Below are 60,948 nucleotides of genomic sequence, written 5' to 3' on the forward strand. Positions count from 1 at the left end.
GACGCCGAGCCAGGGGCTGGTGAAGCACTGAAAGAAACAAACAACAACCATTCGCAGCTCGCTGCGGAGTTAAGCACTGCTATTCAGACTGAAATATAAGCCTCTAAGTGCTGCAAAAACACATTTACCACTAAAGAACCCTGTCTGAAGGCTGGTTGAATTACATGTGGCTTCCAGAAGTTTCAGGTGACCAGCAGAAGCGAGGTTTTGATACAACTGCATTTTATATGTACTTGTCTGAGGCAAAATGCTTCATATGGATCTTAGACCTGCACGAAGAGACAGGAAGGCTTTAACCAAGTGCATTACAGCAGTACAGTACGTCTGTGTTTTGTATGTTTGCCACAACTTTGCTTGAAAGCATATAATTGGTGTATTTAGATAAAGATTGGTAAATCCTTACTATGTTAAATGCGGAAATGAATAATATGTCCTGCACTGTTCACTTGGAAAATATGGGGTTTGGGATAAGTGGGTGGTGTTAGCTTGAGCGTTAGTGACTTAAAGCCATTCTTGTGTGAGCTGTTAAAGGGAAGCAGACGTTTTGCAGAGACCTGTACGAACATCTGTCAACAGTGAACGTTGATAACGGTGATTTTTGTTTGGTAACTGGGCACACAGTATTTAGGATGCATGTAGAATGAGCCGTCTCTTCAGGTGGATGTGGCCTGTCAGAAGTGTTCCTATGCGTGTACACTTCGAGCAAGGTTATGGCATTTGCATAACTTCCAAGCAGAGGAAATTGGTACTTAACCTGTGGTGGAACGGAGCTGTCACCTGTGGAGAACAGTGGGGTCACTTATTTATTCATGCAACGAACTGTGCAGCAGATAAGGCTACTACCTAGTGTACAAAAACTGTAAAATAACAATCCAGTGATTTATAAGCATTGTAGAAAAGCAGATGCAGTCACCTTTCGTTAGGGGGGTAGAACAGTGCCCCAACAATTCTTGGTGCCTTTGGAAAAAGACTGGGTTTGAAGTGCCTGGTCGTTTGAGGATTATACTGTAATGCTCTCCAGAATGTCCTCTTTGGCCACCTTGGATCACAAAAGAAAATTCTAGTGAATTAAATGACTGTGGTAGTTAAGTGTATGATTATAATGAAGTATTAGCCTACCAAAGACTCTCTCAGGCTTTAGTGGACATGACATCTCTTTGCAAGACGTGTATCTTCAGTCCCAGAATCAGAGTGCGGTGCGACGCCTGCCCAAGTGCAGAGGTGGGTTCCAAATATGCTGGCTTTTTTCTTTCTCTTGCATACAGAGCTGCACAGCTGAACACAAGCTGCAGTCAGCCAAAGCGCCTGCACTGTTAACTCTTTTTTTTTTTGCTATGTTCACTAAAAGAGAAAAAAAATATTGTGACTATCAGAATAAATTAACAAGGTTCTGTCTTGTTTCATGTATTGCCATTATGGTGCTACTGGAAGTTTGGTTGGATAAAAAGAAAATGCCATCAGCTGCAGTCCTCTTCCATGGCTTAGCCTCACCAGTTTCAGTAATATGCTTATAACACTAGTGCCAGTTACGTTATTTGATAATGCTTGTTACAGTATTTGTATATTTGCAGTTCAGTTTCGCTCAATACTATGCGTGTAAACTGCATATCTGAATAAATGTCTAAATGCTGACGTCTAGTGGTCCGTTGTGCGGTGTGCAGCTTGGCCAGAGCACTCCGGGCGCTCCCGGGGGGAGCTGCTGCCTGCCCTCATCTCCTGCTGCCTTTCAGCACTCGGGGCTCGTTAGGTGTGCTGAATGCTCTGGTAATCTGAAATCCCGGGTCTGCAGCGGGTTGTTTCGGTACAACCTGATCCCCTTTGGCGTAAAGGAGCCGCAGTGTGTGAGCTGCCTCTGCGGCTGTCAGGACAGGGCTTGCCGAGGGGATGAGGCTCTGGCGCAGGCGTGTTGCAAGTGGGTGGCTGTGGCCAGACTGCTGAGCTGAATCCACCTAATGATGTTACCTGGATTCAGGCTGCCTGTAACAGGACTGAGGAGCAGCTGGTGGTGTTTGTGTGCCTGAGCTGCCTACTCCTTAGGCTCCTTTTCTCACCTGCATCGTGATGGGCTCAGGAGGTAAGGAACTAAAACTGATGGGGATGTCTGGCAGAAGGCAGTGGGGTCTGCCCCATCCCAAGTGCACAGGTAAGCTGTGTTTGCATCAGAGGCACTGGCAGGAGGGTAGCTGAAGCGCAATTAGAGTGTGACTTGTACCTTTTCCAGCGGCAGATGCTCAAAGAACAAGAAATAGGACGAGTGAAACACTGTCCCCTGGGAATGGTAGCAAGGCACACAGGTGACTGCCGTGTCATCAGGCAGTCAGAACTGGAAGCAAATGCAAGTTTCCTGTGTTACAGGAGGTTAGTGTTCAGTGTTCCTTCTCGTGCCTTGCTCCCTTTATTTTTCCATCCCTGAACAGTGTTGCTGAAGAGTAAATGTGTTTGAATTAGGGTCAGCATGAACTGACTGAAGCATTTGCTGTTTGTCACCTTCCAGCACCAGCTGTGAATTCTGATGGAGTTCTCAGGCCTGTACAGGACTGTCCACCATGAACAGAAGGGTTGGCTGCTCCTTAGGGCAGAGGCTGGTGCATGGAGTGACTCGGTGAGCCAGCCATGCTTCTGTCGCTGCCTGTGCAGTCTGACTGGTGAATGCTCTTCAAGGGTTCCTGCTTCTGATCCTCGGAGTAAGTTAAACTTGTGTGGCCTCAACCAACCACCTTCAGTTAGTCATCTGCAGGCAGCTGGTATTTGCTCCCTGTCACACCTCCCCTTGGGGTTTTACTTTGCTTAGTTCTGAATTGGGTGCCTCATGTAACGGGGATAAAGGTACCGCTGATGTCTCAATCCTTCAGAGTTTGATTTGGCTGTGAGCAGTGCCCCTGTGAAAGGACGTGGCAGTGCAGGTAACGGTGGGGCAGCGGGGGGGCAGGCACCAGTTTCTGGGAGGTGGAACGTCGCTTCGCTGTGCGGGAAGTTTACACAGGTAAATGCAGTTTGATCTTCTAAGTAAACCTGGTCTAACAGTAACGTCACCTGGAGTCGTTCTGACATCATCCTGGATAACTTCACGTTCCCCATTGAGGTAACTCACCTTGCAAATAGGTGAGGGTTTTTGTTCGCTTTTGGTATGTTTTTAGCAGGAAAGTATTGCTGGTCAATTTTGTAGCTATTCAGAGGTTATACCTGATACCTGGGGCAGTCTAAACAGCACTAAGACATTTACTGCGGTATCAAATTTCATTTTGAGTAGGAAAAGGTTTTATGATGCTTCCATTTTGGGTTTTTTGGTCATGGGCTGGTTGGTCTGTACAGCACCTGGCCAGCTGTGGCAGATGGGGTGCACCTGGCTCAGAGGGAGAAGGAAGGGTCTTCGCACTGGATCCCCTTGTCCAGATTGTTAATAAAGTTGTTAAAGAGACCTGGCCTAAGTACTGAGCCCTGGGGAACACCACTTGTGACTGGCTGCCAACAGGATTCAACTCCGTTCATCCCAGCTCTTTGGGCCCAGCCATCCAGACAGCTTTTTACCCAGTGGGGTACAGCCATCCAAACGATGAGCAGCCTCTCCAGGAGAATGCTGTGGGAAATGGTGTCAAAGGCTTTACTAAAGCCCAGGTAAAACCACATCCACGGTCACCTGTGCTGACTGGGCCTGATGACCTGGTTATCTGGTGAGACACCAGGTTGTGCAGGAGTGTTGATCTGCTTGAGGGTAGGAAGGTTCTACAGAGGGATCTGAACAGGCTGAATTGATGGGCCAAGACCAACTGTGTGAGGTTCAACGAGGCCCAATGCTGGTTCTGCACTTGGGTCACAACAACCACAGGCAGTGCTACAGGCTTGAGGAAGAATGGCTGGAGAGCTGTCAGGTAGCAAAGGACCTGGGGGTGTTGGTCAACAGCCGGCTGACTGTGATCCAGCAGTGTGCCCATTGGGACTAGGAAAGTGATGGTCGCCCTGTACTCTGTACTGGTGAGGCCACACCTCAAGTACTGTGTTTTGAGTCCCTCACTACAGGAAGGATGTTGAGGTACTGGAGCATATCCAGAGAAGGGCAATGGAGCTGGTGAAGAGCCTGAAGCGCAAATCTGATGAGCTGCAGAGGGAACTGGGCCTGTTTAGCCTACAGAAAAGGAAGCTGAGGGGAGATCTTACCACTCTCTACAACTCCCTGAAAGGAGGTTGCAGCCAGGTGGGGGTTGGTCTCTTCTCCTGGGTAACAAGATAGGACAAGGGGGAATGGCCTCAAGTTGTGCCAGCGATATTTGGACTGGATGTTAGGAAAAAAATATTTATGGAAAGAGTGGTCAAGCACTGGAACAGGCTGCCCAGGGAAGTGGTGGAGTCACCATCCCTGGAGGTATTTCAGAGCCGTGTAGATGTGGCGCTTAAGGACACGGTTTAGCGGTTGGACTCGGTAGTACTAGGTTAGCATCTGGACTTGATGATATTTAAGGTTGTTTCCATGATTCTAATACAGAAGATGCTTCTCTTAGATCTACCAGTATGAGAATTCATTGAAGCCAAGTTTTTTCTTTCACTGAAATAAACCCCAGGAAAGATGAAGTGTGCCTGCTCTCACCAGGGTGCCTCTTCTTCAGAAATTTTCCTTGTGGTTCCTGGCCACTTTGTCTCATGTCAGATTGTGAAATTAGCATTCACACCTGCTATGTCAGAGAATACTTGATGTAGTTACAACTTTAGATTAAAAACTTTCCTCCCGGATGTTTGCAGTAAAGCACCTGGGCTTGTACATCCCTTGCCTCCACTGAGTCACTCTCAGATTTATGTGTGTATGAGCTGTTTCTCTTTACTGATCTGTAAACATTTCTACTGAGTTATAGCTCTTCCAGTCATTTTGATATGCAAATCCAGGTTAATTTTTAAATAGTTGACTACTTTGCATGACATTACTGTCATGGGTAAAAAAGCTTTTAGTTTGGGTTTGTACAACAAGGTTTTGGTAGCAGGGGGCTACAGGGGTGGCTTATGTTGAGAAGCTGCCAGAAGCCTCCCCTAGGTCTGACAGAACCAACACCAACTGGCTGCAAGGCGGACCCGCTGCTGGCCAAGGCCGAGTCAATCAGCCATGGTGGTAGCTGGGGTAGCAGAGGTAAGAAGAGCGGGAAAGAAAAGCAGCAGGAGGTTTTGCCGCCGGACAGAGGAGTGAGATGACGTGAGAAACTTTGTAGACACCAAGGTCAGGGAAGGAGGGGGAGGAGGCTCTTTGTGCAAGAGGATGCACAAAGGCTGCTCCTGGCTTTGAGGCGAGGTTGCCTGGGACCTTGTTCAGCTTCACTTCTGTGTGGGAAACCGGAGGTTCACCTCCTGGCTCTCATGGAGCACAGGCAGCTGCAAGCGTAGGGTGGCCATCCCAAACTGGGCCGAGCCAGATGTTGGGCAGGGCTTAGCACTGCCTTGCTCTCAGGACAAGCACTGAACTGGCACTTCAGTGGCACAAAGGGAGTGGGGCTGTGCTGTGACCCTGTCCTGCTGCCCCTCAGTTATGTCCTGTACAGCAAAGTGATGGAGGGTGAGTGTGCCAAGTTCTGCAGACAAGCTCCTGCTGTTCTGTTTAACTGCTGTGGGGTGGTGAAGGAGGTGAGGTGCTGGGAGCACAGCAGAGGAAGAGCATCCCCCTGCCAGTTCCAGGCTGATACCTAAAACAGCTGCACTGGGCTTCCCTTGAAATCTCCGGGGGTCTTGATGAGGCAGCAGAGGGGACAGGCTCCTGCCTAGCACTGAATCTGGACTCTGTGGGGCAGCTGGATGCTCAACTGCAAACATGAACTTGCGGTTGCACCTCGCTCATGTAACTGGGTGTCTTCGGGACATGATGGCCTCAGCAGCTGCCTATGCACCAGGTACCAGCCAAAATCATTTTGGTGGGCACAGCCAGCAAGCTGACAAGATGCATGTCGCCATTCACTGGGTCCTGGTAAGGTGGCCTGGCAATAGGCCGATTGCTGCTTGCCACCAAGGACATCAACATTCGCAGCAGCCTAAGTTGGAGTGGCTGGGCTTAGGCACCTAATGGTGCTGATGGGTTCAGAGCTCGAGCTGCTCTTGCCTCACAGGCTGTGCAATCATGTTTCTGAGCACCAGGCAGTTTATCCAGCTCTAAGCCCTCTCACTTACTAGCAAAAAAACCCTCTCATTGCTGAATTTATTTACAAGGTTGGCATTCAGCAAGAAGCAGCCGAGAACTAGCACAGGCCTGTGAGGAAATGACACCGGTGCCGGTGCCTCGCACGGTGCAGCTGGAGGCCGCATCTTGCACTGAATTACATCCTGGGGAGAGGGAAACAGTGCTGTGCAGGAACAGACCCAGCAAAGGAGGGAGTACTGACAGACAGGTGCTATTTAGTCCTTCAGCAGCCCATCAGGGGTGATGCCCAGCCCTGAGCAGCTGCCCTTAGTCCCTTGGATCATAAATCTTGATTTACAAGTCTTGCTCCCCTGCTGTTTGAGAACCAGGCTGTTTGTTGTGATGAACAAGCCTCAGTACTTCAGTTCTTGTGCGTGTGAAGGGTCTGGCAGCCACAGTGTAGCTCTGGTTGTGCACTGGGATTGCTTCAAGCAGAGCAGATACTGGTGAGTGGGGAAAAGAAACTGCCTGCCTAAGAACAGTGTGTGTTTAGAAGTAACTGGGCACTCACCAGCTTCCACCACCTGCTGTGCTGCACAGGACGTGTGAAACCTGGATAACAAGGGTTCTCCTCCTCCTGAAGCAGGGTGTGTATCGCTGTTGAGTTTGGTTCGTGTTTGAAAAGGTGGGTGTAACGCTGGGAGCTGAGTGGCCAGCCCAAGAGAGTAACGCTGTGCTGACTGGGGTGTCACAATGCCAGCTCTGCCCTTTGAGAGGCTCCTGCCATCTTCTAAAGAGAAAATGCTTTGTTCTTAAAGGATGTAAATCTGTCTTGGGTTACTGGGTTCTATTCCCCACCTCCCCCCCAGCCCTCCCACCTTTCTGTGCCCCTGGGTTTCCACTGAAGCCCCACAGAAAGCCCCCCACTGCACTGGTGAGACGGACAGTCTCACTTTTGACTGGGGGAGCAGCTTAACCAGGGAACTGAGCAGGAGATGCTGCTTATGGGGGCAGAGGGAGACAAAAGAGCACGATAAATGACAAGGGCAGAAGAGCCCCAGTCAGAGTTAAAAGACAGGAATGTTTCAAAATATGGGGGGGAGAAAAAGACCAGGGGTGTCAGGACAGGGACTCACCTTTCTGGTGGAATGCTGCTGCAGTTGTACTGACAGTGCTTCAGGAATTAAAAGCCTCATGCTTGGCACTCCCAAGACAAAACTCATAATCCACATGTCAAAATTGTAAGACTAAAGAGTGTAGAAACAGGGAAGGAAATCCATAATTGTACTTTCCAAGAAAAAAAAACCTTTATTTTTTCAATTAATATGCACCTGAGAGAAATTTTCATTAGAACATCTGTAGTAATTCTGCAGCGTTACTGAGTCTGATACACGTTTATATCACATGTGCAAAGAAGGCATGGGGGTATCTGAAAAATTTAAAAGCATCTTGAAGAAAGGAGCTCATCAGAATCAAATATAAAACCCAAGTAAGTACTGCCTGAAATAATTAATTAAAAAAATCATACTGGTCCACAAAATGGTTTTACTTTTAGCTTCAGGAGTATGCCTGTAAACAGAAATAGCTGGTGTTTTAAATAATCTGATTACAAACCTCAGAGTTAAATATTTTCACTGCTAAGTGCAGCTACTTCTTGTTTACCACTGTCACTTTAAAGCCCTGCAAACCAGCTGCCCTGCCACACACACAGAAAACCAGTAATTCTCTGCATGCTCAAAACTGCTTGTTAATAATTTAAAAACATGCCCATTTAATATTCCATGACAAGCTAACACCTTATTCATTCATCTTTGCTGCTAAGCTGTACCGCATCAAAAATGTTTAAACCTGTTTCGTATAGAGCAGGGATAGAGAAACAGATGGCCTGTAGTGGTTTGTCTGAGACACGTTACTACTATTTGTAAACTCGTTGTAGCAAAGCTATTGCTAACTGACCCGTTTAACTTGGAGATGCTTCTTTATCACGAGAACATACAACTCACAAAATGATGTAACAAGTGGTGACTAAGTGTAGTATCCATCGTACCATCCAGATGTTTCACATTATATATATAAAATGTAAAATATGTATTTTTATACATATAATTAGCACAGTCTAAATAAAATCGGTACATCAAATAACATGAACTCTTACTGAGCACAAAGACATGCACTAAGTTTAAAACATAAACAAGGAGAAAAGAGCAGCGAGTTTTAAACGTGCATCTGCTGTCAGAACCAAGTAGAATGCAAATGGTCCGGGTGAAGCCCCCTTCAACCCATGCAAGTCTGCAGAGTTCTCACCTCCACCCTACAAACATGAACTCTAAGCATGCAAACAGGAACTCCTAACTTCTTAAAGTTCATAAACCTTTTTAAGGTTCTCAAGGTCTTCCAAAGTGTACTGATGATTCTGGTTTTCTGAAAGTAAGTCAAGCAGCTGCCGAACCTGTTCTTTTTCAGTTCTGCTAAGAAGGGCCAGCACCACCTGAAAAAACAGATCATTTTACAATTAGCACAGGGTGACTGAAAATCACTAGTATTTGACAGAGAGACAAAATCAGTATATCATTTCCTTAGAAGATAAGAACATTTCCTTCAGGCTTCTGTTTAACTTAAGTACACATTCAGTGCAGGTTCTTACCTTAAATCTTTCTGCTTTGCTCAGGTAGAAAAGGTGCTGATACACAAGGCCAGGATCTCTTCCAACTACGTAACATTCCAATGACTGGATAAAGATCATAAAGATGTCTCCTTCAAGTTTATTACTTAGCAGCACGGGCAATTTTTTGGGATCAGACATTGTTAAGAGATCTGCACAAGCAGCTTTATCCTTATTGGTATTCACTGCATTTATAATCTGACCAAACTCATAAGCATTAGATGGTTCAAAAACATGCAATTTCTCATAGGTTTTTGGTGGCACACTCTGTTCAACTGCTTCCTCAGAAGCAACATGGTCGGTCACAACATCTTCTGGTGTAGCAAACCATCTCTCTTCCTGGTCACCGCATTCAGTCACCTTCACAAAGAAAATGGCAACAAATTGTTGGAATGTGGGTAACCTGAAGCTTCATAAACTCTACATCCATCAATAGTGTTGCTAAATTAAACTCAGCACTTTACTCTTATAAAACAAAGGCATCCATGTTCCTTTATGTTCTACTCCCCCCACCCAGAAGAGGTCCTCTCTAATTCATCTTTAAAGGTCTGCAGTCAGCAGTGTGTATGTGATGTCATTTCACTGCTTGGCACACCACTGCAGAAAGGCCACTGACAACCCCAGGAGAAAACTGAGGAGCCCACAGGTACAAATGTGCGTGTATCAGACGTGGAGCTGCACAAGACAGGCACCACTGGCGTGTCGGCATCGGCCACCCAGGTTTGCTTTCACTGCCGTGCCTGTAGGACAGCACAGGGACACGGCAGCTGTAGCGGGTTGGTGGCTGCAGTCTCGCTGTGGAAGGCAACACCTTTGCAAGGTGGAACTGCCTCAACACCCACTGGGCTCTCCAGAGTTTGCAGTCCCATCGATCAGTCGCTAGAAAATTAACTGTGGGTTTGACAACATTTGCTGAAATCCATTCCGAGCTATCAAGAGTTGTGGAATTGCTGTGAACCCATTACATTCTCATTGGCTGTGTTCTCTTCTATGGGTGATGAGGCTTTCTGGAGGTCTGGAGATGCTGTACAGCACATACAGTGCTGTGCTGCGAGACTGATCAGTCACTTCTGGAAAATACTGCATTGGGCTTATAGACTTTCTGTTCTATTTTTAACAATCTTTAGTATCAAGAAAGAAATTTTGACTGTTTGGTATGTAATTGTAGCTTGATTAAAATGGAACAATAATGATAAATCCCAGTTTCTAAGCAGATTTCCCTCCCTTGTCCTTGCAGCCTGTATTCACAGAACTACGCTGTACTGCGGCAGACAGGACAGGGGAGGCTCTTTAAGGGGGCGGCTGTACTGATGACAGCACACATAAACGCTTCCTGCCCCACCCCTGGAAAAATTCCACTGCCAGGAATGTAGTTAACTGGTCTTTGTAGTCACTTCCCAAACCTCTTCTAAACACTCTCCTGGTTCCTTTGTTTGTCACAACTTGGAGCTTAACTAACACTATACCCAGCTTACACCAGTTACACAAATCCCCTGCACTCGTGACACTGAATGCAACAAGCTGGTTTATATCAGTAACTACAGTTACCACCACTTTGAAATTACATTATCCAATTACAGTTCCACTGTGCAATCCCATGACTTTGTACCTTAACTGTGCATTTTAGAACAAAGAGGGGGAAAAAAACCCACCCAACGTTCTTAAAGGACCAGCAAAGCTACAATCTAGAAGTATCAGATGACTGAGAAAATCCTTCCATTGCTTAATGTTACCCTGAGCTCTGCAGGGCTAACATCGGATCCAACACGTGGATTACATCATGTATTTCTTTTGTAAGATCCTACAGGTATTTCACCCATAATCTTGAAGGCAGGATCTCAACCTCCAGCCCTTCAGTACCTTTACTACTAGCAGGGAACAGGCAACACACGTGCTGAAAATGGTCCTTTACCAGCACGGCCCCAGAAGCTCCCAGAGTAGCACAGACTTTAAAAGGAAACCTGCTATTTGCCCACTGTGTTCTGTAAACCAGTTATTTCTGAGTCTAAGCAGTTTCTGTTCCCAAGGAGCATATCCTCAAGTGTAGTGCCATCTAAATGCACTTTTTTCCCTTTCTGTGGTGGTTCTGATCATACCTTAAAGCAGAATATAAAGGACACTGAACACATCATAGGTAAGAATCCTCCAATATGCCCTCAAAGTTACATGAAAAATACAACCCAATCTCAAAAAATGTAGAAGTAGTGCAAAACAAAAGCTGTAATGTGGGGTTTCTGCACTGCCTGCTTTTAAAAATGAACAGGTATACCTCCTGTATGGTTATTTTCTTCCTTTGCTTTTGTGGACTGCCAGCTGCAGCACTGCTGTCAAGGTTAAGCAGCTGGGTAACCTCCTCCAGTTCCTTTTTTGCTTCAAGAACATTTGGATCTATTAGAAGTACTTGGTTGAAATCAGCAACACTGGCTTGGTAATTCTGTAAGAAGAAGGGAATATATTGTTTTTCATAAGCACATCGCTAGAAAAATAGATCTGAACTACCTTACTGTCCTTTACAATTAAGAATAAAGATCTTGGCCGTAGGTAGACAAAACTAATCTAAATAAAAAGTACTTTCATTAGATGGGGAAAAAAAGGAAACGGATGATGAGTTTGAGTTAGTATTTTGTGACTAATTTCTCCCATATTAAATATGTAATATGAATTAATTTATTCTGAGAAACATATCCCTGCTACCAGAGAATGGATCACTGAAGACTGCTGGGGCTTTTAAGCATAACTGCTTACAGTGTAACGCTTCCTTGGGACTGATATAATTTGAGTCCATCAACAGTTTGTGTACTTTCTCTGCCACAAAAGAGAGTTACATTAAGCTTAGATTTAAAATACACCCCATCTTCCTGGGCTTCAATCCAAAAGACCACCTCTTGTAGTCTCAGAAGGGAATTTTTCAGTAGTACTTGAGAAGATTGGGATTACGTTATGAACTCTGGGATTAACAGGATTAGGAGGACAAACCCAGCAACAGAGTGGCAGTAGGACACAGTTCCTCAGTAATCAGTCTTGCAATATAATTAATGGTTTTATTTAAATTTTTGGCATTTAGGAATTATGATTTTTAGAGACAATTTTCTGGAGACAAAGTTAACAACGTCGATTCTAAGAAAGACCAAAATACCACACAGAAAAATCAAGACACTTTGAGAGCTGGAGTATCAAAAATAAGGATGGATTATAGCAGTAAACAGTAAAAGACCATCAAAAGATCAACTTGCTTTGTGTCAGGGAACTAACAGTTCTTCTGTTCCCAAGCAGTATCATAAAGTTACTGTAACTCATTCACACTATCATGGAAAAAACCCTGAGGTACCAGCTGAGGCATTTCCTCAGCACCTCCACTGTAACAAAAGCACTAGTGTACAAGTTACTCACATTCCCTTTCCTAAACAGAGTATTTTGTTCAACCCTGATGACCCATACTCAAGGTGCAGAGACACTGCAGAAAGTCTGTAGGCAAAGTCTGCTCTGTCATAAAAAAGTGTAAGAGAACCAGAATTATTCAGCCTTAGAAATGAATGCAGAAAGGGGGCAGATTGCTTCAGTCAGGAAACAGCTACTAATTAAGCTACACCATCTGAACTACAAATGTGGAGAGTCACAGTTAGAGCAAGGAGATTCGGAAACAGACTTCTGGAAAGGATCACAGGGGTCAGCAAACCACCAATGGATTTAATATTGTAACCTGACAAACTTCTCAACAAAAAGCACACAAGATGGCTGTACCCTAAGCAAGAGATTGGACTACCAGCTGCAAGAGATGCAGTCTGGGGTCCGTGACTGTTACAGGCCTAATTCATCACACAAGCACAGTATGTTCCTGATCTTCCCTTAACTACATCTCAGTTTATCTATTAAAACCCCCTAATTTACTACATTAAATCCCGCTGCAGCTTTTGTGGTAAAATATCTGGGTATTTATATACCAATAACTTCCCAGCTTAGTTAGGTCTTTGCCAAACTACATGCTTTTAGCTCTTAAAAGTTTTCATTACAGGGTCATTTGTCAATCTCAAATCACTTTTGTTGCTTTCTCTGGTTTTATGAATCTCTCACATCCCTGGAATTAGCAATAATGAAGGCATTAAACCCAACCACAACAAAACATCTTGGGAGTCCCCCACTCAGACTGTTCTGAAGGAATCCACAAACAACGTGTCTCAATAATGCAGAACCAGCATTTCTTCCTAGTACATTCAAAAAAGCAGAAGTTATTTCTCCAGGTCTTTACATTCTGCAGCAGTGTGTTTGACTGGCAGAACCACTATACACCTGTGTTCGTATCGATACTCTTTTTACCAACTTCAACAAGAAAAGGTTAGAGGTGATTATACCAGGTAGCTTGGTGTAGTTACAGGAAGTGTTGGCATAGAATTAAGGTTTTTCAGCTGCTTTGAAAATCAACCAAAGCAAACTTTCAAGGTTTCCCAGCTAATGTAACAGAAGAACAAATTTAACACAAGCAGAAGATTCCATGATTCCTATATAACTAGCATTAGGAATTACTACCATGGGATGAGAATAGGTTAGCATAGTAACAAGCATAAGTGGGTTGTCCTCAGGTGTCTGTAAACTGAGACACGGTCAGGTAATTTTTTGTTAAGGCATCAAGGTGTGAGGTAAGTATTCATTTGATGGACACTGCAGGAACTCAGTGGTCACCTGGAGTGATCACCACCAGTTAAAAGAGCCACATCGCAGAAAGCACTTAAGATGCTTGAGATGCTTGTGAAATTTAATACAAAGTAGGTGATGATGAGCCACAGGAGCCACAGGAGTGAGAAGCTTAGAAATCAATACCAGGTAAGAGCTGACAATGTAAGGATTGCTATGAAAGAACTGTCAATTGTAGAGGCTAATTAACATCAGTGAAGAAGGGGAAACAACAGAGGGATGGACAGAGAGAATGACATGGTTCAAGTGATGAAACACAAGATTTGAAGTCACAGTCAGGATGGATATGATAAATCTAAGTCTGCATTTATGAAGATCAGGTAAAAGGATACTCAAAAAATGGTACTTGAAAAATTGCATGTGAGATGAGCACAGCAGACGACACTGTGTAGATGGACAAAGGTAAAGGGTGAGTCCCCACACTGTTACCAGAGTAAGAAAGTACGTTAGTGGTAAAGCTTTGTAATGACTTTGGACAAGGAAGAGAGAGAGGATAATTAAACCACTTGTTTAACATGTCAAGCATTCAAATATGAGCAGATACCAAAAGACACAGCTTGAGATTTTAGTCTGGACAGAAGAAGTTAAACTTGAGAGAAGCCATTTGTCACCAGGAAAGATACAGTAGCAGACTGACATACCCAGCATATTAGAATGTGGAACAGAGTTGAAACTCACTTAACCAATCTCCAGTCAAACCTGATTTATTCCAGTATCTTCTATTTTCACAAATGCAGGTTTTTATGTCGCAGAAGTCTTTCTGTATGCCTAATGCTCTACGGAGCAATAAATCATCAGCACTGCATACTCTGTATTCACCCATCGACTGCAACTACCTGATTGCCTTTGAAGAGGATAAGCAAGTTTAGAAGTGCTTAAGAATACCTGCCATGTTCTTTTTCCTCACCTGTAATCCTTTGTACGCTAGTGCTCTTCTATAAAAAGCTTTAATATTAGAATCTTCTATCTGAAGAACATGGTCACAATCTTGCTTAGCCTCTTCATATTTATACAGTTTCAAGTAACAGAGAGCTCTAACACAGAAAAACAGAATACACTGCAATATAAGTAAATTCTACAGTGCTGTAGTGCCAACAATATTTGACTCATAGATGTTAATTACAATACTTCACACAATTCAGTCTCAATGTGGTATTTTTTAAAGTGCATCAAAACCAGTAAGTATTAATAACATGGATGGATTTAGAGAGGGCCAATTCCTGCAGTAAAAGTCAAAATTCAAGTATGGCTGCTGCTTGATGTTAGGCAGATATGCAAGTATTTTGAAAGCAGAGCCTAAGTTAGTGCAACACAATAGCAGAGTAGTGGGTATCGTATGGACTTTATACAGCCATTTTGGGTAGAAAAGTGCTCTAGATTAAAAAAGCAATACTGTTTTCTGCACCTAATTATTACTTGGAAGACTCCTATTCCAGTAATGGACTAATCAAATCCTTCTTAGTTTGTGAAAGCTGATAAGATTACAGCATAAAGAATTACGCTGCAGAATTAGGTCAACCTTTAAAATAATGCTGTTCTGTGACCTTGTTCCTATTTTTATTTTCTTAAAACATGCATTTTCTCTGAAGTATCTGAAATACTGCTACTGCAGCTAATTTTTAATTTAAATCAGATCAGTAGCAAAACTCTCTGCTAATTATAACTTTTAGCATTGCTTACTCTATCTATATAAAAATTTTAAGACATTTATCACTGACATTAATACTTGTTCCCCTTGGAAAAGAATGCAGTTTAATAACAAGTTTTGTTACTAGAAACACTCATCAAGCAGGAAAAAAAATTCCTATTTTTACAACAGTGGCTGAAGGGATGCAAAGTCTCTCTTTGCAGTGAGAAAGTACAACTCATGTTATCCCACAAGGCGGGGTTAGATTTTGGATCTTTACCTGTTAGTGTAGATGGTACATTCCTCGGTATTTAACTTCATGCATTCGCTGTACTTACTGACAGCTTCTTCATAATTACCCTGTTTTACAAAATCATTCCCTTCAGTTTTTAACTTCTTGAACTTCTCCTCAGCTTCCTCTCCTACGTTACAAAAGGATCACAGTGTTACGTAAGTCGGTCAGTTCATTAAGGGTAGCCCAATAATCTACCCAGACTAAGAATAAATGCTTGGCTACTGGAGTATCTTTACCAGCCTGCACATCCCTGTTCCTGTCCCCTGCTGCTCTAAGGCAGGCATAAACTACCATACTCACATTTAGCACAATGCTTATTTCCCCATGCACCAACTATTTTGCTGAAAATAGTGGGAATGCAACAGACAGCTTGACACTTTCACCTCCTTCTGTCTAGCCCTTCTGGTGTGGTAGAGAAGGTCTATGTATCTCCACAGAGATCCCAGTTTTATTTACAATGAGATTTAATCAGCAGGAGTAAAGGCCTTCTACATCTCCACTACCACCTCAAGGTGACCACAATTTGATCTAATATTCTCTCTGCAAGCAACTCTCACAATTACTATGCTAAACTGAGAACGACAGATCATTCCGTCAACAGGGGTTAGTGATGCATCCGTGATATTCTGTTAATAACTATTTATACAAGATGATTTGAGGAACCTGAAAAAACCTAACCATACTTTTTTATTATTAATGTGTTCTTCCATAACTGTCTTTCCTTCTAAACTCCACGTCACTTGTTACATGTGCTTCTGGGTTAGAATACAAGTTTTAGCTACGTTTCCTGTGGAAAAGCAATTTTGACTGTAGCTTCATGTCTCTATTGAGCAAACAACAATATAAACATCTGCTTTTTTACACCCTGCTAAATATGAGCCCCTTGCCAAGCTTCAGGTCTTAAACACTGTATGTAACAAGACAATTCTAGCCAATAAACTCAGTGAGTTCTTCCATAAAAACATGGCAGTCTCCTATGGCAGGAAACTACATATGACTTGGAGAAAAAATTAAGAAACCACGTGAAACCAGAACAGACTTAAGAAAGAAACACAACTAAATTATAATTAAAGTTGTAAGACACAAAAAACAACAAGCAAGTGTTGCCCAAAAGTATCAGCCAACAGTAAGGTTTAACTACTGACTGAACATGACTGCTGGCACGCTTCTGGCACCAGCTGTCACTGTCAGGTCCCACTGATGTACTACAGGTCCGAGAAGGCAACCACAACCATAGCGCCAGCCTTCAGCAAAGAAAATGGTTACACCGTCTTCACTTAGTTAAAAAGGAAGCCTAACCAAAGCCCACTCTATCTGACACAGACTCACACTCAAAGACACCACAGAGAACACTTCATGAAGATACTGACAGCCAGTTTCATTATGGGTCGTAAGAGGCTAAACTTGATCCTTACTGTTCTCAGGAGCTGCTCATCTGTGTACTTCACACTACAATCATCTTCACATGCTCTCTCTTAACGAAGTTACACAAAGTTATATAGATCCAAATTTACTACTTAAAGGTTTAGATTGAACAGATCGGTTATACAATTAAATAAAAACCTATAGTAACAAAAAGCCTGGAGAACAATCAGTACAACAAAAAAGCATTTTTCCAGCTAAGCATTTATGTTTAATAGCAACAACTGTGCAAAGTATCATTTTTCTACTTAATCAAAAAAACCTGAAAAGTTAAACCCAATTGCTGCCTGGTCTTTAAGAGCAATGAATCAGTAACAACATGCACTGATGACTGTAATGAAAATACTTGGGTCATTGTACATTTGAAAAGTAGAGTAAAACTTTTATCAATTTAATTGACCTTAAATTATACATCAACATGCTTCCTGTCTCTTCAATGAAGAGCAATTCTCTGTAGCACTACTGTGGCTTAGCATGCTCTATTGTTCAAATCATGTATAAACCACACTATCACAAGCTTGCAGAACCATGCCTCCTTCTCCAGAACAATGTCCAATTCTGATGAATTCTAAAATGTGTAAGTTGTCTGTTGTTTTACATCAGGTACAAATAAATTTAATGCTATCTGAAAGATCATCTTTGAAGTCATTACATGTGCAGTGCCTGTCATCAGTACCTCCCTGCTCCTAACCCCTGGGTCTGTCCTCTTGGTGCTGAGGGACAAGTGCCTGAGAGGAGTGCAGACAATTTGAGGACACGGACTACTGCAGTAATACACTGTGGGCGCATCTGGCCAGAAACCCAGTTAGGCATTGCAGCCTCCCCTCTGGCAACTGAAATGAGAAGTTTTTCAGCACTACTTCTCTTTATATTGAAATAAACTCTAAGGGGAACCAATCAGTAGTCAAGTAAGAGTAAAAAAAATAAATCAGTTAAGGCCTTTTTGGAAAAAGAACGTTTTGTATCAATAAAACCTGAATCAGAAAGGTTCCTTTACCTGATTTACTGGAGGAGAAAAATGGAAACTGCAATGAAGGGGAAAAAATACGAGGAAGAAAAGCATCTTAAAGGAGTTAAGCATGCAGTGCTTATGTGCAAACAAGTACAGAACTAGCATCCTTAAAAGGTGACTAATAATTGGTCACTGTCAAAGTTAGAATCCAGCATTAAAAAAAAAACAAACAACCAAAAACCAAACAGAAACCAGGAAGTGTCCTTCTATACCCATTTCACTACCTACTGGCCATCTAGAAGTCCACCCTTTCTGTTTTGAAGAGCTGAGCAATGCTTTCATCAACAATTAAATGCCAGCTACAGGTTATGCAGCTGAGGTTGGGGGGTTTGGGTGGCGGTGTTTTGGAGAACTGTATTGTAACTGTAGTGTGATGTCAGGGAAACCACCAACACTCAAGATAGGACTCAACATACTACTGATGGGCATTTCTGCCATATTTTATTTTATAAAACTTCAGATATTATATGCTGTAAACTACATCACTTGGCTTAAAAAATAAATAAATATTGTAACCACAGCTTCATAACCCACATGAAACCAAATCACTGAAATGACCATCATCTAACTTGGCTTTTCACAAATGTCTCCGACAAAAACTTTCTAAAGCAATTTCTTTGACATTATTAACCTGCATTCCATTTTTCAATTAAAATTATTTTCCTGTTTGTATATATGATTGTATTAGCTATACATACGATTCTTCAACTGTTCTTCTCTACTGGTATCTGTAGTACTTATTGGCTGTTTCTCCGAAGTACAGTCTCCTGCATCCCACCTGTGTAGCTGAGCAGCAACTGGGACAACTGGAATTGGTGGCAGTTTCTCCCTCCAACTGGGACCATCCTGATCTATTAAAGTCTTTGTTATTCTGAAAGACAAAAGCCCCACCAACATGACTTGTCATATATTTAACTCATGCTTGAATAACTTATATCCAAATTAAATAAGGCAATGTTCCCCTTTCTTTAAAAACAACTAAACAATTATCCTTAAGACTAATTTAAAAAAAGATTGTCACAGCACTCAGTGGCATTGCACCCATTTATGATTTAGACTGTTTCCACTTGTCAGGGCATTTATGCTAGGATTTAGAAGACAAAAAGCTGACTGCAGCATGATCTGTAAATATTTAAGCAAATGACTGACTCTGCAGCTGGGCTCATGCCTATCGCATGCAAGAAAGAAATGGGGGGGGAGGGAGGAAATTATGTATTTATTTTGTTTGTTTTTCTCAACTGTTCATAGGTGTTATTACAAGTGCAGATTACAACATCCTCTGACAAAGTGTGGTACCCAAATTTGTCAATGTCAAATTAAACCTCTTACACAATTCTCTAAAGATCTAGTTCAGGTTACAAATTAGGTATTAAGCTGCATTTTATAGAAGTCAGAAATCAGTCAATCAATCATTCTTTATCCCCATTCTAAAATGCAAAGAAAATAAATGAAAAGGGCTTAGTCTTTCTCCAACCAACACACACGCATGTATATATGTGACATATACATAGATCTATCTCTGAAAGCCAGAGGTTCAATCCAAATTCTATTCAACTGGAAATTTCCCATTGCTGTGATACATTCTGGTGAAAGAATGGTGAAAGACCTAAGTAAACATAATGAGTAAGATTACATGGTTCCATTACAGTATTTGTAGTGTTAAAAACAATCCACAAAAACCAAATATTAATCAATTACAAGAATAATAGTGGGATAAACATCTTAAAATGAGCTTAAGAGATAAGCCTGATGTCTAACTTAAAAAAAGGGAAATTCTGAATTGAGTGGACAGATTGGTACTATTGCCAATAAACCTGAAATTTGTATATTAGGTGCATTTCCATCTAACACAAGTGTAAAATGCATACTACATCAACACACATACAAGAAAAAAAAAAGTGAGAAACCTGAACGTGACATGAAGAATGAGATAGAATGAGGAGAAATTTCCCAATCATGTTTTCTTGCTTAGCTTTGTTCTTTTTAAATATTGGAGTAACGGCTATAAAAAAAACCCCAGTAAAATACTATGGCAACAGAGTCTGAGCACTTCAGGAACAAATTCTTACAAGAAGCAATTGTTCTAATCTTTTTTTTTTCTATAAAACAGAAATTACCAAAGTATTTTCAGTATTGTTATTGATTAAAAAGGCTAACTGTAGAGCTCTCAAATCCGTCACTTTATGTACCACATAATTTTGCACGAAATATACAGCTTCTTACATTTTTAACTGAAAGTAAGTTTCTGCATGCACAGAATATTGCATTTCATAGTATCATCTAGTTACTTTTTTGTTTTCACTTTGCTAAACAATATTTTATAGGACATACAAACAAAGCAGCTTGTCCAACTTCTGGTTTGCTCTCATTTTACTAAAACTTTAGGGTTCTTGATAGTAGTCTGAATTAAATTAAGAAAAATATGGCAATATTAATTAAATTAAGCATCAATAAGATTTACCCAGATTATTTCACTGGGAAACAAAACTATACAGTTAATATTAAAATTCAATTAATTATGTTTAGACATTTCCCATAGAAAGTAACAGAATAATTCTACAGTAAACTCACTGACTTCCTGTTTAATTTTTTTCCATTTATCATAATGGGCTTAAGAAGTTGGACAAAAAACCTGATCTAATTAATCAAAATTAACAGAAAGAATCCTTTGTAGTCTTTGATGATCAACTGACTTCTTGTAAGCAAATAATCTAAAATTCATCTTCTGCAAAAAGGCATACCTGTACACCACGGTTAGTTTGAAAAGCAGAGGTATCTCATGAAAAAGCTGGCGCAAATACACACATTCCCCTCACTAACACCCTCACTTGACTCAAAAATCTTGCAGATTTGGAGTTTATCACAAATTTATTGGTACAGTACCATAAAAACTCCCAAGCCATCTAATGCCATTTGTTAAATGATATTAAAGGAGCTGAGACAACTGAAATGAAACTTTAATTTACCAAATGGAAATGCATAAAGATATTGCCCCACATTAGAGCTTCAAATTTATCTAAAAATCACCTCAGGATAACCACTAAAACACACAATTTAACATCATGTAATCAACATGGTAGACACTCAAATAACTGTTTATATCTGGTTTGAGTTGACTTGTCATCAAAATATGTACTTAGATTCTTAATTATTTCCTTTTGGATGTAAAATTATCAGGAATAGGTTTTATGTCTCAATTATTAGAAATGCCAGGCTGAACACCTATTCGTTTCTATGATTTTTGGAAACCCTGCTTAGTTAGCTAAGTACAGGAAGAGAAGCCTTAACACAGTTTGTCAAACCCATCCTCAGACATGTGTTTCTCCTGTGAGCTTCCTACAGCATCACCATCCATTTTCCCTGAGGAACTTAAAAACACAGAAATCCTCCAATAAAAGCAGACTGTTAAGACCTGATATTTCTAATTTAAAAGCAAATAAAATTGTATTTTAGGGTTCTCCCTTTAAGTTAAAAGGCAGTACAATAGCTATCATAATTTATTAAAATTAATTTTGAGAAAGGTCTGTTACTTTTGGAAATGAAAATGAATACTCTGGTAAACAATTTCAGTTTAATGCATAAATGATAAAGTATTACAAAATAAATTATAGTAAAAGTTCAATTATGCAGGAGGTCTATGCTTTAGAAACTAAGAATTTGCAAGCAAAAATGAATTACCAGCAGAAGAGAAGGAAGAAGCAGCTGAAATAAGGTGATGGGTTGCCAGGGAGGAAAGAGTTATGAGCAGTGAAGCTAAAAACTTAAGGAAGGCCTAGAGAGGAGAAAAGGAAGAGAGTTAAGGGAAAAAAAGGAAATTAGCTTATTCCTAAGCAAGTTAAAAGTCAAGGAGAAATATGAAAAGAGTATCTGCAGGTAAAATAAGCCAAGGTTAAAAAGAGTGTAATAATCATACAGATACCAGGATGAGTGGTTATTTCACCAATCCAAGACAGAGATCAGTAACAATTAGTTGTGTTACCAAAAATAAGATTTTTAAGAGCAGATGATAGTGCCGTGCACTAGATTCCACTGTTAAAAGTTGCATGCATGTGGGTTCCTGCATAATGACTAAGGCTGTTCTGCTTTCATAAATGCTTTTTTTGCCCATTAAGAAAAAAGGAATGAAAGAAGCTATCATTCACACACTTAAGTATTCACCATATGTGAATGAGAATGCAATTACAATACTGCGTCTATACTTACTTTACACTATTAAAATTAATAATTATAGAAATTGAGACATCTCTCTTGGCACCAAGAATTAATGTTGGAAGTGTTTGTAATTTTTTCTTTTTAAGCTTTGTGGCCAACCACCCTATCAAGCTACTTCTGTGTTTACATAACTGCAGCATACCAAAGGACTCACACTTACCATAAATCTCCAACTATCACAGGAAGAGTGCTAATATGAAAAGGAAACAGTAATGCCAGAGAAAAGGTATGGACTTCAAATTATTACTTGACATGGTATCAAATACAAGTTAGGGGAGAAAACAAGTAAAAACCCCTTTAAAATATTACATTTCTAAAACATAATTTTACCTACTGCTGGCAGAGGAAAACTGTGAAGCTACAGGAAAATGCCTAAATGAAAGAGCCAGACCTCTAGTTATAACGCACTAGTTGTGACAACCCTGCCTCTGAAGGATACAGAAACGAGTAAGCATGTAAAACAAACAAAACTGAATTGCATTTTTCTATTTGGACTGATGTGAGTAGAGAATTTGTAAGCAGAATTACCTATTAGCACTATCATTTGCTGCTTGGATGCTGCTGTCTATTTGTAGGACTGTTTTATAATCAATGTATGCCTGTCGATACCGCTCCATAGACTCATTTGCCATTGCTCGTCGTAGAAGAGGCTTAAGTGAAAATGGCTGAAGCTCCAGAGCTCTGGAGAAAACAAAAGGAAAATGCAGGATTGAAACAGAATAACTGAAATGTTATTAATAGAACTATTTTATGCTATATACAACTATACATAACACTTTTGAGATTTCAGTTGGGCCTTACAGTAAGAGAACCTATGAAAATGGCACAAAGTTGGTTTATATTAATACCTTCAATGACACAGAGTTACAAAATTGTTAGTGCTTTTACAACTTACTCTACTTAAGTCTCTATCTTCCATCTGGAAAACTACTTTCATCACTAAGAAAAGATTAATAATAGCTGTTTAAGAGCAAAAGCTATTTTTCTTAAGTCATACTTAGATCTACAGAGATTTCAAGTATATGATGCTTTTGGCCACATGATTGTCAGTTCTTCCTTAGATGGAAGTACGCATGTAAAAAATACATTTAGTAAGACATGAATATACACCTGTCTTTCCTGGCTTTAAGGTTTTTGCCTTTCTTTTGTGTTTACTCTTCTGATCCCGTCAATGCTGAGCTCAACCCCTGACACTGTACAATCAGAACTCCTTCCCAACACCATGCACTTTTCCAGCACTATGACAAAGTAGTCCAGAAAGGCTTTATTAAATTACAGACTACCATCTATAAATCAAGATTCTTGCTAAAGGGAGAAAGAGATAAACTTTGAAATACTGCAATTAAGACAAGACTAGACAATTAGATTTCATGGAATCATTAAGTAATTCAGGCCAAGAGGTCCCTAGTTGAAACTGCAGGTAGGGCCAGCTCTGAGCTCTGGCAAGGCTGCTGAGGGCCTCACCCAGCTGGGCCTTGAAAACCTCCAAAGGAATCTGCACAGCATCTCTGGGCAACCTGTTACAATATTTATGGGGAAAAGGTTTCTCCTGATATGCAGTCCAAACCCTGTATGCTTCAATTTTTGCCTGTTGTCTCTCATCCTCCCACAATGCACTGTCAAAGACAGCAGGATTCATCCTCTGAATAACCTCCTCATAGGCACTGGCAGGCTACTGTTCGTATCCCTAGAAGCCATCCTCCTCTAAGCTGAACAAATGCATTTCCCTTGGCCTCTCCTCTCCAGGCAAGTGCTCCAGAGTTCACAGCCACCTCAGAAACACTTTACTGAGCTCAATCCAGTTGATCACTATCTTATGGTCTGAAAACCAACACAGTTATCATCAGAAGGGGATAATCAATTCCCTCAGTCCACTGATTGTGGTCCTGTTTATAACCCCAGGAGACTGTCGGCTGCTGTAAATTGGCTTTGCACCATTACTCCTCCTAAAGCTAGAGAAAAAAATGCTTTCTAGAATAAACATTTCCAATTTCCACTTCATAAGTATTTCCAAGACAACACTTCTCCTTATGTTGCTGGATACATTTGAAAAGTACAACTGCACACAACAACACAGCCCCTACAAAACCCCTGCAAGAATACCTGATGTTCTGTAACTTAGAAGAATATTAATGCAAATTCAGGTTCCTAGCATCAAGAAAGAAGGGGAAAAAACATCCACAAATAAATCTGGGAGAAGATGATACTGCTTGAAGAATAGCATCATTGGAAATGGAAAACTACACTTCCAGGGTAGAATGCAAAGGTAACACAGCCAGGGATCAAACTATGCTACAGTACTAAAAATAGTATTAGAGCACAGGAGCCCTGTATCACACTCTGTAACAAGAATAAAAGGCACTCCGAATCAGAAGCACAGATTCAACAGAGGGTTTCTGATGCACTTCTAAGCCCTAAATAGCTAAACCTTAATAACAGAGAAATGTTCAATGCTTATTTTTATATCACAAATATAAGCACTACACCATTTTTACTTTGAAATCAAGCGACCTATTCATAAATCTCCCTTTATACTATGTTGCCTAGAGAAGATTTAACTGACATGGCTTCATTCATGTGTTTGCAGTTTCACAGTTCTGTCCTCCAGCATCTAACATTCTACCGCTGTTGTGGTCAATAAGCATTATGGATCCTTGTGTAATCAGAAAACATGCATAACATTAAAGACACTGTCATTAAGTAGTAAGAGAACAGGCTTCTGATTGGTAAGCATACAAACCCCAAGCCCTTTGTATTACAGACTTCAACTGAAGTCTGATATACTTCAGACCTCTTGAGTAGAAAAATGTGACGGCTGCTAAGTATGCCATCTAGTTTTATCAGCTAGCTGTCTGTGGCAGTGCATCCGTTTTAACAAAACATTGTCAATAAGTTAATTTTTTCAGACAAAGTTTTCATAAAACTTTTCTGTCAGGCAGAATATATACAGTGAGTCAAATATTTATTTGGTCAATACAACATTACACATGGATTTTATTTTTAGATTTGGGGTTTAACAGTTGGGTTGTGCTGTAAAAAAAACCCAATTAATTAATATGATGTCTGCCTTGGGATTCTTTTTTTGCACCTGAAGCCTTGGTCTCACTAGCCCTGCCTAGGAAAATATAAAAAAGACATCTAGAAATACAGTAATAATTTAGTGGAAGGCAGTGTTTGGAAGCTATTGATGGTATCTGATCCCCTCTAACTCCTGTATCCTTAAAAGCCACAATAAGCAGAAAGGGGTTTAGCTCAATTCCTGAACAGCTGTAATTACAGTTTATAACTATGCCAAGTATGTATTTTTAAAAAATAACAAAACAGAACAAAAAACTAAACACAAAGAACACAAACATATACACCACACACATGCTTGAAAGAAATTTCCAAGATTGTAATAAGCATCTGGCTTTTCCATGTAAGTTACTCCAGAGCATCACTGAAGTAAGCTTGGTTTTAAAATAAAAATTAACCCTGCTGTGCATTTCTGTGTACACATCACGTCTAACAGCTGTCCTCCCACAGTCAGACACTAAAAGTTACTCCTTCCCTAGGTTCCATGCAATTGTTTATATAATTGGCAAAGATATCTGCCATTTAGACAGGGAATCAGACTTTACTGAAGACCGCTCTAAGTCAAACTGCAATAACAATATATCAGTTAAAATGTTTAATCATCATCAGGAATGTTGTTGCTCTACATTGGAGGTTGCAATTTACCTGTCACAATCCTGGATGCAGTCACTGCAGTTGCCTTCTTTGAGGTAACATGCTGCTCTGTTTGAGTACAAGATACTTAAATCATCTGGACTTTGTTCTCCTACAAGAAGGTACAATTAAAATCAAAGATCATTACTAAAAGACATTCAAGAATTAAAGGCTTCCATACTCTAAGGTGCACTGCAGTAATGCAGTTTGCTGACAATGCAAAGCTGTAAGGAGCTTTCCTTCATCATTTTCTTCCCTGTGAGGGTAGTGAGGCCCTGGCACAGGCTGCCCCCTCCCTGGCAGTGTCCAAAGCCAGGTTGGATGGGGCTTTGGGCAACCTGGTGGGTGTCCTTGCCCATGGCAGGGGGTTAGTCTTTTGAGGTCCCTTCCAACACAACCCATTTTATGGGTCTGTGATTCTGCATCACCTAGAATATGTAACTATTCAAACACATAAATAAAAGCAAACAGCTCTGCCATGAGGAAGTTAAAAGATTGTTTCACCCACCTTCCTGTATTTTGTATCATGTGAATTACCCTCGACCGACAGTGACAAAGTATTTACTGCACAGTAACTCCTGCCAAAAATCCGGGGATCGGTGGGGTTAGTTTGAGTTCCTTTAAATAATGCAAACACCAACCCCAGATTTACGTATAAAGCAGTGCATGCACTCACCTAGCCCGGTGACATACTCAATTGCTTCCGAGTATTTGATCACAGCTTCTCCAAACTGCCCACTCTTAAACAACTCGTTTCCTTCACTTTTCAGTTTCGCTGCGGCCGGAGGAAGCGAAGTGCCAGCACCACCCGACTGAGACCCTGCTCCCTGCGATGCAGAGATCTCAGCCTCAGAGTTCTCACTCCTTTGATCACCGTGCAAAGAGCCGTTAGCCTCCCCTTCATGGTCCGATAAATGTTTTTCTGTCTTCTTCTCTGACGCGGCTTTTTCTAACCCGCTCTCGGTGGTCTCCTTGTGCCTCGGTGTCTCCCTGCCTTCCGCCTTGCCGCCGCCTTTGCCGTGAGACTTTCTGTGCGCGTTCCCCATGCCGTGCTCCCGGGCAGCCGCCTCTCCTCCTACTGGCACGCCAACTTCTGCAAGGCAGTTAACGAGCGGAGTTAGAGCTTGCATCATCAGAAGAAACTATCGCCCTGCCAAAAGAGGGGTGTACGGCCGAGGAAGGGGGTGCCGAATCCTCCAGGCATCTCAATGTTACCAAGGTTTATTTACCTCAGGAAGCACTTCCAAGAACACAGAACCCCCCCCCCCCCCCCCCTTACATATAACCCGCAGTGACTACTGAGAACACGGTACCGCGAATCCCATTCCTCCTTGCTGGGCAGGGAGTGAACCCCCGCTCTGGTTCGTGGTTCACCTTGAAGTTAACTCTTTTCGTGCCGGCCGGTACAAGGCTGATACTTAGATTTTCCACGACCGACCCACAATGCTTCATGTTACAATGAGCACACACAGCTAACAAACCCGGCGTGTCAGACACTGCAAAACTCTCCTCGTACAACACAGAATAGGAGGGATAAAAGCTCATAAATCATTCTCAAAACGTTAAATTTAAATAATGTTAAAAAGTCTTTCTAGAGTTCAGGTAATTCAATTTTTAGTAGTATTACTGATTTCATTAGAAAAAATTTAATAAGGGCATCAGCTATTACCAGGCGTGATGTCCTTATTCGCCCGAATTCCTACGCGCCAGCTGCCGGCCGCAGGACTCAGACACCGCCTGCAGCAGAGCGCCCGGTGCATCCAGCCACGCCACGGCAGCCACGCGTTTCTGTACTCCCAGTTAGGATTCTGGGGTTCCACCTTCCCTTCGCCTGATGTGCTCATCTGACCAACTGCATTTTCTTGTGGCCTGATATGTTGGGAGTGATACCTCCAACTGACTCCAACTAAACTTCTAAAGATGATTGAATGTGAACTCCAGGTTGTTCCAAACTACAGAAAATATTTTTTTAATGCACAAACTGTTCACGAAACCAAACTGAACAGGATGGGAAACAATAAGATTTTTAAAACAAACAGATTCTGTAGTGCCTAACAGACAAAGCTCCAACTGCATCCTTCTTATCCGTGGCCTCTGTTTCAAAATGCTGCTCTTAGGAATAAGTAGAAACAATGATAGGATAAATCTACTCTACCCACACAGATATTTTTATAAAACTTAAATCATTTCTATTTGAGACTTCCATCCATCAAATTTGGCAGTACCAAATATGCCAAAAAGGTTTAAAGTCTAATTGGTAGGAAGGATTAAGGCGGATGAGTTAAGAGAGTAGTAGCACTGAAATAATAATTTCCTTAGGATACATGCTAAAATACTTTTATTTTACATACAAAACAGAGAATACTCCATATACCTTCTACTAAAACAAAGGGAAAAAATGTCACAAACAAACAAGTAATATGACATGCTTTTAGAAAAAAAAAGTGCATCAAAACAGTCTTGAAAAGCACCCCAACTGCTAGAGACAACAGAAAAGCAGGACAGATAATGTGTGATGTGAATGTCATTAATGCAAATGTCATTTCCTGAACACAGGGGACTATTTACTTAAGATGAAGTGCACAGAACCAATCCTAGATTAAACAGGAAACATTTATAGCATTTTGAGTTCCACTGAAAATAAGAATATGCATAATTAACTTGTTTAGCTGTCAGGTTATGCTAATTGCCTAAATATTTCTGCACTGAGTAAACACCATGCACAAAATTGTACAGATACATTTCTCAATTCTAATTCACACTGTCTTTCAGCTTTGGTGTTCATAATGTAAACAATATTCCTGTATTGGTCTTTACAGAGAAATGCATTCATGAAAGCAGTATTCTGCACTTTCCATAAAAAATGCAGATTTTATGAACTTTAAAACAAAACAAAACAACCCCCCAGTCTAGATACATTACAAATTCCAAAGAAAAGTTGAAGGTACTAAAGAGTAGGGATGGAATTTTTATCTGAATGACAACAAACTAGAAAGAAATTTAATTCATATTAATACTAAAATAAGGAACATAAAATGGACAGACTGTCATCAAACAAAAGCCATTGAATACTCCAGAAGGGCTATTTGATTTTTTTTTTTTTAATAGATGACATAGTCTTTTATTTAAAACTGATTTTCAACTGCAGAGTATTTATCCTCCAGGGGTATAGCACAAAAACAGTGATGGCAGAATAAAAAGCAACATATCTAAGTTTAGTTCACGATGAGTTCACATTTTATGAAACCAGGAAACATTTTAAACTCTTACCTGCACCAGCTACATATGAAGGCAACTGCAATGGTCCAAATCTCCACAGATTAATAATTTTAAATAATTTTTTACTTTTGTGCCACACACAGTCAAGCAAACGTGTTTTGTATTACAAATTACAAATGTTCTTGGTTTAGCTGATTGAGACTGTACTTGGATTGCTCTGGCTCAGAACATAAAACGAACAGACTTGCCAAATCTCTGATGTGTGACTGCTTAGCAATGTTTATTCATAAAGAATGCAGAAAGATTTACTGGTCAACATTTATACTGACACTGTCGTTAAGGGTTTTTCTTAACATCAGAATGTGCACTACAAATGAAACTCTAGCGTTAATACTCAATGCCGTGTCTTTTAACATGATCTAAATTCTCCTATTGCTAGCTTGCAATGGAACCTAAAAGCCACAGGAAGTTGGGCCCAATTGTGCTGGATGCTAGACAAATTAATTATAAATGAGATGTCCTTTTTCAGAGTTTACAGTGCTAAAAATCAAATCCAGCAAATGAACAAGCACAGTGGAAAGAGGATCGAGCCTCATACAAGACCTCATCAGTACAGTTTCTAACCATAAGGAGAACTGACACAATCAATTACTAAGGTTTCAATTGCAAAGAAACTTCCTATTGCAGTAAAATCCTAGTCCCAGTGTCGTGGTTTTACCCCGGCTGAGAGCCGAGACCCATGCAGCTGCCTGCTCCTTAAAGGAAAAGAGCAGGGGAAGGGGGGTGTGAGGTGAGGCAAGGGAAGGAAAAGGAAGGGGCAAATAACAACCCCAAAACCAAGAAACCAAAAGGCCCATGGGTTGGGATAAGGATAGTTTACTAGAATAGCAGAAAGATAAAATATAACAATGCTAACAGGACTTTAGAGCAAAATAATATATGAAGCTGTTGATACACAATGCAGTTTCTCACCGAACCCACAGCTCAGGCCGTGCCACCCAGAGCCATCCCGGAACCCGACCGTCCCCCAAAAACTACGCGTCCCGGAGCTGCCCCCGCTCCTCCTCCCATCAGCCCCCTGATATCCTGGGCAGGCCGTAATTGGCATGGAATACTCTCTTTGGCCTGTTTGGGTCACCTGTCCTGGCTTCGCCCCTCCTTTCTCATGGATAAAGAAATACGAAGAACTGAGAAAGTCCTTGACTGTCTGACAGCGACTAAAAACATCAGGGTGTTATCAGCACTGCTTTCATTTTAACTTTGAAACACAGCATTCCATCCGCTGCTACAAAAGAAGTTAACTCCATCCTGACTGAAACCAGGACATCCCAGAGATTACTAAAAATTAAGATTTGGATAGGTGCAAATTCATACATGGGATTAATGTGAAGTAAGCAATGATAAAGAGCAGCCAGTGAGCATTAACCAGCAGACAATATCTGTATCTCAGAGCCTTGGTGGTAGAGGAAAGCAGAAAACAATACTGGGAAAAATACAACAGCAAGCACAACTCATCACTTGTGTAGGAAAGAGCTCTGTCTCCTACCCAATAAGCTTTACTTCTCAACAGATCAATCAAAACTAGAGACTTCACTTCCTGTTCTCTGTGAAAAGCCACAAAACATTAATGCATATGTTTAAGAACATAAAATAAATGTTTCATTATTCCACACAGAATAATTAAAAACATAAAGGCAAAGAAGCTGGGTTTATTTGACGACGTCCATTTCATAAATCCAGCAAATCAACAAGAGAAATTCAGAGATAGGTTATCAACACCTATTAGTTTTGGAAAACTGTAAATCAATCATTATAATGACAGTTCAGTTTACTTAAGGGCAGAAAGCCCTTTGAAAAAGAAACCATGATTCATACTCAAGATTAGTTGAGAATATTGCACAGAATTCAGCAAGGATCCAGAGAGTTTGCATATCTCTTGAGCTCCTAACAACATTCCCAGAAAAGGCCAATTGAGTGAAAATACATAGTCGCAAGATCGTGGAGTGATGAGAGGAGATGCTCTTCAATCTAAGAATGGTTCCAAACCACAGCACTGTCATATTCAATGACAATGACTTGGTGCTATCAAGTAGAAAATAGACTGGAAAAAATTTCCAAAGTAATTCCCTGTGGCCAACTGCTGTGGCATCAAGGAAATGTAATAGAACATAGGCAGTGAAACTGGAAGTTAGATGAAAGATTTAACATGAAGGAAAAAGAGGTGCTCTGATGTTTCACTATCAATTGTCAGTATAACAAACCAGCAATAACAAAGTGCGCAAAACAGGAGGACACATACAAAAATAAAAAACCCAAAAGAAAACATATTCTAAATTGGGATAAAGGTCTCATCCAAAAGAAGAATATTCTCTTCACCTCTAACGTGGAATAAATAAACCACACTTTAAGAAAACACTCTCTAGGCAATGTATTTTCCCATGGATAACTCAACAAAACACAGCTTTGTCTGCTAATAGGTTTCTTGTATGTGCACAAAGTACACATGATTTAAAGAGAGATCTGTTGTCATCTTTAGCAATTACAGGTTGAGAAACAATTTTAAAGCTAACTTAGACCTTATTCATTTAAACACACTCCCCTTTTTAATGAATAATTATTTACTAAATTTCTGAACTGTCTACTACAATTTTTTTTGAATTATTGTAATAGATCTAGTGAATGCCACACAGTTCAGCAATTCTTTATGAATTAGTAGGGGCTATACAAAATACATTTATTTATCTTTAAATGGTATTTATCACTTGATATTATTATTTCTATAAACATGTCAATGTCAGGCACTTTGTCAAGTTCATATGTGATCTTTAGTTTTCACAATACATGAGTACTAGTTTTTAACAGTCCCTAGGATGTAGACAGTTTTTCTCTTCTATTGTAGAAAAAAGGTTTTATTTTCTTTTGTTTTCAGATACATAAAAGATGAAGGGACACCACACACTATTTTGACTATTTTGACTGTTTTGTTCAGAGCTGAGAAAAAAACCTCTTCAGAGCTAAAGAAAAAACCTGGTTTTGCTGATTTTCTTCTGTTCTCTAAATTATAAGTTCAGTAGGAATGCATGAGGCTTACCAACCAGAATGTGAAATAAATGTGACTACATGACTGGACAAATGACTGTTGGACTGTGTCTACGTGATTAGATGTATAGAGAAGACATACAAAATGCTTAGACTACTGACTGCTGTTCGGTTCACAGAACGTAACAGTCACTCAACAACCGCACTGACTTTGTATTTCTTTCCAGTTGTACTTTGAAACAGAGAGTAATCTATGAAGATGCTTGCCTTCTACATCTCAAAAATACTTTGGCATGTCACATGAACACATGCGATGTTGACGTCACTTGACAATCTTCCCTATGTTTAAAAGCCTAACCTTTCATCAAAGAATGAGAGTCTTCCTATGGAGTTAGAAGGCACTTAGTCATCTGAATGCTCCCAACGGAAAGCAACCCCAAATTAACTAATATTTAAGGTTAGGGACACAATCCATCCTTTCTTCAAGCCTTTCATCTGAGGAGGTTTAGTGGATACCTACTGAGTTTGAAAGACCTGTTTTCCTTAAATTTGCGTGCAAATAATGCATTAATACATCACGCTAGTACAGTCTAATAGTCACAGAGGTACGTTGGAAAGCTCACAGGCTTGATTTAATTTCAAGATAAAGAACTACATAGACTATGGAAAACACAAAAGCCACACTTATGCCACATTACCTTAAAGAACCAAGAAAAAGCAGAATGGGTAAAAATCAACCCAGGGATAGGACAGACATGCAGCTGAATCTAAAAACAATCTGCCAGTGCAAGTCTCAGTGGCCCCTGCTACCTCACTTCCTCCTCCAAGTCAGTGTATTCTGATTATGACAGTAGTTTCATCTTGTTTACATGACTGTAAACTACATACAGTGCAAGGATTACACAGTTTTCCTCTAATATACACTCTCAGAGCACACAGATAATCTCTTAAATTAACCACAACTAAAAAATACAGTTTTCAAAACAAATGACACCTTTTGACCGTGTAAGGAGGAAACATGTAGAACAAAAATGTGATGGTGGGAAGGCTGGAGAGCTGTGCAAGAGACAGAGTTAAGGCACATAAAATGTTCTCCACACCAGAAGCAATTCCCAACTGGATCCACATCAAAGGACAAGTATAAAAATACACAGGACAGCGGGAAGAACATGTTTTATATCAACATTTCCCATCTGTCTCTGTTATACCCTTTCTAGAAATGTGTAATAAAACTGGGTTCTAGATTTCCAACACTGAACAACTTTAAGTAGTGAATGTAATTTTAATCTTCAAATGGGCAAAATTCTTTGCAAGCAAATAGGAATGAATCATGTGAATAAACACTGCAATATCAAATGCAATATTTTTTTCCTCAGATTAAAGTTATATAGGAAATGATATAACATTACTTTTACCTCCGATGCTTCTTTCACATTCTTCACCATTTCCCCCTCTTTCTTCATCACCTTCTGAATCCTCTATATCTTGAATAAGTATTCTTTTTCCTTTGCCTTGAGTCTCAGATACAGCCCTTAAACCTTTCAGTTTCTTTTCAATCTCTAACAGATTTTTCTGCAATACAGCAAAAATGTCAATAGCACATGCTTTTTTAATAAGTATATAAATTGTAACTTATATACAGAAAACAACTTCTGTTAAATAATCCATGTAAGATCCTGAAGAACTATTGAGATGCTATGGATATAAAACCAGAGAAAATAAATGTGATTTTTCCAAGAGTCAGTATCTTAGCCAAGGCTAACACTCAATTTCTGATTTGGTCTTTCAGAATGTATCACAGAAATAAATATCTACTTTTCTTGAAGGAACTGCTTAAAAAAATAACAACAACAGTAATTGTACTACTGTGATATCTTGTATGATCTACTGAGAAGACACATGTGGAAAGAAGGTTCCTTCCAGAATTGCCAAAAACCGCCTGAAATCAGTTTATCAAAATTTATGCTATGGAGAATTTGGTGTCAGAGGGTTATCTGATAGAGGCATGTAACTGATAGAGCTAGAACCAAAAGAGACGATAATTTCTTAGCAGCTGTTTTGGGTTTGAGTGGCAAGGTTTTGGTAGTGGGGAAGAGGGGACCTGCAGGGGTGGCTTCTGCAAGAAGCAGCTAGTAGCTTCCCCCAGGTCCAACAGAGACAATACCAGCCTGCTCCAAGATGCATACTCAGCTGACCAAGGCCAAGGCAATCAGTGACAGTGGCAGCGCCTCTGGGATAACACGTTTAAGAAGGAAAAAATCCAAACCTGGAGGACAGGTTTTGTTTATTTGAGATTGGTTATTTCTGTGGCCGGAGAAAGGAGGGAGATGTGAGAAACTTTGCAGACACCAAGCTCATGGTGAAGGAAAGGGAAGAGTTGCTCTAGGTGCCAGACCTCATGCAGTCCATGGAGAAGACCATGGTAAAACAGGCTGTCCCCCTGCGCCCACTGAAGGTGATGGGGAGTGGAGATTCTACCTGCAGCCTGTGGAGGATCCCATGCCCAAGCAGGTGGAGACTCCATAAGGAGGCTGTGACCCTGTGGGAAGCCCACACTGGAACAAGCTCCTGGCAGGACCATGGAGAGAGAAGCCCACACCAGAGCAGGTTTGCTGGCAGAACTTGAGACCCTGTGGGGAACAGTCTGGTCCTGAAGGTCTGCACCCCATGGAAGGGACCCATGCTGGGGCAGTTAATGAAGAACTGAAGTCCCTGTGGGAAGGACCCACATTGGAGAAGTTCATGGAGGACTTTCTCCCATGAGAGGGAGCCCACACTGGAGCGGGGGAATAGTGCAAGGAGTCTTTCCCCTGAGAACAAAAAAGTGGCAGAGACAAGGTATGATGAACTGACCCCAACCCCCATTACCTGTCCCACTGTGCCACTGGAGGAGGAGGGAGAGAAATCATGAATGAAGTTGAGCCTGGGAAGAAGGGAGGAGTGGAGGGAGGTGTTTTAAGATTTGGTTTTATTTCTCATTATCCTACTCTGTTCTGATTGGATAATAAATTAGATTAATTTTATTCCATGTTGAGCCTGTTTTGCCCATGACAGTAATTTCTGAATGATCTCTGTCCTTATTTCAACCCTTGAACATTTTGTTGCATTTTCTCTCCCTTGTCCAGTTGAGAAGGGGGAGTGACAGAGCAGCTTTGGTGGGCATCTAGCCTCCAGTCAGGGTTAACCCACACAGCAGTGTAGCAAAAAGACACTGTTGAATAGTGAAAAGGTTTTCTCCTTTTGTAAGAATTGCAAATTAGATGATCAAACAGCCTCTGATTTCACAAACATTTTTTGATTTCTCAAAGAAACCCCACTCCAGCTGCACTTTACACTTTCAGAGCAGAGCAAGACACACACCACATTATGCACTACTCTGAATTTAATTCAGTGCTGCACAAGGAAGTGCCATTTCAGTACTCACTCCCCAAGAAAAATTAAAAACAAGAACAGGAACAAGCAAAGGTTCATGTGGACAAAGAACCTTGAAGAATACCAGTTACTGACAAGGAATTTACCTTTATTTTAGTGACTCTGCACATAAACATTCACTCTGCATGCGTTGCATGCATTCATAGTCAGGTCAAGAGGGCTTAGCGGATCCTCCAAGCGAAGCCTGGAATGCCCTGCCAAGCACTCTATCACCTCTAGGTGTCTCAGCCAAGGTGTAACAGCTGCCACGGATAAGGACAAAGCATAGGTATCTGCTCAGCAAAGCTATTGTGTATTTGGATCTCTGGAAGACTGTACTCAAAATTAGTATATTATGTCTGGTGCTATAAGAAGTCTCAATACAGCCTATTCGATAATCCTTTCACAAAGACTATTGTGGAGTCCATCAACACAGACTCAGAAGCTATGTAGTGTCCTATAAAGAGAAAAAAATCCCCCACAAAAAAAAACAAACCCAAAAGCTCTTTTAGAACTCAAATCTAGAGAAATGTGCTTAAAAATAAAGGGGGTAGGGCATGCAGGTTGATTCCTTGGTTGATGTGAAACTTGGGAACTATTCTGGGCAGGAATTTAGCTCCAAAAACACCCTGAAAGTGATGAATGTTGTATGCAGGGACTTTGCATTAAGAGACATTGACCTGTCACACTGGTGCAAGCAAAAGCAGTGACCAAATAACTCCACAGAAAGACACAGCAATTCTCAAGCAGCTAGCAGCTCAAAATGTGCCACCAGTAAGAGCCAAACAGAATTCGGGTGATGAGGGATGGCACAGAGAAGTCATATGCAAAAGAAATGGGCTGGTAGCAGTATGATGGACTCCTAATTCACAGGAAAAGAGCAGTTTAGTATCACAACTGCCTAGTACTTAAGATTCTTAGGACACAGAGTCCAAATGCAAGAATTGGGTTCTAACCCAGAAAACACCCCTAAGAAGATACCAATGAAATGACATGAACCAAACCTCTCCTAAAGATCTGAAGTAATATTAGTACAAGGAGAACATGTGATCCTAACCCTGAGCTTCCAAAGAAAGCATCCAGCTTTCTTAGATCTAAAATTGGCTAAGAGGGGTCCAGATTCATCAGAAAGTATGAAAGACTTTTCATTCTAGACTGCAGGTAAAAAATGAGGATTCATAACATCACGCTGAAGCGAGGACAGAACCCAGGTCCTCTCCTCTTGGGTTAACTTTACCACTACAACAATAAAAGCCTGGCATCTCTTTTGAAATTTTCTTGTGAATTACATGTAAAATTTAAATACATCTAGCTCAGTTCATCTTTTTGAGAGAAATTTCCAAATTACTTTGATCAGCTAAGACCCTACTACTGTAAGCACGTTCAGGAGCAAAATTTTAGGCACCTAAATTATGTTACTAGAGAAGACTGGAGTGCATATATGTTCTCACGATTAAGTTGTAAACAGAAGATCTGGTCACTTTCAAGTACCTAATTTCCACCACAGACACTAATGTGGTCTTGGGAAACTGATCACTGGCACAGTAGATCAAGTGTGCCATCAAAACTCATATTGAAACCAAACAACATTAACTGTATTCAGTTTAAGCTACAACTACATACATCCCCCTTTCTAGTCTTATTCAGCCTGTTCATCTTTACCTTAGCTGTAGCGTTTTCTGGTTCGGCACACAGTACTTTGTTCAGATCCTCTATAGCTGGCTGGTAATTCTGCAGCTGAATGTGCACAGTGGCACGGCGCATCAGAGCTGCAAAGGAACAAAGGGTATTATTCATGTAGTTAAAGCATAAGGTGAACAACAATACACATTTTTTTTCATATTAGGCGTATTAAGTGTAAAACATTTCTTTAATTCTTCGTTTACTTCATAATGATTCTGTATTAGTAATAACTATTTTCTGGATAGTTTTTAAGTGACACCTTTTGAGATCGTGATCATGAATTGCGAAGCATCTTTTCATCTTTTTCCCCTCCACCAGTGCAAATATAATTAACTACATTCCAGCCCCTTCCTTCAGAAAAGAATAAATCAGCAACCTTCACTGTTTGCACGTTGATTTAAAAGTAATTAATATATCATTGTGGAAACAATGCACTGCACAAATACAACAGTGTTTCCAGTCATAATTTAAAGAACAAGAATTAGCCCCATGCTACTGCATAAGAATACCCATTGCAGATCAACAGGGTGGACTGCATAAAGTTTCCCTGACCCTGAAAAGACTGTTAAAATTAACCTGGGAAACTATTGTGTTTCCTTCTTTATACTTGGACTTGATCTAAATCCCAGAAAGTCAACTATCAAAACGAGTGGCTATGTACCGGTTTATTTGTTAGAAATATACTAATACGTAGGAGGACAAGTTTATCTTCTACTTTACCTTTTGCATTGCCAGGGTCCATATCTAGTACCTTCTCACAATCCTGCAAAGCACTGTCCCAGTTCTGAAGTTTGATCTCTGCTTGAGCTTTGTTATTATATGCAGCTGCAGTGGGTATTACTGATATACTCCTGAAAAAGGAAGTATTGACCATGGTCTGCTCAAAGCTAGAAAAGCTGAATATAGAAACACTTCACTATTTGAAACTGAAAACAGTATTATAACAACATTAGGACCAGAGGCAACCATCCACCAACTAGATTCACCATCTTCAGAGGTCTGTTGCTTGCCAGAGCTTGGATTTGAGATGTCGCAGAGAAGATTCCATGGCTCATCTGTCCTTTACACTATTACCTCTAGCTCCATCCATGTGGACTTGAATAAATCTGACAAATGAAACCTTTGAGAGTATCAAGAGTAACTAGAGAGCTCTGGAGGCTATGATGAAGAGCATGGGGAGCCACATGGGCTGCTCCTTGATATTGCTTGTAGAAGGGAAAGACTCAGGTAGCAGTGAATGAATCATCCAGGTCAATGATTGGCTGTATGGCTGATATTGCAGGCAGGACCTTAGCTTCCACAAAAACAGGAATATATCTGAGGAACAAAGACAACTGGGATCCATATGACAAAGTGATGACAAAGTGGTGCAAGATAATCTTTACCAGCATCCTTGCTGACCTAGCAAGAAGGATGCTAAATTATGTCCACTGGGAAGAAGGGATAATAGTGTTACAGGGACAGCATGCAGGAAGAGACTCTCACACCTTCCTGGTTAAAAAAGCTTGACTGGAGGATAATTCCAAGTGCACAAACGCACAAAGCATGGGAAACAAAATAGAAGAATAAAAGATCTGTGCAGCCTTGACTTCAGTGGAATAACAAAGATATGGAGGGATAATCTGTGTGGCTGGAGTGTTGCGATGGAGGCATGCAGGCTCTTTAGAAAGACTAGGAAGGTAAAGAGCAGAAGATGCATCCTACTCTAAGGAATAATTGTGTTAAGGTTTGTCTTGGAATAGGCAAGAGACTGACAATCCAATCAAGAGAGCTGATGGGCAAGAATAAGAGGTCAGACTGACATGGTGACATCATGGTAAGCACCTGCTTCAGACTGTCTGATGAAGAAAAGCAAGCAAATGAAGTCTTCTTCAGCAAACTAGAGGAAGTCTAACAATTAAAGACAGGTTCTGGTTTCCATGGAGGGGCTGAACCACTCTGGAAGGGCAAAATCATAGAATCATAGATTTGTAGGGGTTGGAAGGGACCTCGAGAGATCATTGGGTCCAACCCCCCTGCCAAAGCAGCTCCCTAGGACATATCACTCAGATAGGCATCCAGACAGGTCTTGAATATCTCCAGAGAGGGAGACTCCACCACCTCCCTGGGCAGCTTGTCCCAGGGCTCTGTCACCCTCACTGTGAAAAAAAACAATGACAAGGCACAAGAAATCTATGAGGTTTCTGGAGCATATTGAAGACAATTTCTTGACACAATTAACAAGATGACAAGATGGGATGCTCTGCTGGAATTTTTACTCATAATCAAGAACTGGTTGGGAATACAAAAGTTGGTAACAGCCTTGGCTGCAGCAATCATGAGATGATAAGAGTTTAACATTCTGGGAGAAATGAGAAAGAATTACAGAATTATAGCCTGGGACTTCAAAAGATTTTGGCCTGTTCAGGAATCTGCTTGGCAGGATTACACAGAAGATGCCCTGTGAGGCAAAGGGTGCCTGGAGAGCTGGTTGATCTTCAAGGACAGCTGCCTGAAAGCAGAAGAACGATACTTTTCAATGTGCAGGGATGTGCAACATCCTTTTCAGAAGCACACACTCATAGGACAAAAGGCAACAGACAAAAAGGCAATTTCTGATGACATTTTAGGAAAAAAAATTACTGTAAGGGCAGTTAAGCACTGCAGCAGGCTGCCCCGAGAGACTGTGAAATCTCTGTGGTTGGTGATACTCAAAACTTAATTGACCAAAGCCCTGAGTAACTTGATCTGATTTGTCTCTGCTTTGAGAGGTGGTCTGCACAAACTGTCATTCAGAGGTTGCTTCCAACCTAAATTATTCTGTGATTCTGCAGTGTAACTGAAATCACTAAGTAGTGATTTCACTAGTGGGATGCAGAAAAACAGGCAAGTTCCATTTATTTTAAAATCACATCAGCATAACACAGCTATGTCAGAACACATCCTCTGCAAAAGTTTTGAATCTCTTTATAAGTAAGAAAGAAGTTTAAGTGTTTCTGTAAAACAGAAAGTAGTTTCTACATTCAGCTTAGAATAGTAAGCCTCATTACAAGACAAACAAGATCCTGATTATTCGTCTATAGACTTATACTCTTTTTTACCTTTTTAGCCACACACAAATAACTCCTTCAGACTATTATAAATTCACTCCAAAATAAGTTTTATTTAAATATTTATAGATGTAAGAAAACAGAAATTTTCAGATGGTATTAGAAAAGTGCCCAATTAAAACAGCATGCAGTGTCAATACACTGCATTTCAGAAGGTGTGCAATGAATGCCCCATGGGGACTGAATAAGGAGAGACTCTCCATTAGGAAGGATTCTGCCCATCCTTATTAATTAATACCTTATTTATGCTACAAAAGCTGAAGGGTTTACTTATTTTTGTATTTTATTTATTGTATATGAAATACAGCTATGGATAGGGTTTATATTCATGTTGTTCTATTAAAACACACACACAAAAACCAACATGAAAGATGTTAAGGCTACAAGCCAAGAACAAAAAAAACCCCAGACAAACCACACCAAATGCCTCAGTTTAAACAGCCTGTAAACTACGAGTTACCTTTGCACACCAACAACCTCTAGGTAAATTTTCATAAGCTGTTCTACTGCCTGCCTCAGTAACAGTATGAATGGTGCTTCCTAAACATAAATCTCTTCAATATTTATTTTATTGCTGTCATAATTAATTCTTACGCAGGAGTTCCTCCATTCTTGGATGCACTGACCACAGACACATTAACTTCCTCATAATTATTTTTTTAAGGATATCCCACTATAGCATCATAGCCCATGAAATTACCGTAACACTTCATCTCACAGTGGAGCCATACCATCACCCTCAATTTACACAGGTAATTAATACACACAGATTCCCATATGCTCTCAATTTATCCATTTTCAAAGTACACACTATGACATTTCTAGGGCTTGTGGTTTTTTAAATCCTTATCAAAGTACAGAGTTAAACACAAAATGGAGATTACTTGAACATTAGTTTAATGTGTAAGCAGCCTGCACTTTTGCAAGCCAGACCTCTAGAGTGTCAAGATGGGTAATCTGCAAATGAGAAACAAATGCTGACCTCATGAAAATATGGGTTTGTATAAATTGTATCAAGTGTGAACACTGTGAAAAAGGCAGAAAAAAATATCTCTCCCAAAGTAGCATTCAAATACCTTAACTGAAACACTGTCCTCTTTCTTTCATGCTCAAAGCTGTTCACCTTGAACTTTCCTACATTTGAAAGAAATGCAGTAGAAGTCCAATGAAGGTAGCAACAGCCTCTACTTATATAAATAATGCAGAAGTCTGAATGCAGTCCACCATGAGTCTAAGACCTTTAAGACTCTTTTTTTTTTAATCCTCTATTTATGTACTTTTTTCTTGGACTGCTACTAATTGCAGAGAGTGTTATGATGAGGGTGCACACAGTATTTCCTTCTCCTACAAAGAGGATATGAAATACATTTTACTTATTAACAATTGATACAGTCCTACAGATATGATTATTTAGAATTAATTTGTAATTAATTTAATTGATCAACACATTGCTTATCCTTTTACATTTGTAAACTTTAGCTTGAACCTAAATGGTTTAAAAAAATCTGAAGTGGTTTGTGACACCTGTAGATTGTATCCCATCACTATTTATCCACTTCTCTTCCTGAGAAACATAAAATACTATCAGGATGCAACAGTGCTTTTAATATTCTTCTGAAAAATCTTTTTTCCTTTAGAAAATAATGTAATTATCACTGACTGCTTCAGGAGGAAGTTGCTTAAAAATACACCGCTGTAAAAATAATATTAACAAGTAACAGTCATTTAAATGTAAGATCAAAACACTATTTACTCACCGAGTGTAGTATGTCACTGCTTCCACATAATCACCAATTGCAAAAGCTTCATTCCCCTTTTCCTTTTCACGAGTAGCAATAAAAATCTTCTCTTTCTTTGTCATGCCTAGAAAAAAATATTTATACATAATAACTAACAACTTACACAGAGTCAATCAAAACACTGTCAGCTAAAATACTTTAAATTAAGAATCTGTATGTTATTTTTTTAAAATAACATGGCTTATTGAAAAACAGATTTGTATTTTATTTTCTATAATAAAAACCTAAATTCTCCTGATAGGCATGTAATTCAGAATGCAAGATTAAAGCAGTTGGCTAACCTGTACACTGGTTCATAACAGCAGAGTATGCTTTACTTTTTTACTTAGCACTCTCAATCTAAACTCAACATAAATATTTTAACTGATGATTAACAAGAGTAGTTTTTTCGAAATATGGCTTCAAGCTCAACTGACCTAGTAACAATTTACAGCATCTCTGGGGGCATAAAATAGATAAAGAAATTTTAAAGTCCATAATATGCTTCTTCAATTTATGTTCACACTCTACATACAAAATTACAGCTAAAGAAAAATTGTATGTTTCCAAAGCATTACCAGTTGTGTCTATTTTCTTTTCAATTATAGGTAGACTTGGCCTACTAAAGAATCTTGCTTTTGAGTTATTTTCTTCAGAGCTTTCATCAATTTTACAACACTCCTTTTCCACATCAAACCTTAAATGAATAAAAATAACAAATTTAATAATGCTGCATAGCAAAACTAATAGAAAGACATGCAATATTTCTAAAGGAAGAAGAGAGAAAAAGGCTGTGTTCAATTATCCATGACTAGTTATGAAAAAGATGTTTAGTCTTTCCCTTTCCTTTTGTTGTGGTTTTTGGTTTTTTTTTTTTTTTGGGGGGGGGGGGGAGGGAAGTCTGCCTCTCCTGCTTATGTGGTTACATCCCCTCTTCCTCCTCCCTTCTGATTAACACCTAAGAAACCAAACCAATAAAAATGTCTGCTTCACCATCGCCCCCAAAGGGACAGGTAACATTTAATCAAGCTCAATCCCAGCCTTATCAAACATCCCTATTAACTTTTGCAAAAATATCTAAGAAACAGTTTGAAAGCAATTAATACTGTAAACATGAGAGAGATTTCAGAATAGTCTCAGACACTTCTAAGGCTACTCTGAAGCAGTTTTTGAAAATATTTCTGCCATAACCAATTCCCACACTAGACAGAAACACTGCACTCACTGCTCTTCTGTTTAGGTCTTCGTGAAAAATAGCCTTTGCTATTGCAAAATATTGACAATACAAATAATTTCTATCTAAAATAGGGACACAATTTCGAAAATGTACCAAATCCAAAACCTTTTCAGAAAAGACTAATTGTTCTCCATTTTTATCGTGATCTTTTGCTACCTTGCTTATGCCTTTTTACTATAAATTAAACATATTTCAAAGGAAGTGGGTGTTTTATAATTTGAAGTGAAACAATTATTTAAAGGTTTTGAAATCATCTTCAAAATGTTTTGAAAACACTATATGCTTCAAACTGGAAAAGTCTTTCAAACAACTTCGATTTCAGTATACTTACATAATCCAAGATAAACACAATATGAGCAATTTCACAACTTGTAGTATTATCAGCATGCAAAAGCAGCTGAATATTGAGTACATAATACTGTAAACAAAATCCCAAATCATTATTTTGAATGATGCAAAGAGGGATGAAAGAATTGCTGCAAAAGTTTTTTCAATAACCCATTTTGTTTGTCCACGTTAGAGCAGAAAGCCCAAAATTTCTGAAACATGTATGCATGAAAATAACCAATATGCACGACTGCTTGTAAGAGCAGCATCTTGTGCAAACATGGCTTTTGTAGAGGTTTTGAGGTAGAGTGAGACATTAAGAGTTTCATTACCCAAACCCCCCAGTCTGTGGATTTAGCTCCCCATCTACTGCACTGTAAACTTGTGCTTCCTTGCTCTGATTCTACAGCATCATACTCCAGATGTCAGGAACTAGATAGGAGCTGCTGCAAAACACGAGTATGTGTATTTCCTCCTCCATGTTCAACAAGTTGGGGGCACCAATCTGTTGCATGATTTGGGAGGGAAATATGCCACCATTACATGATGCAGAGAGTGTCTTTGTATCAGAGCTCCATCCACTCTAGAAATAGTCAGCTACAGTCTAAACCTCTGATTATGTGTAATTAAATCTGAGCAACTGATGGGCCTGCCTCAAGCTCATGCTTTTGAGGTCAGTAGGGCTCAGTGCAGGAATAAGATTTCATCAGTTCTGTTTTTAATTTAGAATTGCAGCTTTAGATCCACAGAACATCAAATTTGCAAGCCCCCATTAAATAACTCTAGAAGTGCTTTCAAAAAACTAATTGTAATTCCTTGCTTTTACATACCTCTATAGGTTTTGTATCTTAGATGTTGAAAGGAAAAATGAAATCTAAACCAAAATCACTTTTTCTTTATATTTGCTGCTGACTTGCTATATTTAACGCAGCTTGTACACAAGTATAGGCTAACTTGGTCCCAGCTGCTGGCACCACAATAATCATTTGCATTTTAGCAGAACATTCGTTAAGAAAAACTTAAGTTTCACCAAAGTATTATAATTCCCTGAAATGTTGACCTTAATACTATGTTTCTGGAAAATACTTTGAAACATAACAACTGTGATCCATTATTAAACAAACAAATAAGATTTAATAAAAACTGAAACATAAAGGGTTTTAACATACTTGTCCCATTCGCTGTAATCCCGTGGTATGTTTTTCTTGTTTCTTTCTTTGTTTTGTAATTTTTTGTTCTGAAAGAGAAACAGTCAGCCTGTAAGACAGCTTTTAAAAGTAGAAATCCACAGCCTTTTGGAGGTTTTGTTTTGTTTGTTTCTGTAATACACATTCCTAGTAACCTTCACTGTTCATGACTAATCTGAGCATAACGTTGAAAACTTAATTCATCTTGCTTTAAAGAAAATGTTCATGTATTCAACTAATTGTAATTTGAGGATCAAGCAAGTCTCACACTTTCTCTGTACTGCCCTGTTACATGTCATAGAGGCACTGAATAAAATTTCCAGACAGAAGACTCTTCTTCATAATTAGTATCCTGTGCTGCTACCTTCCAAACTATCCTTTCAACACAGGAAGGGAGAACTCAGTCTTGGAAAAAAGCCAGCCTTATGATGAGGTGTTTCACACTGAGATTGAATCAGTAACCTCATTTTAAGCTTGCCATTTCCAAGAGAATACAATGCACAGATTGTGATAGTTCCTGGAATCCTCACAAGAAGCTTAAAAATGTCTGACATCAAAATAGTGTCTGTACTCCTTTTGATTACTTCACAGTTCACTCAAGCTAATTCCCAAGATGATTTACACTCATTCTAGCTTTTAGACAAGCTCCATCATTGAGGTTTGCATTACCTAAAATTTATCCTTAGGATCTTCCTGCAACAATCATCCACAATAACAGACTCTACCAACTTGTATCACAACCCATCTCCTACACTAATGGAACCTAATTCCATAGCTGCACCTTGGCATCTCTTCTACCTTTGTCCTGAGAGTGTATTTGTGATATGTCCCTCCCTACTTGCTGACTGAATTAATAGCAAGGTGTGGTTCCAAACAAGTATTCCACAGTGGAACAGCCAGTTCAAAATATTCCCATTTACTCTGTCCTGGCTGTCGAGCCCTCCTCTTACCTTCCAATCCATCATTCACTGAGTTAAATCCACATAATTGTTTGTAGAGCCGTAGATTTAATATTATCTGGGTTCAAACAATCAGTATGATACAGATTACAGTACAATCCCTAAATATCTGTACCAGTTCAACTGAGCATTTGATAAACTGGACCAAAGAAACAAGAAGCAACTTCTTAAACTAGTTTTACCAGCGGTGACACTGCAACAAGGAAATACTTCTGCAGTTGGATGTAAACACCTCAATTTACATAATGCAAATGTGACCCTTCCTGTAAACACTTCTGACTATCTATAATGTTAGGTTACACTAACTTTTATAGCATACAACTTCAGAATTACTCTTAATGTTCTCAGTCTTTCAATAAGCTAAACGAAATGACAAATACTTTTAGTGCTGAACACATGCTTGGAGGAGGTAACTCCTAAATATGGCTTCCTGAAACATGAGTTATCGTTATGTATGCATACTGGTGTATATTGCAAACTTACAAATTTAATAAATACAAAATCTTTTTTTTTCAAATCACACATCCTTAACTTAAATGACCACAAAACTTGTAAAACTCTCAGAGGAAAATTCATCAAGTATGATGATGTGATGGCCTAAGACATTACAATTCTGTGTCAGCTAACTAGTATTCTTTTTTAATTCAAAGTATCTCAAATAACATGAAGGATTGTGGGGGTTGGAACTTGATGATATTTAAGGTGCCTTCCAACCCTAACCATTCTATGATTCTATGATATATAAATACCATCACAATGGATTTTTGTAACATAAAACTTGGAATGTGTGTTGCATGCCCTGGACTGTAGCATGAGGAGGTATATGAGGACAGAAATCTTTCTGGAAGAGTATTAGGAAACTGTGTTTGGCAAAGGAACCTAAGTCTGCTGAAATCCCATCAATACAGTCTTTTGGAATTGAGTGTCTTTAAACCCACACTTTAGTTCTGTCTCGGAAAAAGTGAGGCAGCAAAAATAGTAATAATGAAATGTGGACAGATAAGAACAGAAAAAATCAAGCTGACTCTACAGTCCTCTTTTGCAGTATAGATGTAACCCCAAAGTCCTGGGCAGTGTGAAAGAAAAACAAAGGTGTAAGACAAGGTGTTAAACAGGGAAATATTGTATAATGTTCACTCTTTTGCTATTATTTTCTGGAAAATCTTCACCATGACTTCACACCAATAAAAAGAGATCATGATATAGAGTTATAAGCTATAAGTAATGAACTGAAACTTTACCTACATTTACTATCAGCAAGAAAATCTGTTTACAGACACAGGATGTTTCCATTTATCAGATATGTAACCACTGGTGCAATCCACTGTTTTAGGGTCAATAAGGATTTCCAGAATTGGCTTTTTATGCAACATATCAGATGAACAGTCTCCAATCAAATAAAAACATAAAATTATGGAAGGATTTGTAGATTTCTTTCAATCATGTCAACTTTATAATAGATACCACATTTCAAAATTATGTGATTCCAATGTGAAAACAATGACAGTCCCAACTGATTAGCAAAACATGTTTAAAAAGCATATTACACATAGCATTATCTGGAAAAGGAATAAAACCTGAGTATATTAATTAAAATGTTTTTGTTATTTCCTATTACAGGTATAAATTTAGTGCATATTTTAGAAACACCTTTTTATTCATTAGTGATGTAGTAGAGATGTAACTGCACTGCTACATAGAAAGATTGAATTCTAAAAGGTGTAAAGCTGTATCTAGGTTTCATAGGTAATAATGTTAAGACCTAAACCTTGTATGAGGAACAAAAGTGATAAAAGTGACCTAAAGACTGTTGCATGGTTTAGAAGTAGAAGAAAAAAGTCTGGATAAATATTTTGTCTTTGAATGGAGAACACATCCTCTTTAGTAAAACTATATCCTAGATTTCAAGCCACTGTCCACCATTTTATGTGGATGTTCTAATCTGGATTCACTGAGTTCATGTGGTATTTTACTTACCATTTGTTGTTCTAGGCAACATTTGTACAGGACATAAGTTAAGAGTAAAGCTACAGTGGTAGTCTTCATCTCAACAAAACAGTACAGTCAAGAGAAGACATTCACATTTCAAGGTGATGTTTAAGCATATGAACTAGGTTCCTTTTGGATGAAATTATGCCAGGGTTTTTTTTCCCCAGCTGCTAGGTTTTTTTGATGAGACCAGACAGGAGATAGTCCAAAATAAATACCCTAAAACACATACAGTGTGGATGTTTGACCTTTTATGCCAGCTGTTTATATAGGAACTTTTATACTGGGTTGTACTGGTGTATTTGTAGCTTTTTGATTCCCCTTATTTTATACCTTGAGTTAGCATTCCAGCTTTATTTATTCGCCTGAAATGTGTTTTGTCTGTGACCAGCTTTTCTTACTAATATTATCATGGATGGCGTCAGTCTGATTCCCACTATTTTCTTTGGAATTCTGGGACACTGATAGGCTAGTAAAAAAGGGTGTTGAAGGAGATCTGCTAAAGAAGTTAATTACTGATCAGAATTAAAACGTTATTATTACAAGACATGTCCTAGTACTACGGAGGCACTTTTGTTTAAGCGCTGGTCTCTTACAAGGGAACTTAAGGGGTTTTATTTTGTGGTTACAAAACAATTCTAGTAAGAAAGGCTCAATGATTGGAAGTTTTTTACTTATAAAATTTTCTGATTTTAGAAAGACATATAATTAACATACATTAGAAAACTGGAGATACCTGATTAGCAGGAAGACAGCTGCTAGAACAACGAATAGGAGGCAAGTTATCTTGTCTTTCATGTAGTGTGTCTGTTCTCAGGAACTGTGAGTTATTATGGTCTTCATTCATTTCTGTCACCCAACTCTGAAAACAAATAAATAAATAATGTATCGTATCTGTACCTTAAAGCAGTAGGGCGGATATGCTTCAAGGTCTGCAATGACCCTAAAAACTATCTTTACAATGGATTTCTCTTAATGGAGAAAAGCAACTAAGACAAAAAGCGATTGTGCTTTTTTGAATGAAAAGGAATCTACAAAAAAAAAAAAGAATCTGTGAAGTTAAAATGGGCATTAAAGATTCAGTAACATCAATCCAAGAAAATAATAAACCCAACATAATCTTCTGATCATCTCCTCATGTTGTGCTTCAACCCTGCAGGCAGCTAACACAACCACAGAGCAGTTCACTCGCTCCCCCTGCAGTGGGATGGGGGAGAGAATTAAAAAAGTAAAACTTGTGGTTGAGGTAAAACCAGTTTAATAGAACAGAAATTATAATAATAGTAATAACAATAACAGGAGCAAAAAATAACAAAACCAATAATTAATATTAGTAATATATTTTAAAGGTATTGTTGCTCACCAACTGAAGCCAACACTCAACTAGTTCTTGAGCCAAACTACCTCCCTGCCCACCTCCAGTTATATACGGAGCAATATGTGACATTGTATGGAATAGCCTTTTGGCCAATTTGTGTCAACTGTCCTGACTTTGTCCCCTCCCAGCTTCTTGGGCACCGCTGCCTCCTTGTCGTCAGGGCAGTATGAGAAGCTGACAAGTCCCTGGCTCCTCAGCGGCAACTAAAAACATGACAATACGTGCGTTAGCAACATGATTCTCATCCTAAATCCAAACCACAGAGCTACACCAGCTACTCGAAAAAAAAAACTCTCTCAGCCAAAACCAGGACACCTCATTCAATGACATAATTACATTCTGCTCAGGCACAAGAAGAGGAAGATTGATATGTCAAAGTGATAATATTACTGTTGTAAATTACAAATGATACTGTACCATCAGTTCACTATTAATTGTTTCCCATTCTTCAGCTGTGAAATCAGAAGCTGTGGCTGCAGGCTTGTCTTTTCTCAGAGCTCTGCTCCTTGGATCTAAATGTTCAATGCGCTTTTCACAAAACAGTGTGAGGTCAGGATAGCACCCCTCTTCACCAGATCTTTAAAATGCAAAGATATAAAAGTTACAAAAGAGAACTAAACTGCAATGCATCCTCCATACTTCTCTCCATGTGCAGTCCCTGTGTAGTCATCACATTGACTGCAGAGGACAGTTTTCCTGCTATAACTGTATTCAACTATTGCCTAATAAAATTTTGATCAGAAAACTGAAGCGAGTTAACGTTCCACCACATTCCAATGGACACACACAATTCAAAATTATCATCAGAAATTACCACAAACAGGCAAGAGAGCTTCATTACAGAACCAAAATCCAGTGGCAGCATTTGAGAAGAACCTGTCATTGAGTTACTCACATCTTTTGGATGGTTAAAACAGGACTTGGAGTTCTAGTGTTACTGTTTGGACACTTCTAACATGATTACTTTAACTTCGTATGTTAATTTTTAAATTCAAAACTCACAAAGAGGTTCAAGACAAATATAGGTACATATGTCTTTGAATTTTACAGAAGAGAAATGCAATTAGTAATGAAGAATGCAATGTTTACCTTAGTACCCTAAGAATCTTTTCCAGGTGTTTAACATCTGTGCATTTTTCAATGAACTTGTAGTCCAGATGACCAATAGGTATTTGATATGTTTTAGTGGTGCCTTGGTCCAGCAAAAACGGTACTGACTTGTCACCCATGACTAAACATTAAAGGAAAAAAATGTAGTGATTCAGTAGGCTTTCAGTTACATTTTGAAGCAATTCTAATTCAAGAAATAACTTTGCTCATGCCCCAAAGTACTACTCCGTTATGCAAGCAGAAATATTGCCACAAAAGGTCACACAGACTGTTCTTGAGAGAGGTTTACTGGCAGAAGTACTGTTATGTATATATGTTTTGGAAAAATAATATGCACAATGCTACTGCTTCTGCAAGGCAGAAAATGTAAGAAAGATTGCTTAAACAAAGATTGCCAATTCTTGCCTACCATGTTCTCTAGTTTTCTTTAAACACAAGATGGTATTACCTATTTAACCAAATGTGGTAGGGTTGAAGGAGAAAATGGTGTGGGACCCCCTCTACGTTTTTCAGAGGGGAGATGCTAACCAACTCAGCCTATGTAATGGAACAACAACCTTTGCCTTCTCTGCTCCTTACTAACAGCATTTTCTGGGCCTCTGATTATATTACTGTACTAACCTGATTCTTTTCCAGTATGTCTGTAACTGATGTAGTGAGGTGTTCAAATTGGACACTTCCTGTCTCCCTGTACCTTTGATCTGCTTATCTGCATCCCTCTATATTTTGATTCCAAGCTTTATGGAAAAGAAATTCTTCCTTTTTCCCCCCCAGTGTAATATACTTAAAGATAACTGACCACTTGTGGTGGTTTGACCCTAGCTGGAGGCCCACCAAAGCTGCTTCCCTTTTCAGCTGCACAGGGGAGAAAATACATATTGGGAGGCTCAGGAGTCGAGATAAGGACAGGGAGAGATTGTTCCGCAATTAACTTATGGACAAAACAGACTCAACACAGAATAAAGGAAAGAAAACTTTCTAATTTACATTACACCACACACGGTGAAACCAGAGTTGGATAATGAGAAGTGCGACCAGATCTTCAAGCACCTCCCCTCACCCCTCCCTTCTTAGCAGACTTCACGTTAGTCATGATTTTGCTCCTTTCTTCCCCCCCCAACCTTGTGGCATGGAGAGGGGCAGGGAATGGGGGGTTCAGTCAGTTCCTCACAAGTTGTTTTCCTTTTTAGCTGGGTGGAGGGAGCATTCCTCACACCCTTCCCCTGCTCCAGCATGGGGTCCCACCCATGGGAAACAGTCCTCCATGAATGTCTCTGTGAGTTTTCTGTCAGGGCATCATCTCTTCACCAGTTGCCTCAGTGTGGCTCCCTTCCATGGGGTGCTGATCTTCAGGCTGCTCCAGCCTGCTCTCTCACAGAGTCACAAGTCCCCCAGCAAACCTGCTCAGGCATGGGTCAGTCTCTCCACAGGCTGCAGATTTCGCTGCCAAGAGCTTGCTCCAACGTGGGCTTCCCACAGGGTCACAGCATCCTTCAGGTATCTTCACCTGCTCTGGCGTGGGGTCTTCCATGGGCTGTAGGTGGCATCTCTGCTCCCTGTCATTATCCATGGGCTGCAAGGGACACTGCTTCACCATGGTCTTCTCCACAGGCTGCAGGGGAATCTCTCTCTCCGGCACCTGGAGCGCCTCATCCCTCTCCCCTCCTTCATCACTAGCCTTGGTGTCTGCATGGCTTCTTACATCTTCTCACTCCCTTCCCTGGTGGCAAGAAGCGTATGCTTCCTTTTTTTTTTTTTTCTCCTAAATGTGATTCCCAGAGGCGCTGTGACCATTGCTGATGGGCTCGGCCTTGGTCAGCAACAACTCCAGCCTTGAGCCGATGGTGTCTGCTCTGTCGGGCCTGCAGAGAGCTTCTGGCTGCTTCTTGCAGAAGCCACCCCTGCAGCCCCTTCTCCACCAGAACCCAGCCACGCAAAACTACATCACCACTTAAAGCGCAAGTATGATAAGGGCAGCTAGTGACTGTGTAACAGCCATGTATGGATATAAACCCAATTAAAATCATCTGTGTTGTAATGTCTAGCAGAGACACGTTAATTTGGAGTACACTTTAATTTTCAGTACAGCATGGCTTAAATAAAAGCTGGTTATAATGAGGCACACCATGAAGATAGGACTCTGCCCCAAGAATTTGCAATTTCTGGACAGAAAATGAAACAACACGCGTGGAAAGACAGACGAACACAGGAAACAACTAGACAGGCGTAAGAAGCGAGGCACACGTCACAAAATTGCACCATTTTGTCCCGTTTCAGTATTTCCAGAGCGTTAGGGGCATGGAGTGCCCTCGAGTGCCCGGAGCTGCCCTCCGGCACCGGCAGACGCCTCGGACAGGCGCACAGAACCGCCACAGCCAAACGCCTCTCCCCGGAGCCGCAGCGCCGTGCCGCTGACGACACAACTTTCAAACCCCGGAGTCAGGAATTGACCTTAAAACTCCCACAGCAAAGGCTCCCCTCAGGCCACTACCAAGCTGGCGCGGCGCGGCCAGCCCGTGCCTAGCAACCGTTGCTATGTACAACATGGCGGCCGGCGGCGCGCGCGGACGCACCAGACGAGCAGCAGGGAAACGGGGACTGTGCTGCCCTCCCCGCTGTCCCCTTTGGGAGGCTGCCGCAGAGCCCCGCCGAGCTCCAGCAGCGACACCGGCGTCGCGAGGCGGACTTCACCCACCTGGCCCTGCCGAGCTGCCTCCGGGAGACGGACGCACGCCGGCCCCCGCCTCAGCCGCCGCCGCGCATCCGCAGCTGGGCTGTGCCAGAGCTCCCCCTGCCGCCGCCGGCCGGGAGCGAGGCCCCGCGCCGAGGGGAGCGGCGGGAGGGGCCGCGGCTGGGCGCGAGCGAGCTGAACAGCACAGCGCCCGCTCGTTTGCGGGGCGGGAAGCGGCCAGCGCCCCTCCTAACGCCCGGCGCGCGCAGCCCGCCAGCCCCCCGGCGCCGGGTTCAAAAGCAAACCTGCACCCCCCTTCCTGCGCCCGGCGGGAGGAGGGGCCCGGCCTGCCCCCGTCAGCCGCCGGAGCTCCGGCAAAAGGCCACCGGTCCTGCCCGCCCCTCTGGGAGCAAGTCTGAGCTCGCCCGGGGGGCCGCCGCTACTGCCGCTCAGGCACGAGGCTGCGAGCAGCCTGACCGCCACGGCGCAGGCAGAGCCTCCTGCCTGGCGCTGCAGCGCGCCCGGCTTCCCAGGAGGCACCTAGGTAAGAAATGCTAGCGCCATCAGGCCAGAAAGCCGTAACCAGACCACCCAGAAACAACATCTCACGCATACTTTTTTTTATCTAACGCGACTCTCTCTGAGCCATGCAGTCTGTAACAGATAACCTGGCCATACAGACACATCTCAGCACTAACGGCGGCATCAGCACCATCACAACCGAGATTCAGAAGCACTAAGTTAACATCAGGCACAACTCTGCAGCATTTTGTAGCACACTGCAGAGATAAGGGTGTTTTAGAATTACTTAACACACTCCAAACAGGCAGATGCAAAACGTTTTGGTTCATTAGTAGAAAACAAACACTTTGATCTTTATTACAAACCCTTGAGAATTCATCCAAAACCCAAAACAAGATGCTATTTCAGTCCTGGGACACTACCCAGTTCTTTCCTTGAGTTCAACCCAGTCAACAAGCATTTTGGGAATTTCCGTTTAGACACTGCTGCTTAGTTTTTACCTCCCTCCCTTCTTTTTGTGATGATTTTTGGACACCTCCACAACATCTGGTTGTCTGAATTGGGTGCTCTTGAATCCTTTGAGATTTGTCCTTTTGAAATCCAGATCTGTGTTCCAGACCCAGCTGCGTGCAGCCTCCTATTTTCAATGGAATTTATTCAAAGCCCAGTTATTTTATATAAAGGCCAGTTAGTTCATATGAGTCCAAAGAACATTTAAAGTTTAAAACCCACAAAATTTAGACAAGAGTAATGAAAATAAGATTAACTCGAAAAAGAATACAGTACTATTGAACTTAAGCTACTGCATACTGTGACTACAACAGCTTTTGAAATCTATTGCTGGAAGATATAAGGCAAAATTTAATATCACCATAAACTTTAATATTTCAATATCTTAAAACACAAGTAAGAGTGTGCATTTGTACACTAATCGATTTACAGAGCCAAAATATCAGAAAGATATGACTGCAAGAAGTCACTGTATCTTCATTAGAAATCATCGGGCATCAAAAACCACCACTAGAATAGAACAGTTAAAGGAAACAAGTGTTGGGAGTTGAAAGGAGATCAGAAAAAGAGAAGAAAGGGGGGAGAAGGGAAGAAAGAGACACTGCCTACGTCTGAAACCATAACTACCTACCTAAAAGCATTTCTAAACTTATCATTAATTAACCCCACAATACTTTCCTTTTGTTCAAAGGCTGATTAATAACCACTTTGCAGAGAAAATGGGGGAAGGATGGAAGAGAGAGAAAAAAAAAAAAGGGAAAAAATAGAAAGTGCCAGGAAAGAAAACGAGATCCCAAGATCCCCATTCACACTGCAGAGATTTCCCCATGGTACTTTGCTCTGCTGTATTGATTTTTGTCCTTGAAGGATTCTTACATAATTACCCAAATACCCCAATACCCCATTCTGTTTCCCTTATATACCTCCTCTCCACCAAACTCAACGAAGAACACATGTAAAAGGATACATCGTTTTGTCCTTTTCTTGTACATAATTCTGTAGCCACATTCTCTGCATCTGATGGGATCTCTTGCCTTTATTTCATTTTCTGTATGACATTCTGGTGTCATGGAGGAAGAGAAAAGGAATTGCTAAACAAACCCAGCACTGTTAATGCACAGAGAACTTTTGAAAGTCCTAACGATCAAATTCCTATTTGTAGCAAACAAAACATAATTAAAAAAATAATTATAGTGAGTTTGCATCAAAAGCTGAATGATACCAAGATTACGTGCAAAAAAAAAGCACAAAACACTTCTACTAAAATTAAAGAGGATCTTGTAAAAATCTCTAAGTTGGGCTATTAATGAGAATTTCAGCTCAGCTCCCCCAAGCCCAAAGTTCAGTTTCTTAAAAGAAAAAATATTTCAAGGATTCCTGAACTGACCCCTCAAACCCATCAATTTTTAAGTTGTTGATTTACACATAGTAAGACAGAACTTGACTCCTGTACTTCACTAACGGCCAAGTGACTATACAGCTTTTTCAAAAATCTTTTAGATGCACCAAACAGAAGGTCCAGTATCTGCACCACAAGTGGACACTTGTGATGTCAATACAACAACACAAGCTCTGGTGAATTCCTTCCACATTTCTATCCATATATACCCCATACACGTAGTACCATCAGCACATAGAGCTTTCAAAACATCAGGATCCAAACCATAACTATTTGTAGTTACATACTTTTCAGTGTAATGTTTATGTATTCTTCATTATTAAAACACCAAATCTCCAGTAACAAGTAAAACAATTCAGTGATGACTTTTCTTTACCTCCACAAATGTAAATCATTGGCTGCTGCTTTGGAGGCTGGACATCCTTCTGTGAATCCATGTCCTAAATAAAAAACACAACATGCACATCAGTTTGTTTTTTTCAAATTATTTTTGCAGGGGATAGACAGTCATTTCATTCTAAAGCTAAAAGAAGTAAATGCAAACAAATTCCATCTGCATTTGCTACACAGAACATTGGATAATTCAGGTTGGAAGAGACTTCAGAAAGCCATCTGGCTGAACTTTTAAAAGCAGAGTCACATCAGGTTTCTCACAGCTTTACCAACCTGATATAGAAAACCTCCAAAGATGGAGACCACAAAACATCTTCTATTAACAGGATTTTAAACATTAAATATCAACGAATAACATTTTCTTTCCTCCCTCTTGCCACTGAAAATTAATTTCCTTGCTGGAAACAAACAAACCAACAAATTCTACGTATTACTCACGTAACAACAGTGCTATCATAAAAAAGATATGCCTTGTTATATTTTTCCCCTTTAAGATAATCCTTTTCAGTGATCTAAGATACTGGAAATATTGGGAAGAGACTGTCAATACAAGACTACTAAGAACTAAAAACAAACACACACACCAACAAGGGGCCAGAGAAAACAAATTTCACCCTCAAAATCCTAGCATTAATGTATATGGCTACCACACTGATTAAGGGTTTAGTATCTCAGTGGTACTCTTCAAATACCTCCTTACATCCTGCAGTGGTTTTGATTGTTCAGAGTTATTTCATTCATGGTACCAGACTAAATAGTTACAAAATAGTGTTGCTCTAACCACTAGAAAAAGAATAAACACTTATTTCCACATCCAGTGCAAGTCTAGACTAGAATGTATTTCCCTATAATGTTTTTAATCTGCCATTTTTTGTGTTGCTGTTCTGCCTAACACTGGAGTCAAGAATCCCTAACACTTATGCCAGTGAACAGCCTTTGTAATGCTTATGAACATTACTCTTGGAAGCTTTTGCTTAATATTACAGTAAGGATTTATTAATTTTTTAAAAAGGAAAAAGGAAGACCCAGGGAACTACAGACTGGTCAGTCTCACCTCTGTGCCTAACACAATCATGGAGCAGATCCTCTTGGAGACTATGCTTAGGCACATGGAGAATAAGGAGGTGATTGGTGACTGCACCCTCACTAAGTTTGCCAGTAACACCAAACTGTGTGGTGAGGTCAACACGCTGGAGGGGAGGGATGCCATCCAGAGGGACCTTGTCAGGCTGGAGGGATGGGCCCATGCAAACTGCAAGAAGTTCAACAAGGCCAAGTGCAAGGTCCTGCATGTGGGTCGGCACAATCCCAGGCACAGCTACAGACTGGATGGAGAATGGATTGAGAGCAGCCCTGAGAAGGTCTTGGGGGTGTTGGTTGCTGTGAAGCCCAATACAAGCCAGCAGTGTGCTCTAGCAGCTCAGAAGGCCATCTGTGTCCTGGGCTGCATCAGTAACAGCGTGGCCAGCAGGTCGAGAGGTAATTCTGCCCCTCGACTCTGCTCTCATGAGATCCCACCTGGACTGTGTCCAGCTGTGGGGTCCCCAGTACAGGAAAGACATAGAGCTGTTGGAGCGAGTCCAGGGAGGGCCACAAAGATGATGAAGGGGCTGGAGCACCTCTCCTGTGAGGACAGGCTGAGAGAATTGGGCTTGTTCAGCCTGGAGAAGAGAAGGCTCCAGGGTGACCTAATTGTGCCCTACCAATACTTAAATGGAAAGTGAGAGAGGGGCTGTTTACCAGGGAGTGCAGTGACAGGACAAGGGGCAATGGCTTTAAGCTGAATGAGGGTAAGTTTCAGTAAGATGTTAGGGAGAAATTCTTTAGTACAAGGGAAACAAGGCCCTGACACAGGTTGCCCAGAGAAGCTGTGGCTGCCCCCCCACTGGCAGTGTCCAAGGCCAGGTTGGACGGGGCTTTGGGCAGCCTAGGCTAGTGAGGGTGTCCCTGCCCGTGGCTGAGGGGCTGGAACTAGGTGGGCTTTGAGGTCCCTTCCAACCAAAAGCATTCTATGATTTTTTTCCCTGATCTTCACAGTTTGTTTCAATATAAATTCAATTGGGAAAACTAGAGTCTTGCAAACAGAAAGAGGCTTGACAGAAACAGTTCATCCTTTGCTTAAAAGAGTCCAATCAGCACTTGAGAAATCACTCCATTTGAGAGAACTGGAAATAATTAATTAAACTCTACAGCTTTCAAATAAGGTTTTGCTCTATCATAACCACAGAGGTACCTTAACCCACATGTGTTATAGGGTTTTTGTCTCACTACATTACAGCAAGATGTAAGCAGCCATCCAACAGCACTTAAAATCAGCAGCATCTTCTAAAACAGGAGATCTGAACTAAGGAAGACAAGACCAGTTACAAGTAAACAACATGAGGTGTTGCTGCTCACACAGCAAAATAACACCGCTGCTAGAGACACTAGTGACCTACAGCTCTGGATGTTGCAGGGAGGTGCCGTGGTTTAGGCAGCCTTCACGTACCCTGCAGCTCTAAGTACTGTCAAGCTGGCACAGTCGACAGGCACACAGATGCATCTGCGTGCTCTGGAGTGCAACTGCTACATACCACGAAGACGCTGAGCACGGGCCACGCAACCGGTGCCGAGAGGATGCCACACGTACCCGTAAGAGAGCCAAACCCACTCCTTCAAGTCCCATTCAGTGCCCGCGAAGGAGAAGGACGGCGGCCTTCCTCACAGCCCCCGGCGCCTCAGCCCCAAGCACGCCATCCCAGCCCAAATCCGCACCGGGGCCTCTCCCACCGACCCACGGGGCTTTTACGCAGGTGAAGCCCACAGGACTGCGCCAGGCCTCTCCCCGCTCGCCTCGTCACACCACCCCTCTACCGCGAATGCAACCACCAACCCTGAGGGGAGAAACCCAACAGCTACCTACACCACCTCCGGCCTCGCCGCCGCCTCGGCGCTGACTGATGACGACACAGCGGCGCCGGCAGAGGCGGGGCCGGCCCAGGGGGTGCTGCGGCGTACGTAGGGGTGTGCCGCTATGCTGCCGGCCTCACGAGACAGCGATAGGCACCGTGCGGTGCGCACGCGTCTGGGGTCCGTGCGGCGCCAGTAAGCGCGCTAGGGAGGGAGGGAGCCTGAGCCACTGCGCTGAGCGCGCACCGAATGCCGAGGCGTCGGTGTGAGCCGCCTGGGGAGGGAGCGAAGCGCGGTGTTCGGGGGCGGTTTTGGGTAGGTGAGCTCCTCTGGGAGCGGCGGCCGAAGAAGAAAGCAGGCGGCGCGTGGTGCAGCTGACGATGCCAGAGCTACGTACTCGGCTTTTGCCATTTGGCTGTACCCACCCGCTGCGCGTACGCAGGAAAAGCCGACCCCGGGACGGGGCGGGTCGTGGCGCTGCGGAGTTCCAAACCGCCGGGGTGTTCCACCTCGAGGTTCTGTTTTCAGAGGCGTTTTACCTGAGATCCATAGACAAAAAACCACATCTCGGTACTGAAATCTTGTCGGCGGTGTCACCCGTGCCCGCGTTACACCACAATTCCGAGCTGCGGTACCACGTACTCTGACGTGCAACGCCGTGTTTGGAAGGAGGTTCAGGTGTCGGCGGTTCCCGAACGCGCTGAACTGACACCATCCGCAGCGGGTTAGAAACGGTGCCGGTTGCTCTCTCGGTCACCGGCCAGCCTCACCGGCGGTGTGCACTTCGGAGCCTCGGTGGGTGTTCCGTAGAGTTAGCTATCTGTGCTTTACTCCTGGAAAAAAACGTTTAACAAGTACTACGGTTTGTGAATATGGCGATTTAAATGACTTCATCGTTCAAGAGATTCTTTAAGGAAAGGTCTTTGCTTTGCTCTATTTCTGTGTACCGAATAAAAAAAAAAATGTTTCCTAAGCACCCGAACTCATCGATACGTGTGAGGTGGCATCAGCTGTAACTTGTCGCCGTTGTTTTCCTAGTAACAAATCACCTTCGTGCATAACCCACAGCTTATCTAAAATAAACTCAACGAATAATAAATAGTTGCCTTTTTCCTGATTTTTGTATTTAAGTCAAACGTAATGGAAAACCAGTGATGGCTTTAAGCAGCTCGCCTGCTTTTTCTAAACTAAATAGTACTTTCTGAGCGCCAGGCGCAAGAGAAACGGCACGGGAAGGGCGGGACTATTAATCTCGGTGCGTCCTTGTCCCCCACGGGCTTCGTGGGTGTGTACCGAGAGTTTGGAGCTGAGGAGAGGAAAGCCTGGACCCAAGTAAATCCACTCTGAGTACTTACCGAGTCACGAATAAGCAAATAACCGCCCCAGCGTTTCGCATTTTTTAAATGCGTTTTCCATACTCATAATTTGAAAAGGACTTACTAAAAATGCCACCGTGAAAAAGTCGTTTAAAGTTAATTATGTAGAAACGGTCTGCGTTATTAAGAAAGAAAACACTGTAATTGCTTGATTATCGGCATCCTGTAATTGTTCCCTTGGGGGAAAAAATAAAAACGTTTTAACCAGATTTTAAAGCTTGAATTACTTTAGCTCTTCTGATGAACCCGCCTCCTTCCATAGAAGCGCTTTAACATAAACTGCCGTTCTGAAGGGCTGATAAACGCGACCCCTGAAGATGCCCCTTGGATCTGAAGTAGCAGAAAGGGTTGGGACTGTGGGAGTTCTCCACCGTAACGTGGCACAGCTCGTAGTAGGAAATCGTGAGGAAGGGCTTGGGGAGGGTGGGAGGTGGTGATGCAGGGTTTACTACAGGTGGGAAGGAAACGCAGCCGTAGCCGAGTGGAGCGTGTGTTACCTCATTTGTTTCTTTAGAAGCAATGTCCTCAGGTCGCGGTTTTGTTTAGTGTTATTTTGTTTTGTTTAAAAAAAAAACAACCCGATTTGTGTGTGTGTGTGATGCCCCTGTCTGTTGCGTTAAATACCCCAACTGCAACTTGTTACATTTCTTGGATATTTTTTGATCCAAGTCACTTAAGTCCAGCCGGGTTTAAGCCTGAGACAGAACTTGCAGTTGCCATGTCCTGCTAAAGTAAAGGAACCAGCAAGCTGCTAATTTCACAAAAAAGGGCGATTTGTTTTATAAATACAAATATTTGAAAAATATTTTCTTCTGGTTCATTTGAAATAGATGATCCTACAGAAAGCGCTTTCAAAATTTGTATTATATTTCTGAAAGTTTCGATTTTTTTCTCCTAAAAGAGAAGGGGAAGATGTAACTGTCACATTGAAGTTAAATAAAACAATATTGTTATCTAAAAAGTCACAGTTTCCCCCAGCTCTGGATTGGTAGATTTTAAATCTGAGTTCCCTCAGGCCTTTGTCCAGCTGCGGGGTGCTTTGTGCAAACCTGGAGGAGTAGAGGTTG

At 41.0% G+C, this 60,948-nt stretch overlaps 3 protein-coding genes across 4 annotated transcripts in view; 1 reads left to right on the top strand and 2 right to left on the bottom strand.

The window, feature by feature from the left end:
- Positions 1–1,626, top strand: part of RNF19A (ring finger protein 19A, RBR E3 ubiquitin protein ligase) — a 20,623-nt gene extending 18,997 nt beyond the window's left edge. Inside the window, exon 9 of the mRNA XM_084279927.1 lies at positions 1–1,626. This exon is cut by the window's left edge and continues 586 nt beyond it. Coding sequence (XP_084136053.1) covers positions 1–99 — 99 coding nt within the window. The 3' untranslated portion in view covers positions 100–1,626.
- A 6,818-nt stretch (positions 1,627–8,444) lies between these two features.
- On the bottom strand, positions 8,445–50,240 carry SPAG1 (sperm associated antigen 1; the record flags this gene model as incomplete). The annotated part of the gene is made up of 18 exons (XM_084259964.1): positions 8,445–8,576; positions 8,733–9,110; positions 11,020–11,184; positions 14,347–14,473; positions 15,347–15,488; positions 18,494–18,666; positions 22,536–22,688; positions 25,728–25,827; positions 26,392–26,808; positions 33,383–33,545; positions 37,047–37,153; positions 37,788–37,918; positions 41,914–42,019; positions 42,513–42,631; positions 44,668–44,735; positions 48,370–48,495; positions 49,429–49,588; positions 50,101–50,240. 18 exons carry the CDS (start codon positions 50,238–50,240, stop codon positions 8,445–8,447), a joined length of 2,907 nt encoding a protein of 968 aa, XP_084116090.1.
- Positions 50,241–53,638: 3,398 nt separating this feature from the next.
- POLR2K (RNA polymerase II, I and III subunit K) lies at positions 53,639–58,540 on the bottom strand. 2 transcript variants are annotated; one of them, XM_084260738.1, is made up of 4 exons: positions 58,519–58,540; positions 55,600–55,663; positions 54,792–54,884; positions 53,639–54,334 (listed from the first exon to the last, which is right to left on the bottom strand). In XM_084260738.1, exons 2-4 carry the CDS (start codon positions 55,658–55,660, stop codon positions 54,312–54,314), a joined length of 177 nt encoding a protein of 58 aa, XP_084116864.1. In that variant the 5' UTR covers positions 55,661–55,663; positions 58,519–58,540; the 3' UTR covers positions 53,639–54,311. The 2 variants fall into 2 exon arrangements, with proteins under 2 accessions (XP_084116864.1, XP_084116865.1); XM_084260739.1 differs by having other exon boundaries at positions 58,515–58,539.
- Between the last annotated feature and the right edge of the window lie 2,408 nt (positions 58,541–60,948).

This window comes from Gallinula chloropus, assembly GCF_964237585.1.
Source record: "Gallinula chloropus genome assembly, chromosome: 2".
Taxonomy (NCBI): Eukaryota; Metazoa; Chordata; class Aves; order Gruiformes; family Rallidae; genus Gallinula; species Gallinula chloropus.

Excerpts from the sequence above, each read along its gene's own strand:
- POLR2K (XM_084260738.1), bottom strand. The coding sequence starts at position 55,660 with ATGGATTCACAGAAGGATGTCCAGCCTCCAAAGCAGCAGCCAATGATT. Across the intron at positions 54,885-55,599 it reads AATGATTTACATTTGTGGAG|AATGTCATACAGAAAATGAA; the intron begins GTAAAGAAAAGT and ends CCATGACACCAG. Across the intron at positions 54,335-54,791 it reads CAAGAAAAGGACAAAACGAT|TGGTGGTTTTTGATGCCCGA; the intron begins GTATCCTTTTAC and ends GTTCTATTCTAG.